Genomic DNA, 72,089 nt, shown 5'->3' on the forward strand with positions numbered 1-72,089 from the left:
AAGAGTCTTTGTCGGAGGTCTTGGAGATTTTGAATGGCGCCACCGCTAGGAAAGTAAAGTTGGGATGGTGGAATGATGTGATGGAGAAGGAGTACCCGAGAAGGAACTATTTATAGGACAAAACGGGCAAGGGCAAATCTGACTTATCTCCTTGCCACATCTGAGAAATCCGAGGGTGCTCAGGTAGATATGGTAACTGTTCGCACGATAATCAAGGGATTGTGCAGGTGATTTGACGGGAAGCGGTCATTATCCGGAGATATTCTACTGTGCGGGATCTCCTGGTCGGTCCATCGGCAGGTTTTTATAACGGTAATATTGCCGATGTACGGTTGAGAAGGAAATGCCCGTTTAGGAAGTTGAGGATTTCGAGGAATATGCAGAAGAATAGGATCAGAGTTGTTCAGATTGAGGTTGTCGGTTACGAGATTAGGAGCATTAATTGCGGGAAAAGGCATCATTACTGCAGAGAATTTCGGAGCATTGATGATTTCATACTCCGAAATTGGGGGGCATGTGTTGACACCGTTTTTGGGCACGTGTCCAGGTCGGCAGGATAAGACGGCAGTGTTTTGTTTACAGGATGAGTTGCCGATGAGGATGGTTGCCGATGAAGGAGAGGTTGAACGTGACTAAGTCTACAGGCGGTGATGTGTCTGTGCCGATGGCTATGATGAGGAAGTCTGCCGATGACTATGGCAAGGGAGTCTGCCGATGATACGAAGGAAGAGTTTCAGTTTGTCACGGGGGATAGTTTTGTTATTTCCTTAATTATTTAAATCGTTTTGTATACGGATTCCGTGTAATTTGGAATTCGAATTCTAATCGTGTCTGGCTGTAGCTCTTGGAGCAGGGTATAAATATAGACCCTAGGACCTTGTAATGAGACATCTATCAATCAATCAAACACACGTTTTTACTCATATTCCAGCATCTACTTTTTGACGACTTCGTCATATTTTTTTCCTTTAATTACGAGTTCTTAGGAATTCGTCGACTTAAGCTCGGCGTGTTCTCGAGTTCCGTGTGAGTACCTCTTAGCCATGACATCCGGGCGCATCGCTGTTGTCAGGACTAAAGTATTCGTGTTATTACCTTTGCCGATAGTAAGGTCAAATCGGCTGGCACGCCTTAACGTTTGAATCGGGTATTAGCCCTTTGTGTTTGCAGACCAGCTTTTGCACCAACACCTATGTGTACTAACCTCTGTCATAAGTAAAATATAAAGATAGGTTGGTACACACCAAGTGATGGAGCTAGATGATGGTCATGGTGATGGAGGTGACTAAAAGTTGATACTCAAGTGCTCCAACTTAGAAAAGAATAAAGAGAAAAATAAAATGAGCTCAAGGCAAAGGTATTTTTAATAGGGCCATTTTGTTTTGCCACTCAAGACACCTAGTGGGTGTGAATGGATTTAGGATAGATAACCGTACTATAAAGAGGGGAAATCTTTAAATGCAATGGTTATCTAGTGCCACTAAGTATGTTTCTCATTTGCATTTACCTAGCGCTTAGTGACGTGGTGAGCTGCATGAGAAAGCCTATAAAAAAATTTGAGAAAAGCTAATTTAATGTCCAATTTATTTTTGGAATATTTTGGTAAAATTAGCTACTTGAAAAGGTGCTGAAAATTCTCAGAAAGTGAACTGCTGTCCAGACGTAAAGGAACTGCAAGCTGCTGAAACAAGCTTAAAGTTTTTGCAAGTAGCTGAAACAAACTGGAAGCAGTCGCAACTAGTTAAAACTAGTGTGTAGTCCAACTGCAAGCAGGAGAAAGAAAGCTGGAAGTAGTTGCGACCAGTTGGAATCAGTTAAAATCAGTGCATAGCTCAACAACAAGCATATGAAGGAAATTGCAAGAAGCTGGAAGCAGTCACAACCAGTCGCAACCAGTTAAATCCAGCGTGTTGGCCAACAGCAGGCAAGTGAAAGAAAGTTGGAAGCACTTGCAGCTAGTTGGAATTAGTTGAAAGAATTTACAGCTGCTACTTGCTGTCTGTCTCATGCGTAAGAAGGAATGGAAGTCAGGGACCATACATGCATACGTTGCATGTTGTGGAGATCTTGCCATAATAAATGAGAGAGAGAGGTGATTTGCATGGCTGCATACAAGTGTGAACACACCTTGAGAAAAGGAGGCAGCCATTGACCTTTGCTATTCATAGCATGGGGTCCACTCTAGTACAAGGAGGTACTTAATTGCTTAGTAGTGCAGCTTGTCCCATTTAAAATGGAGAGTGGCATGCGTGCATGCCCATGGACTGCAGGGTTGCAGATCTTTGCCACTTGCTCATTTAATTGATGGGACCCGTTGCTGAGAGAATTCAGAGGGCCACTCAGTATCTGTGCTACTGCTCGTTGTGGCATATGGTACTGTTGTTTTGCCCGTTGGGAGAGCTGTTTGGCCGAGTAAATTAGGCCGAGTGATCCATTTGCTCTCTCTCTGTCTCTTGCAAACACAGAACAGAACGCTTCACTTCTTTCTTTCCAGAGAACAGAGAACTCGAGCTCTCCTCTCCCAACTCTCCCAAGTGCTAATCCTAAGAGAGATTTTTGAGAGGCCTGCGTGATTGATCCAGTGAGCTCGTGAGCATGTCCTCCCTCTCCTCTCCCTCTCATAGCTTGGTGCTCATCTGAGAGAGGATTGAGGGAAACCCTAGGTGCATTTGAAACTGCATATTCTTGTGGCACTAGGTGATTGTTGCAATTGTGGATTTCTTATTACTCTTGGTGATTGTCGTCACCTAGGCGGTTGTGGATTTATTGATTGGTGAGGGGATTTGGTGATTATGTCCGCCCCCAATCAAGATTGATATTTGTGAGGGGTTCTTGGGCTTATTCCCCGGCGGAGTGCCAAAAGCTACTTTAGTGGATTGCTCGTGACATTGAGCTACCTCACTTGTGGGTAGGTTCTTGTGGCGCCCATTTGTTGGGCTAGGTTTGTGAAACACCAATTAGCCACCGAACCACCAAGTGTTGGTCGACACAATGGGGACTAGCGTGCCGGCAAGCACATGAACCTTAGGAGAAAAATATTGGTGTCAATATTGTGATTGATATTCTCCTGGTGAATATATTGATATACATTGTGATTGGTTCATCCTCTACACATCGGTATAATTATCTCTCATCTCTTTACCTTCTTGCAAATTAGTTGTAACTAGTAGAACCTAGTTTTAGCTAGTTGTAACTAGTTGTAAAGAGTAGTGACATAGCCATTGCTTGTGCCTAGAGATCATAGCATCTAGAATTATTGGATATGTGGCTTGGAACCCTTGTAGAGCTAGAGCAAAATTGCTTTACGCCTTTTATTATATTACTTGTGTCACTCTTGCATAACCATCCAGAAAGGGGAGCACACATAAAAATTCACTCGTTGGTGTTGCCCCCTGGGGTCAAAACACCGATAGTCATAGTAATCAACATTGTCATTAATCACCGAAACTCATTAGGGGCCTAGATGCTTTTCAATCTCCCCCTTTTTGGTGATTGATGACAATAACCTCGAGTATTAATTAAGTGTGGTTTTTAAATGACTTGGTTTCTATAAGCAGGTGACAATAAGAACAAAAAGAGATTAGTCATGCTTATATCAACCAAGTCTAACATCCTACATGTGGCAGAACCTCCTAAGTATTTGGGCCCTCTGACACCTGTCATTGTCCCAAAGACCTCTGACGGTGATGCCAGGGATGCATCTACTCTGGAAGCCCGATGAGCATCCTAGGATGCCCATTCCACCGCTACCTGTGGCGTATCAACCAAGCTCTTCCTGACGACTAGCGATGGTCCATTAACGAGAACTTCTTCTTCTTGCCCTTATAGGATAGCAAGTGGCCACCTTAACACCAGGATCATTCGTTGCGAAGACATTGCAGTATCACAAACGACATATAACCAAAATAACATTTCAGAGTAAAACGGCGGAAGCATTACATAACTTAATTTACAAAAGTAGTTCTTCCAAGTAGTAAAGTGTTATTACAAGCCATGTCCAGTGGAGCAACTTAAACCTTAGTACACAAATTACAAATTTACAGACCCTACCCATGTGTCACGCTCACTCTTCCTCGTCGTCAACCTCGACGACAGTCACACAACAGGCTCCTGAGCTTCACCTGCAACAGGGGTTATAAAACCCTGAGTACGGGAGTACTCAACAAGACTTACCCGGCAGAAAAAGAGGAGAACTTAGGAATGCAGGCTTGGGGTAGACAAGGGGTGGTTGAGCAAGGAGCCGAATTGTTTTGCTGAAAAGCTTACTAATAGTGCATCCTTACTTTCTAGTTTTACCCACGAATTCCTCTCCTCAAGAGGCCGAGGAGTTCGAGGACAGTCTATCTAGTTGCTTCTCACAGACAAGTCTATAAGTTCCTAGTCCTTAATCAAAGTATTATCCATCCAACGGCCATAGCTTCATGTCACTCTGAGTCCGGGAATTGGGATCCGAACCTCATGAGACGTTTCCTCTTTTTCATTTTACAACTTAGTTGCATATTTAACTACGATGGGGGTCAGTGGATTGAGTCACCCAATCGGGGAGCAACGACGATTCGAACTGCTTAGCAATCCAGCTAGAGTTCCTAACCACCCGACATATGTAGAACCAAATCTTGCATATATCAACCCAAATCTAGCTCTCCCCAAATTTGACCGGGTTCGCGGCACCCGAGAGCACAGTACCCCACCATCCAGCCCATTTGCCAGGAGGGTACACGCTACTCTCGCCATCGCTCCACGCACAGTGCGCGAGTAGCCGTTCGCGTCGAGGGATCACAAGACCGGGCTTACCGAGGGCAAGTGGCTAGCACTATAAATTCTCAACCCAGCAGGCCATCAACGGAACGGTCCTTAATCGACACAGTTGGAGACACTACTTTAAGACTCCATTCTTAAAGCACGTCCACTGACCGGTCTCAAGTTGAAACATCATTGACCATAAGGTATTCCACAACAACCCTTCAAACTTTCTTGTTTGAAAGCCTATCTAGTAGCAGGGCTAAGCATCACTACGCATTTTTTTAAAAAAATAAAACAGGTGCCAAGGACAAGATAACAAATATCAAGGTAGTAAATGTAACAAGTAGGTTAACCCAATTCTCAACTATATAATGCAGCATTTTCAGTTCATAAGTAATAAAAGATTTAAAACATTCAAGGAGGGGTTAATGCATCCGAGGCTTGCCTTGGTTGCAGAGGTGAGTGGGTTCCTCGGAGACTTCCCAAGTCTTGAATCCTACTTCCTCGAACGGAACACCGACCTCGGGGTTCGGTTTAACGGTCGCTCCTTCGGTCACGTGCACTATACGCAAAATGATGAATGCTCATGATATGCGTATGACAAATATTTAAGAAGGACCGAGTTGAGTACAACTTTCCTTCTCGGTGCAAAACAGGCTAAATAGTAATTAGAGTTGTTTATCATTTTAGTGTTTTTACCCAAGAGGTTGCATCCATAAATTAAGATTCCTCTTAATTCATAATTATCCTTAATTAACTAATTATTATTCCTTTTTACCTTAATTAATTCTTAATTATGTATTAATGACAGTAATTAAGTATTAACATCAAACAATAATTAAGTGCCAAAGGTCATTAAGGTTAATGACCTTAGGTCATCATATAATCCCAAAATCACTCAAATCCTAATTTGAGAGATTAAGCTAATCATTACTTAATTATTTTGGAATTATTACTAAGTTACTAATTAAGGGTATAACAATGTTTTATTCAAACATCATCCAAATGCCACCAAATTTTTTGGGAAGCTAGGGAATAATACTCAAAGACCTTCCACAAATTTCGGTGATTTTTGGATATATTAATAAATTATTAAAATTCATGGAAGTTTTATTTACTAATTAAAGGAGGCAATTTTTATATATATATAAACTACCAGAAAGTGGAATCTAGTATTTTTCCTATGTTGTACTCATTTTATAGAACCTACACAAAAATTTCCATAATTTTTGGATCAGCATATGATTTATTATACAAAATCAAACATAAAACAAAATTTGCATAAAAGGAAAAAGAAAAGAGCACTGTGCCGTGAGCGGCCCAGTAACTCGGCCCGCAGGCCGGCCCGTTCACGTTCGGCCCACACGGGCGCTGCGCGCACTCCCCCTTCTCACGCGGTCACTAATGGGTGGGCCCCGCCCGTCAGATGCTTCTCCTACCTCTCGCCACGGCTCCGGCGAGCTCAAGCATGCTGCCGGTGAGCTCCCGGCCTCCGCGGTAGGGCGGGCCAGCAACCTCGCCTCTCTGCGCATCTCCTGCGGCGCTCGAACCACGCTCTACCGCCCCCCAATTCCCCTTGCTCGCGTCCATGGCGGACAGTAACACCGGCCGCACAAGCACCGACCATTGTAAGCGAGTAGAATGCAAACTGAGGAGCGCATAAGCATCGGGGGCTCACCGCAACTTCAACGAAACAAAGAGCGATGGTTGAGAAGCTCGGAGAAGAGCTGGCCGCGGTGAAGCGCTTGCGGCGATGCTTCGGCCGGAGTCGGAGGGGAACGGCTTGGTTAAGGGCTACGAGGGGTTAGAGCTTGCCCTAGGGGGCACAAACGGTTGCTGGGTTCTTGGCGGAGCTGCTGGTGTGCTCTGGTAGCTTGGAAAGGGAACGAGGAAGATGAATTTTGTGGGCGCAGTAAGCTCGTCGGCGTTGAGGTTCAGAGGGAAAAGGAAATTTTCACGGCCGCTCAGGGTTTTATCCACGCCACGAAGTGCGTGCTGTGGATGAGGACGCCCGAGCGAGGCCCAGCAAGCAGGCAGCTGCGTGTCTAGGCGCGTGGCAGCGCTGGACGCAGCAGCTCAGCCCCGGCGGCCTGCAGTGCATCCCCCCTTTCGCGAGCACTGTAGCAAGCCATATCCTCCCCTTTCTGTCCTTTTGCAAAATTCTTCCAAAATTTGAACTGAAGTCAAAATTTGGTTAAAACAAAAGTTGTGAAGCATAAAATTTCCTACAATACTCCTTTAAGGCTCAAATTCAAATTCTGAAAGGAACCAAGTGCAATTAACCAAAACAGTTTGAAATTCAAATTCATATTTGGGGGAAATTCCCTATTTTGACTTGACCAGAACAGAAATTCCAAAATTACTTTTGATTTTCCGTAACAACTTGAAAAATTCCCAACATGAAAGTTGTTCAACTTTTTGAGCTCTACAACTCTCATGTTGGTCAGTTCTCAAGATTCCAAATAGATTTTGAATTAGGAATTCAAATTGGAAAGGGGGACACTTTCGAGAAATCTGTATTTTCAAAATTACTTTGAATTTTGTATTGAAACTTCAAAAATCCAAAACACCAAAGTTGTACATCTTGACAAGATCTACAACTTTGCTTTTGAACTCAACCCCAAATTTTGCTTGGTTTTTAAATTGCACAAAAAGGGGGCAAATCTAGGGTTTCAAAAATCAGGGTTCCCCCCCTTTCTCTCGAAAACCTTCAACACAAGGGATTTCACAACCACCCTAGCATCATTTCACAATATAAACACACTCTAGTTCCCTAAGCACAAGCAACCAAAGTAAACTTGTTTTAATTTGATGCATCAAGTGGTGCTTAATCACTATGCTATGCAATGCTTATAATGACATGATCCAGTTTTAGTAACCGTAACATCAGGTATGTTACAGCCCTTCCCCCTTAATGAAATCTCGTCCCCGAGATTTAAAGCCTTAGGGTACGTAATGGAAAAGGAAATTTGTGAAGTTAATTAACCATTCACCTTTTCATAAGACAAGAGGTTGGGAAAGAATACTTCATTATAAACATATATGTACATTAAGTACATGGCTTTGGCTACCCTTTTCCCTCTAGAGCATACTTCTTTCTATTGGATGCTATCTGGAAGAGAAGCATGAAATTCAGGAAAATTCTCCATTAGATAATCCTCAGTTTTCCATGTGGCTTCATCTTCAGAGTGCTGGCTCCATTGCACTTTGTACCATTTGGTAGTTGTTCTTCGAGTAACTCTATCCTTTCGATCCAATACCCGGATAGGATATTCTGCATAAGTCAGATTCGGTTCAAGTTCCACACCTTCAATATCTTGAACCTAGTCTGGTACTTGAAGACACGTTTTCAATTGAGATACATGAAATACATTGTGTACCCCGGATAATTGTTCGGGCAATTTAAGGCGGTAAGCTACCTGTCCACACCGGTCAATGATTGGAAATGGACCAATGTAACGAGGTGCTAGCTTGCCTTTAACCCCGAAATGATTCACTCCTTTCATTGGGGATATTTTCAAATACACATGGTCATCCTTGGCAAAACTTAAGGGTCGACGTCTTCTATCGGCATAGCTCTTCTATCGGGACTGAGCAATCTTCAAGTTATTTTGAATTTGTCTAACTTTGTTCTCAGTTTCTTTCACTAAGTCAACCCCAAAGAACCATCTTTCTCCGGGTTCAGACCAGTGTAGAGGAGTCCGACATCGACGACCATATAATGCCTCGAATGGAGCCATCTTAATACTTTCTTGGTAGCTATTGTTGTAGGAAAATTCTGCTAGAGGCAAGCAGTCATCCCACTTGTCAGGAAAATTTAGGGCACATGACCTCAACAGATCTTCTAATGTTTGATTCACCCTATTAGTTTGCCCACCTATTTGAGGGTGGTAGGCTGTACTGTACAAAAGTTTAGTGCCCAAGGATTTATGCAAGCATTTCCAGAACTGGGAGACAAATTGTGTGCCTCTATCTGACACTATGGTCTTTGGCACCCCATGCAGACTCAGTATACGATCAAAATAAATTTTGGCATAGGTGGAAACAGGATATGATATCTTTACAGGTAAGAAGTGTGCTGTTTTGGTGAGACGATCCACATTGACCCAAATAGAATCAAAGCCTTTTGCCATTTTGGGCAATCCCACTACGAAATCCATGCTAATATCATCCCATTTCCATGCTGGAATAGGCAAGGGTTGCAACTCTCCAGCAGATTTGAGATGAATAGCTTTGACCTTTCGGCAAGTGTCGCATTGGGCCACATAGCGGGCTATTTCTATCTTCATTTTTTTCCACCAAAACCTCTGCTTCAGGTCCTGATACATTTTATTGCTCCCTAGATGAATAGAATATCTGGTGGTATGTGCTTCATCCAGGATTTGCTGATGTAGCTCAGGTACCTTTGGAACTACTAACCGGTTTTTGAACCAGATTACTCCTGCATCATCCACCTTAAAGTCTGTGGGTGCTCTATTGGAAATTTTCTCTTTAAGATATTTCATGCCTTTGTCTTCTTTTTGTGCCTCTATGATTTGAGCCTCAAGATTGCAATCCATCTTTAGATTGGCAAAGCTTCCTTGGGAAATCATTTCTATTCCCAAGTTCTCCAATGGCACAAAGTTATATCCTTAGGCGTCACTGTTAAGCAATTACAGTGAGCCTTACGACTGAGGGCATCAGCTACTACATTCGCCTTGCCGGGGTGATAATGCACCTCAAGATCGTAATCTTTAATCAATTCTAGCCACCTTCGCTGGCGCATATTAAGTTCAGCTTGAGTGAAAATATACTTCAAGCCCTTATGATCTATGTATAGGTGACAAGTGTTCCCCAACAGATAATGGCGCCAGATCTTCAAAGCATGCACTACGGCGGCTAGTTCAAGATCATGGGTCTGGTGTTGATGGTCCTTAATGCTCACATTTAACCATCAACTAATCATAGAAAAGGATCTAAATGCAACTGCACCCAGACTTAGGGTTTTATCTGACAGAATTCCACGAGTTTTGGTGTTTGTCTATTTCTACAGGGGGTTATCAGGAAATATGGAGGAAAGGCCCACACGTCGGGTTTACATAGAGATATTAACGTGCCGCGCAATTTTCTATCGTCTAGAAGACTCCAGAAGCCATGGGAACGAACGGGAAGCTGAGAGGGCTCAGGGACAGGGCGCCTGCCCTACTCTCCTGGGCGCCCACCCACCTTCAGTGTCCAATTTGGACCCGTTTCGCGGATCACGCTCCACCGACCTAAAGGATCAAGGATAACTGTTCAATCAATGTTGGTTTGATCCGACGATCCAGATTTATTTGAAAAGACTATATAAGCAAGGCCCCCTAGCCCCTGGAGATCATACCTCTTCTACAGAATCAAAGTTAGGGTTTCAATTCTTCATCCAAGTAGAGAGGATCCCTCTAGTTCATCTAGTTCTACCTCTAGTTCATCTAGTTCTAGTTCTCGTTCTAGTTCATCTAGTTCTAGTTCTAGTTCGTTCTAGTTGTAATCTAGAAAATAGGGAGAGAGAAGAGGAGAGCGGAGGAGGAGCCGGATCTGTCGGATCTTCCTCAACATTATACTTTTGCAGCAACTGGTTCGTTCTTCATCGTTCTCTGAGTTCTTCAATTCATAATTCCTGAGTTCTTTAATTACTTTTATTTACATTCAAGTTATTTATTGGATTCTCGCTTGCATCAAGTGCTCTAGTCTTTATAACACTAGAGTAGTAATTAATAGATTAGACGTGGTGTTTAGTATTGGAATTACCTGGAATTGCACCCAATCCTGCGGATTGTTGTGGTAGCCCTAGGGTAGTGACAGCCCTAACGGTCGACGTATTCCACCTCGTTCGGATCGGTGTTTGTAGGACCATAGTCAGAGCTTCCTAGCCCCCTTCTCATCTCTTTCTGTGGTTAGTGTTTTGATGTCCCGAAATAAATAATCTTTGAAGTAATTATTGATTCTTAGATCAACTATAGAACTTTCAGGAAACTTCCTCTCTTCCCACCAAAAATAATTATATAGTTATCCTTGGGCGATCTTGAATCTTAATTAGTACACTCACGTTCCTTGTGGAAAATCGATACTCTGGAATACTCCCAGGTGAAGGCTACATCTGTATCCGTGCGCTTGCGGAATTTTCTGTTTGCGTTTAAAATACCCAACAAGCTTTCTGGCGCCATTGCCGGGGAACGGTAGCTGTGCTAGTTTTGAACCAAGTCGTCCGTGTATCCTTTTTCTTTTCCTTTTTTACCACACTCACCTTACCATTTTCACCACACCACATGGATTTCACTCTAAGCATTAATGAGCATGGAATTTATTTCATAGCCACTTCATTTACTCCATGCTCATATGCAACATCTTCCCAATCTTTTGGTCTCTCCAACATCACCACATTCGAGATCTCCAACCCCCTCATCCTTTCTATTTATAAAAACTTTAAAAGGGCAGTTGTCGATACATATGTCTATAATAAATATTGCAGATCTCGTTGAGTTGATCTTGATATAGGTCAACGTTGGAGGGGAAACCACTTCGCCGACATAAATTGATGGTTTCCCAAGGGACAAGCTTAGTTGATGAGGTCGTTGTCCCGATCTTCACGACGTAGGATAACTAGCTGAAGATCAGCCGATAACTTGCTGCAAGCAGCGAGGATAACTAGTGCAACCTGACGACACGCACAAGGAGCCAACCACCGTCTCTATACGGCAGCCTGAACCAAGGATTCGCCCAACCACACTCTCAAAGAACCAACCTACGCAACCTGAACTCGAGGATCAGGAGCACGGATTGGGTGCCGATGACGCGGCCGCTTCTGTAATCTCCACGAAGGAAAACACAAGAGCAAAGGGGTAGAGATCTCTCTCTGAATTTGTTAGCACACAGCTGAACAAAGTGGTTTGTATTCTCAATATCATAAGTCTTGGATTACAATGAGTCTTAGGGGGTATTTATACTAGCAACAGCCCTGCTTGATAGGTATGAAAACGAAATAGAGTTTCTGAGGGAAGGCAATGTGAAAGGTCCCCTCGAAATGGATTCCCGAAGTGGCTTCTCGTGACTGTTGGCCTCCAGAGCAGTTTCCAATAAACTGACCATAACTTTTTATTGGGAAGTCCAAATGATGAACCGTTTCTTGGGTGTGAAACTAGACTCCAAGAGCTTTCCAGCAACATATGCCATGCACCACGAAACGCTGTAGATTGGTATAGTATTACTTGGCAAGTTGTACCAACATTCTGTCACGACAGACTGTTGACCTTCTGAGCAGTCTATACTAATTCTGGTCTGTAGGCAATATGCAGTATCCAAACTGGTCTCCACTAGATTCATTGGAAAGTAGACTCGAAGAGCTTTCCAACAAGTGCTCATGGGCCTTCATAGCATCTCGAAAGTGAAAGTTATGATCTTTTCTTTCAACTGGTCCGTTCTACACCGTACTGGTCCGATCTGCCCTTCTTTCAACTGGTCCGTTTTGCACCGTGTTGTTCCAATCCTTGCGATCCAGGTCACCTCCCTCCTCATGTGTATACCTAAGCACAACCAAAGTAGAACACTTAGGTAGTATAATATTCTCATTAACATTAATAGAACTCTCACAAAGTAGCGCGTTCACCTCTTGTTGTAGCTTCTTGGCTCGGCTACGTGTAATTGCTCCATCAATGGCTTGGGCTGGTGCCGGCGTAGTCGGTGTAGAGGTTGGCATGGAATTAGAGGGAGGATGCTTGGTTGGGATGTCCTCATCATCCTCCCCCTCTTGAAAAGGAGTCGACCTCGACTCTAATTCTTCTAATCCGAAGAATGGTGTCAAGTCAGCAACATTGAAGGTTGTGCTAACACCATAATCTTCAGGAAGCTCAATCTTGTAGGCATTATCATTGATCCTGGACAGCACTCTAAATGGACCATCTCCCCGTGGCATCAACTTGGATTTATGCTTCTCAGGAAAGCGGTCTTTGCGAAGATGTACCCACACTAAATCTCCGGGCTCAAATATCACCTTCTTGCGATGCTTGTTTGCCCAATCAACATAGTACTTGGACCTTCTTTCGATTGCTTCTTTGGTCTTCTCATGAATCTTCTTGACATATGATGCATGCTTGGATGCTTCCATGTTAATCCTTTCCTGCAATGGTAGAGGCAACAAATCGATCGGAGCAAGGGGTTTGAATCCATACACAACTTCAAAAGGACACATATTAGTTGTAGAATGTACTGCCCTGTTGTAAGCGAATTCTACATGTGGCAAGCACTCTTTCCATTCCTTCAAGTTTTTCTTTATCAAGGCTCGTAGCAGCATAGAAAGTGTTCTATTCACAACTTCAGTTTGTCCATCCGTTTGAGGATGACAAGTGGTGGAAAACAGCAGCCTTGTTCCAAGCTTTGCCCACAATGTCTTCCAAAAGTAGCTCAAGAACTTGGTGTCATGGTCTGAAACAATTGTTTTGGGCACGCCGTGTAATCTTACAATATCCCTGAAAAATAGAGAGGCTCCGTGGGAAGCATCATCGCTTTTATGACAAGGTATAAAATGTGCCATTTTAGAGAACCGATCAACAACAACAAAAATTGAATCCATTCCCCTCTTTGTCCTAGGTAAACCCAAAACAAAATCCATGCTAATATCTTCCCAAGGGGTACTAGGAACAGGTAAGGGAGTATATAATCCATGAGGGTTCAGTTTTGACTTAGCTTTGTGACATGTGATGCATCTTTGCACAAGTCGTTGGATGTCTCTTCTCATCTTTGGCCAGTAGAAGTGATCAGCTAGCATCTCATATGTCTTTCTCCATCCAAAGTGACCCATCAATCCACCTGCATGTGTTTCCTGTAGCAACAAAAGCCTAACAGAGCAGTGGGGTACACACAATTTGTTAGCTCGAAACAAAAATCCATCATGTATCTGATATTTTTCCCACCCTTTTCCAGTTGTACAGTTTGCAAATGGTTCTGAAAATTCATGGTCAGTAGGGTACAATTCTTTTATGCTTTCAAGTCCTGGCACCTTGACATCTAGTTGATTCAACAAAACATTTTTACGTGACAAAGCATCAGCAACAATGTTTTCTTTACCTTTCTTATATTTCACAACATATGGAAAAGTTTCAATGAATTCAACCCATTTGGCATGTCTACGAATCAGTTTTGCTTGCCCCTTTAAATATTTCAAAGCCTCATGATCTGAATGAATAACAAATTCTTTTGGCCATAAATAATGTTGCCAAGTCTCAAGAGCTCTTACCAAAGCATACAATTCTTTGTCATACACCGAGTAGTTCAGTTGCGCACCTCCTAACTTCTCACTGAAGTATGCAACCGGCTGTCCATTTTGCATTAGGACACCACCGATTCTGATCCCACTTGCATCACATTTAACCTCAAAGGTTTTAGTGAAATCCGGTAACACCAGCAAGGGGGCTTCGGATAGCCTCTTCTTCAATTCTTGGAATGCTCTCTCTTGTGGTTCACCCCATTGGAAGGCAACACCTTTCTTTGTTAACTCATTCAACGGAGCAGCTATGGTGCTGAAATCTCTCACAAATCTCCTGTAAAAACCAGCAAGTCCATGAAAACTTCTCACCTGACTCACATTTTCAGGAGTTGGCCAATCCTTGATTGCTTTCACCTTTGATTCATCAACCTGAATTCCTGAACCTAAAACAATAAAACCAAGAAACACAACCTGATCTGTACAAAATGTGCACTTCTCAAGGTTAGCAAATAATTTTTCTTTTCTTAGCACATCCAAAACTTGCTTAATATGATCAACATGTTCCTCCAATGTCTTGCTGTAAATTAGAATATCATCAAAGTAAACAACAACAAACTTTCCAATGAATGCTCGCAAGACATGGTTCATCAATCTCATGAACGTGCTAGGGGCATTGGTCAAACCAAAAGGCATAACTAACCATTCATACAGCCCAAACTTTGTTTTAAAAGCAGTTTTCCATTCATCTCCAATCTTCATTCTAATTTGATGGTAACCACTTCTCAAATCAATTTTAGAAATCATCATAGAACCACTCAATTCATCAAGCATATCACCTAGCCTAGGAATAGGATGACAATAATGAACGGTGATGTTGTTTATGGCTCTACAATTTACACACATCCTCCAAGAACCATCTTTCTTTGGCACCAAAATCACAGGAACAGCACAAGGACTTAAACTTTCTCGCACATATCCTTTATCTAAAAGTTCTTGTACTTGCCTTTGAATCTCCTTGGTTTCTTCCGGATTGGTGCGGTACGCCGGACGGTTTGGAAGTGCAGCTCCAGGGATGAGATCAATTTGATGTTCAATACCACGCAAAGGAGGAAGTCCAGCAGGTGTTTCCTTTGGAAAAACATCGTCATAGTCCTGCAAAACACGTGCAACAACACTAGGGACAGATGTTAAGTCATTAGCTGAAAGCAATGTGTCCTTGCACACAAGTACAAATAGTACTTGATCTGGGTTTTTCCTCACATCTCTCATTTTAGATTTGGTGGCTATCATCACGAAGTTCTCTCCCTCTCTTTTTCTGCCATCTCTCATGTTTGGCTTGTGGCTCTCACTCACTGATTTGTGGAGGGCACTCAAATTATTTTTCTCTTCTTCTTTTGCACTCTCATTCCTCACTTCGGAGCTCTATTGCAAGTGCTCAGCTAGGATTTGCTGCGGTGTCATGGGTTTAAGAATCAACTCCTTGTTCTTCCACTTGATGGTGTATTGATTGGTTCTACCACAATGTAGAGACGATCGATCATATTGCCATGGTCTTCCCAACAGCATGTGGCACACTGTCATAGGCGCCACATCACACTCTACAGTGTCAATATATTCACCAATCTTGAATGGAACTTTCACTCTTTGTGCAATCTTAATAGAACCTGAATTATTAAGCCATTGCACATGATATGGATGGGGATGTTTCAACAGCTTTAACCCAAGCTTTTCAACCATTTCTTTGCTTGCAAGATTGTGGCAACTGCCACCATCAATGATCACTTTGACAACCTTATCTTGCACTTTAGCTCTAGTCTGAAAAAGATTGTGCCGCTGTCCATTTTCAGCTTCACTCATTTGTACACTCAAAATCTGAGTTACAACAAGAGCAGCACCAGATTCAAATTCACAGATGTCCTTCTCAAGATTACTCTCACTTCCACTATCTTCTTGTTCTTCCTCGCTAGCAGATTCATACTCCCCTTGATCATTCACATTGATGGTTCTAGCGTTTGGACACTCTCGTGCAACATGACCACGACCACCACACTTGAAGCACTGAATTCCACTACTCTTGCTGGAAGAACCCACTGAGTTTGCTGATTTGAATTTCTCATTTTGAGCAGCCAACTCTTTGCTACTAGAAGAACCAAGGTTGCTAGATCGTGCACCACCGTTTGAGCTGGAAAATGTACCTTTACTTCCACTTCCTTTGGGTGCAAATTTACTTCCACCTGCTGCACTCTTTGTACTGAAAGATACTCCTCTAGTGGACTTCATATCCTGCTGCAATTGCCGCTCAGCTTTGCTAGCTTGATGCACCAATTCAACAAGATTACGATATTGCTGAAATTCAACAATGCGCTGAATATTCCGATGCAGCCCTGACATAAATCTTGCAATTGTTTGCTCTTCATCTTCAATTACATTGGCTCTAATCATCGCCTTCTCCATCTCTTTATAATACTCATCAACACTAAGGCTTCCTTGCTTCAGATTCTGTAGCTTGTCAAATAAATCACGGCGATAATGTTTGGGGACAAATCTTGCTCTCAATTCTCTCTTCATTTCAGCCCATGAACGAACATCACCTTGACCAGCTTCTTCTCTTTCATTCAACATTTGCTCCCACCAGATTAGAGCATACCCATCGAACTCAAGAGCAGCCAAGGCAACCTTCTTTCTCTCAGAATAATTATGCACACGAAAAATTTTATCCACCTTCAACTCCCATGTAAGATATGCTTCAGGATCAGATCCTCCTTCAAACTGGGGCATGGTCAATTTTAACTTGCCAAACCTCTCTTCATTGTGCTGATTACGCCTACGATTTCTTCGGTGACGACGATCATCATAATGGGGCTGTTCATCCTCTTCTTCAGTTTCACTTTCTTCCAATCCAATTTCTCTCCCATGTCCATGACCAGCACCTCTACCACCATGATCACGTTGTGGAAAAGGAGGTCTTCTTGCATTGGCAGCAGCTCGCTCTCTACGCCGTTCCCTTGCACGACGAGCAGCTTCTCCTTCACTTTCTTCAACTTCATCTTCATTGTGACTGCCATTTGCATTATCATGAGGATGAATTTGCAACCGGTTCATGAGTGCTTGAACATTGTTTGTTAGCGTCTCCATGCTTTGTTTCATCTCATTGAATTGTACCATGGTGACACAATCATCAATCTCTGGATGCCCAGACATCTTGTTGTAAAAAATTAGTGAAGGCAAAGCAACAATATATGTAGAATAGGGAATTATATGTGGAATCTCACAATCTCACCTCTCTTACCAACCGAAGCTCATGTGAGTTCCCCGCAGATTACCACGGCCAATGCGAGGTGGTAACCGAGAATGATGGTTGGGAGAATCCAAGATCAGTATTTTCCTATGACGGTGGGTTATTTGTGGAGCTTGGTGGGGATATATTTCACAAGGAATGCAATCTGAATTCTTGATATTGTAAAGTTAAACCACAATCCAAACTAGAAGTTCAATGCCTAGTGCTGACCACAAGATATGAGTGATGTAAATAGATCAAACACACGCGCAAAGATAATTCAGATTTGATGCAAACAAGGAGTATGCCTAGGATGCAAGTGTTGCAATCAAACCCAAGCAAAATTTTGCACCAAAGATGGATAATGACTGATTGTGTGTCTTGATATAAAATTCAGAACTTGAGCACATAAACAGAGTGAACTTTCTACTCTTTCTTCACAACTTTTCTTCCTCAACTTTCCTCTTTTTTTTTCACTTTCCTTTTTTTGATACTTTTTTTTATAACTAAGAACAAGAGCAGATATAACACTTACACACACTTTTTTTTTTGAAACAAGACACAACCGTCAGCGTTCTAACTTGATAGGCTCAAAGTTTACGCGAAGGATGATACCGGTTTCAGATTTTCTTTAGGGATTTCTAGATATAAAAGAGGCACAAAGGACACACAAAGGATATGATGATCAGCAACTAAACAAAACTCTAATGGACTGAAACTTAACCAAAATCACAAGAAAAACAGATTGAAACAAAGGGCTAATGCAATTTTTTTATGGCTTTTTGGTGGATAGGACGAACAAGATATATATATGTAGCTAAGGGTAAAATTCCTACCGTGGAAACTTGAGCTCTGATACCAGATGATGAGGTCGTTGTCCCGATCTTCACGACGTAGGATAACTAGCTGAAGATCAGCCGATAACTTGCTGCAAGCAGCGAGGATAACTAGTGCAACCTGACGACACGCACAAGGAGCCAACCACCGTCTCTATACGGCAGCCTGAACCAAGGATTCGCCCAACCACACTCTCAAAGAACCAACCTACGCAACCTGAACTCGAGGATCAGGAGCACGGATTGGGTGCCGATGACGCGGCCGCTTCTGTAATCTCCACGAAGGAAAACACGAGAGCAAAGGGGTAGAGATCTCTCTCTAAATTTGTTAGCACATAGCTGAACAAAGTGGTTTGTATTCTCAATATCATAAGTCTTGGATTACAATGAGTCTTAGGGGGTATTTATACTAGCAACAGCCCTGCTAGATAGGTATGAAAACGAAATAGAGTTTCTGAGGGAAGGCAATGTGAAAGGTCCCCTCGAAATGGATTCCCGAAGTGGCTTCGCGTGACTGTTGGCCTCCAGAGCAGTTTCCAATAAACTGACCATAACTTTTTATTGGGAAGTCCAAATGATGAACCGTTTCTTGGGTGTGAAACTAGACTCCAAGAGCTTTCCAGCAACATATGCCATGCACCATGAAACGCTGTAGATTGGTACAGTTTTACTTGGCAAGTTGTACCAACATTCTATCACGACAGACTGTTGACCTTCTGAGCAGTCTATACTAATTCTGGTCTGCAGGCAATATGGAGTATCCAAACTGGTCTCCACTAGATTCATTGGAAAGTAGACTCGAAGAGCTTTCAAACAAGTGCTCATGCGCCTTCATAGCATCTCGAAAGTGAAAGTTATGATCTTTTCTTTCAACTGGTCCGTTCTACACCGTACTGGTCCGATCTGCCCTTCTTTCAACTGGTCCGTTCTGCACCGTGTTGTTCCAATCCTTGCGATCCAGGTCACCTCCCTCCTCATGTGTATACCTAACCACAACCAAAGTAGAACACTTAGGTAGTATAATATTCTCATTAACATTAATAGAACTCTCACAAAGTAGCGCATTCACCTCTTGTTGTAGCTTCTTGGCTCGGCTACGTGTAATTGCTCCATCAATGGCTTGGGCTGGTGCCGGCGTAGTCGGTGTAGAGGTTGGCATGGAATTAGAGGGAGCATGCTTGGTTGGGATGTCCTCATCATTAGTGTCCTAAAATAAGCAATGATCGGATCGTAACATGAGTTTTTAATTATTTGCAACGTTACCTTGTGTATTGAGCATATAAGGATAATTGTAAAAAATTCCTTCGGGTATTCTTGTCACTAACCTTTCCAGGATTGGAGCAAGAAGATCGGATGAATGACAAGCACAAGGTATGTCCAACCAATCATCATACAACATTGAATTAATTCATCCAAACTTGAATTTTGCAAAATTCAAGCTTGGGGGAGTACTTTACATAAAAACATCCTTTGCCATGTTGCTATGTTGGTTGTCCCTACCTTTGAGACATACTCAATTTGTTAAATACTAATCACACTACTTCATCTCCACTTTAGTAGAACTCTATAAATGCTCTCATGCTACCTTTATTTGCTTTAGTATATGTCTAGGTTTGGAGTAGTTTCATTTATCTCTTAATTAAGCATGGTGCTTAGTTTAGGAATAATGATCTTACTTCCAAGGGATTTTAAATTAAGCATGGTGCTTAGGTTAAAATGCCCTCCTAAATCAAATTAGACATGGTGTCTAGGTTAATTTTTGAGCCGATAGTATGCTATAGTAGATATTGGATATTTTGTTGGACTAACCCCTACAGGAAAACTTTCAATATCGACCTGGGAAGTCCTGAGATAAACTCACATTGGAGACAAAGAGAGAGACATGTTGGGTATTTTAAACGCAAATAGAAAAATCCGCAAGCGCACGGATACCGATGTAGCTTTCACCCGGGAGTATTCCAGAGTATCGATTTTCCACAGAGAACGTGAGTGTACTAATTAAGATCCAAGATCGCCCAAGGATAACTATATAATTATTTTTGGTGGGAAGAGAGGAAGTTTCCTGAGAGTTCTCTAGTTGATCTAAGAATCAAGAATTACTTCAAGATTATCTATATCAGGACATCAGAGCACTAACCACAGAAAGAGATGAGAAGGGGGCAAGGAAGGTCTGACTACGGTCCTACAAACACCGATCCGAACGAGGTGGAATACGTCGACCGTTAGGGCTGTCACTACCCTAAGGCTATCACAACAATCCGCAGGATTGGGTGCAATTCCAGGTAATCGTAAGACTAAACACCACGTCTAATCTATTAATTACTACTCTAGCGTTATAAAGACTAGAGCACTTGATGCAAGCGGGAATCCAATAAATAACTTGAATGTAAATAAAAGTAATTAAAGAACTCAGGAATTATGAATTGAAGAACCTGGAGAACGATGAAGAACGAACCAGTTGCTGCAAAAGTACAATGTTGAGGAAGATCCGATAGATCCGGCTCCTCCTTCTCCGCTCTCCTCTTCTCTCTCCCTATTTTCTAGATTACAACTAGAACTAACTAGAACTAGAACTGGAAGAACTAGAACTAGAACTAGATGAACTAGAACTAGATCTAGATGAAATAGAGGTAGAACTAGAAGAACTAGAGGGATCCTCTCTACTTGGATGAAGAATTGAAACCCTAACTTTGATTCTGTAGAAGAGGTATGGTCTCCGGGGGCCAGGGGGGTCTGGTTTTATAGTCCCTTCAAGTGAATCTGGGCCATCGGATCAAACCGACATTGATCGTGTGGTTTTCCTTGATCCTTTAGGTCGGTGGAGCGTTGTCCGCAAAGTTGGACGTGTTTGACTACAACTCCTGGGCGGGCGCCCAAGGGGGGTGGGCGGGCGCTCTGCCCCCGGGCCCGTTCGCCTTCCCGTTCGTTCCCGTGGCTTCTGGAGTCTTCTAGATGACGTAAAATTGCGCGGCACGTTAATATCTCTATGTCAACCCGACGTGTGGGCCTTTCTTCCGTATTTCCTGATAACCCCCTGCAGAAATAGACAAACACCAAAACTTGTGGAATTATGTCAGATAAAACCCTAAGTCTAGGTGTTGGTTGCATTTGGATCCTTTTCCATGATTAGTTGATGGTTAATTGTGAGCATTAAGGACCGTCAACAAGCTCCCCCAAGCTTAACCTTTGCTCGTCCCTGAGCAAAGATGAACTCAAGAGTTTCTACAGTGGTTTCATAACTTAAAGATACACATGCGTTTAAACAAGATCTCATCTCTGGTTAGAGTAAACTGTTAAGGCTTAATGCTTATTCATTTACCTTTCACCATGGGGCTTGTAACCGTCACTTTTGTCTTGAGCAGTTAAAAGATAGAACGGTCTAGTCAAGCACCATGTCTAATGTTCTTAATCAACTATAGCTCTGGAGTTTTTGTAGATTTTCAAATAAAACTCTGAGATTCCTTGTATGACTCTCTCTAGTCTCTCTTTTGTGGTATTTCTGGATCCTTACCAAGGCAGTATTGGTATATGCCTTCTCTCAAAGTATGTGGTATTTTTGGTATAAGGCATAGTGACATTGCCTTCTCTCTCACCCTACTAATAAGGCTTTTGATATCTGGAGCTCATAGGTGGGAGACAGCTAATACATACTTACAAGACATTTATTGTATAGTCAAACCATGGATCCAAAGAAACAAATCAATAAATCAAATCAAGATGTGCATGTGTGGCGAATGAATGGTGTATGGTGATGATGGTGATAACAATGGTGAAAGTCTAATTCTACTTATGCTCTTTTGAGGGGATACATACCTTTCTTGCTCTTTTGAAACTTTTTGAGGAGAATGAGATGCTCTATATTTTCTTTTTCTTTTCTCTCAGGTGGGTATCTTGTACCCCTAATTCTACTGTCGGACACTTGTCCATTTTTACCTCTTGTCTCACTTTTTTTTCTTTTCTTTCGAGGTTCCGGGCACTTGCCCCTTTTTATTTCCTCGTATCTTTTTTTTCTTCTTCTTTTTTTTTTCTCTTTTTTTTTCTCTTTTTTTTCGAGCACTCATCTCCTGAAATAATATAGCAAGTGGTAGTAACCAAGATAACTTGAGCATATATTTCACAAGGGAAAAACAGAAATGTTTTTGGCTATTCTCTCCCTGATTAGGAGTAGAATATTTTTTTGGGTGGTTCTGGGGATGGAAATGGGTGGATATATGTGGATGGTACTTCTGGAGTAGAAGTAGCATGTGTGAGTGAACGTGCAAGTGAATCTTGATTTTAACCATATGACAAGCTCCTAAGGGTCTACACAGCTTGACCACACTCAATGCTCATAAGCAGCAAAAAGTAAATATGTGGCTCAAAGTCTAGTAAGCATGTATATATGGCTGTGGTAGGAATTTAAACTCTCATCATACAGGAACTCATCATGCAACATTTTAAAGATTTTCAAAAATAAAATTCTCCAGAATTCTAGCATTTCTAGGAACAGATAAACAGCAGCTCAACCTTCCCATATCGTATCCGTTAACGACTTAGACTTTAGATCAAGTACTCTCCCCACAAGTTCAGGTTTAGAGCAAATCTTAATTAATACCAGTCATACCTAAACTTGAGAAAGATTTCAATTTTAAGAACTAGTCATGGTAGAGCAACTATTCATTATTTCCATGTGAGATCTTATCATGAGGGTTCATAGCAAACTTTATTTATTTATTTATTTAGCAAACTAAGCAAAGATATATATAAGCACAAAATCTTTATTTGGGTTTCTATGATTATGCATCTTTTTATTATTAGAGTAAAGTATAAACGTGAGTAGAATACTTAGCTGGATAAATGGGGGTGCTCTCCCCCAAGCTGGATTTTGACGCAATTTCTTCTGATGTAGCTAGCAGGTAGCAGAGATGTATTTGAATGTCGGCAGCACCCTGACAGCGAGTAGGATGTCCTCCGTCTGCTAATCTTCTTTGATCCTTGAATTCTGTGGAGCTCAAATAGACAACAAAGCTTTGTGGAACTGGTTAAGTCTTAGCATAAATATCTAGCCTTTATCATGTTGAGCCTCCTCAATAAATGTTACTCTCTTTAGTAGGATCATAAATTTATTTTTATAATTTTATTTTTATAGGATAGGAATATATTTATTTTATTTTTATGCCACCACAGTGAATGTACTTATGGGTTTTATGCCATGAGCATACTCACATGGGGCTTACTATTTTTAACATTTTTATTTTCTTTTCAAGATGATATGAACCTGATTAACTAAAATAATTGAAAGGAAAAAGATAACTACCAAGTTTACCTCTTGGCAAGGCGTTCGGTGTTTTTAAGTCTTCCGAACGGGACTCTCCGTTTCCTGAGTCATTCTGGGATTCGCTGGATGGCGTAGTCGGTTGTTCCGGCGGCGTCTGCTCTTCGTGTATAACTATCTTCTTTATCCACACCTAAATTGGTGCTACGGTCTCCTCAGGACAGTTCTGTTCAAACTGTATGTCTTCAGACATTACCACTTCTCCTTCGTAGTCTGCCCATCCGTCCTTGATGACTTTGCCTTCTCTGGTTGCGGTTGCGTCGTCTCCTTCTTGTCCTGACCTACTTAGAGTCTTCAACTATAGGGTCAGTAAAATAGCAGCGTACCTTCTCAGAGGGGAAGTTCATGTGGACTTCTCTGGTTCCAATGTAGATGATTGCTTTAACGGTGCTGAGGAACGGACTTCTAAGGATGACGGGTGGATTGTACTCATCTTCTCCCATGACAATAACCTTCAAATCATCTGGAGCTGAATGTATGTTGGTTGTAGGGGCATGGTTCCATATAGGAGCTGATAAGTGACTGCGGCCATTATGTTGACGTCAAATCCGGTGTCGTAGAGTGTCTTCTAAAAAGAATATCCGTTGATTGTGCACTTGATGCTTGGAACACCAGGGTCGTCCTTCTTTATCAAGAAAGGCGACTTGAGTTGACGATCTTGACCTCCTTGAACTGCAGTGAGCATCTTAGCCGACTTGGTCCACATTTGCTTGCTTCATGTCGGGATTGCTCTGAGATTTGTGTAATTTTGTTCTTGAAGGAAAACGTCTCCTTCCTCCCCTTGATGTAGAAACTGATCTTGGCAGCACTAGCGTAGATGACAGCTCCTGAGATGTTCAGGAATGGCCTCCCCTGGGCATAATGTTGACGCTGGAGCCAAAGTCGCAGAGTGCTTCTGGGAAATTCACCATGACAATGGAGATCGGGATGAAGGTGCATCCTGGATCGCCTCTCTTGACCGGCAGAAGGTCAGTAATTACTTCCACGGGTTACTCCAGTAGTTATGTCCTCAAGCATCTCAGGGCAGTGATTGCCTGAGTGTCCAGTATCTCCAGTGTGTTTGTGCTCGTAGATCTAGGTTCATCACTTGGTGGAGTCTGGGAGTTGTAAAAGTCCTTCATATTTTGCTTGAAGTGTACCTGCTCATAGAGACAAGGCAGAGATCAAGTGCATGGGCCCTGCTGGTGGAAAACAACAACAGAACCAAAAGTGTATTTGTTCTCTCTAACCTTAAGCATAGTGAGCAAGACAAAGTTGATGGATAATAAGATCATGAGTGTAGCATTTAAAACATTTGTCAGATCAGATCACTCAACCTAATGGAAAGATAATCTATCTATACTTATGTGTTTTCTCTTTTTTTTATATATATATCTTCCAAAGACTGAGTGTGCAACACTTTAGCTCATATGATTAGGAGTATGGGATCACAAAGGTGGAAGGACTAAATATATTGAATCGATTGGGTTGGTTAATCTAGAGTTGTAAATCTTACATGTTTGTCTCTTTTACTCATGTGAATGCTAAAAATAAGGAGAAGCTTATAGAAGTGATAGTCAAGTACCTTAAGATGTTACCTTACTTGAAGAGTGATGGTACAGTATCACTTTGTGGAAGCTTTCCTTTCTTAGCGATTGTGCATCGTGTTTGTGGCACCCTCCATGGATCATCTCTTGTGAGCTATGCCTTCCTTGTGTAAATTGTTAAACTTCATGTGTGTCTCTCTTTATCTCCAATGTGAGTATCTCAGGACTTCCCAGGTCGATATTGAAAGTTTTCCTGCAGGGGTTAGTCCAACAAAATATCCAATATCTACTATAGCATACTATCGGCTCAAAAATCAACCTAGACACCATGTCTAATTTGATTTAGGAGGGCATTTTAACCTAAGCATCATGCTTAATTTAAAATCCTTTGGAAGTAAGAGCATCATTCCTAAACTAAGCACCATGCTTAATTAAGAGATAAATGAAACTACTCCAAACCTAGACATATACTAATGCAAATAAAGGTAGCATGAGAGCATTTATAGAGATCTACTCAAATGGAGATGAAGTAGTGTGATTAGTATTTAACAATGGATTGTGAAGATGTTGCATATGAGCATGGAGTAAATGAAGTGGCTATGAAATAAATTCCATGCTCATTAATGCTTAGAGTGAAATCCATGTGGTATGGTGAAAATGATAAGGTGAGTGTGATAAAAAAGGAAAAGAAAAGGGATACACGGACGACTTGGTTCGAAACTAGCACAGCTACCGTTCCCAGGCAACGGCGCCAGAAAGCTTGTTGGGTATTTTAAAAGCAAACAGAAAAATCCGCAAGCGCACAGATACTGATGTAGCTTTCACCCGGGAGTATTCCAGAGTATCGATTTTCCACAGAGAACGTGAGTGTACTAATTAAGATCCAAGATCGCCCAAGGATAACTATATAATTATTTTTGGTGGGAAGAGAGGAAGTTTCCTGAGAGTTCTCTAGTTGATCTAAGAATCAAGAATTACTTCAAGATTATCTATATCGGGACATCAGAGCACTAACCACAGAAAGAGATGAGAAAGGGGCTAGGAAGGTTTGACTACGGTCCTACAAACACCGATCCGAACGAGGTGGAATACGTCGACCGTTAGGGCTGTCACTACCCTAAGGCTACCACAACAATCCGCAGGATTGGGTGCAATTCCAGGTAATCGCAAGACTAAACACCACGTCTAATCTATTAATTACTACTCTAGCGTTATAAAGACTAGAGCACTTGATGCAAGCGGGAATCCAATAAATAACTTGAATGTAAATAAAAGTAATTAAAGAACTCAGGAATTATGAATTGAAGAACCTGGAGAACGATGAAGAACGAACCAGTTGCTGCAAAAGTACAATGTTGAGGAAGATCCGATAGATCCGGCTCCTCCTTCTCCGCTCTCCTCTTCTCTCTCCCTATTTTCTAGATTACAACTAGAACTAACTAGAACTAGAACTAGAAGAACTAGAACTAGAACTAGATGAACTAGAACTAGATCTAGATGAACTAGAGGTAGAACTAGAAGAACTAGAGGGATCCTCTCTACTTGGATAAAGAATTGAAACCCTAACTTTGATTCTGTAGAAGAGGTATGGTCTCCGGGGGCCAGGGGGGTCTGGTTTTATAGTCCCTTCAAGTGAATCTGGGCCATCAGATCAAACCGACATTGATCGTGTGGTTTTCCTTGATCCTTTAGGTCGGTGGAGCGTTGTCCGCAAAGTTGGACGTGTTTGACTACAACTCCTGGGCGGGCGCCCAAGGGGGGTGGGCGGGCGCTGTGCCCCCGGGCCCGTTCGCCTTCCCGTTCGTTTCCGTGGCTTCTGGAGTCTTCTAGATGACGTTAAATTGCGCGGCACGTTAATATCTCTATGTCAACCCGACGTGTGGGCCTTTCTTCCGTATTTCCTGATAACCCCCTGCAGAAATAGACAAACACCAAAACTTGTGGAATTCTGTCAGATAAAACCCTAAGTCTAGGTGTTGGTTGCATTTGGATCCTTTTCCATGATTAGTTGATGGTTAATTGTGAGCATTAAGGACCGTCAACAAGACACATGAAGTTTAACAATTTACACAAGAAAGGCATAGCTCACAAGAGATGATCCATGGAGGGTGCCACAAACACGATGCACAACCGCTAAGAAAGCAAAGCTTCCACAATGTGATAGTGTACCATCACTCTTCAAGTAAGGTAACATCTTAAAGTACTTGACTATCACTTTTATATGCTTCTCCTTGGCTCTAGCGTTCACATGAATAAAAGAGACAAACATGTATGATTTACAACTCTAGATTAACTAGCCCAATCGACTCAACATGTTTAGTCCTTCCACCTTTGTGATCCCATACTCCTAATCTTATGAGCTAAAATGTTGCACACTCAATCTTTGGAAGATATATAAGTTTAGATATATTATCTTTCCATTAGGTTGAGCGATCTGATCTGACAAATATTTTAAATGCTACACTCATGATCTTATTATCCATCAACTTTGTCTTGCTCACTATGCCTAAGGTTAGAGAGAAGAAATACACTTTTGGTTCTATTGGTGTTTTCCACCAACAGAGTCCAGGCACTTGATCTCTGCCTTGTCTCTATGAGCAGGTACACTTCAAGCAAAATATGGAGGAGTTTTACAACTCCCAGACTCCACCAAGTGAAGAAGCTAGATCTACGAGCACAAACACACTGGAGATACTGGACACTCAGGCAATCACTGTCCTGAGATGCATGAGGACGTAAACTACATCAACAACAACTACTACAACCGTCCTTAACAAAATAAAGGTTGGAATCATCAGAGGCCTAATTACTCAGAGAGGCGATCCAGGACGCCCCGTCATCCCGATCTCCATCGGCATGGTGGACTTCCCAGAAGCACTCTGCGACTTTGGCTCCACCGTCAACATTATGCTCAGGCTTGCAGATTAGACACTAAGTTTCCCAAAGGGAATATTGAAGAACCTCTGCGTCCGAGTTGGTACCTTGTACGCCCCAGTAGACTTCTTGGTAATAGAGACTGGTACTAATGAGAGGGCACCTATCATCCAAGGGAGGCCATTCCTGAACACCTCAGGAGCTGTCATCTACGCTAGTGCTGCCAAGATCAGTTTCTACATCAAGGGGAGGAAGAAGACGTTTTCCTTCAAGAACAAGACTACACAAATCTCAGAGCAATCCCGACATGAACCAAGGAAGAGGACCAACAGGAGGAACAGGAACAAGCAAATATGGACCAAGTCAGCTAAGATGGTCACTGCAGTTCAAGGAGATCAAGATCGTCAACTTAAGTCACCATTTCTGACCAAAAAGGACGACCTAGGTATGCCAAGCATCCAGTGCTTCATTAATGGATACAACTTGCAGAAGACGCTTTCCGACACCGAGTCAGGCGTCAACATAATGGCCGCAGTCACCTATCAGCTCCTGTTCGGAACCATGCTCCTAAAACCAACATTGTAACACCCCAGTGTTATGGTTGCATAGATCACATGCATAACATGAGCATCATCATCTACTCAAGCATATTATGATCATCATCTACCTTGAGCCATATCATTCTATGCTTAAGTGTGCTTTAACTTGATTAATTATGCTTCCTATGCTTGTGTTTGTGGGAACCATGCTCATGCTTGTGTATTAAGCTTTGTTAATTAGTTTATCTATACTTAACTCAACCTTAGGAACAATGTTCATGTTGGTCACATCTCCAAAATAATCACTTAAGTCATGCTTCCATGTATAGGCCCTAGAAACCTCTTTTGCTTGAGCTTTTAAAAAGTGTTTCATAAATGTTTGCATGTCACAACTTTATACAACAAAGTTGTAGCAAATTTTATAAGGAACAAAAGTTGTTTTATGGCCATCTAATGAAAATGAACACATCATGCTCAAAAAGTCCTGGCGTTAACAGTTTGCGTGATCGATTTTGGAAATCTCATATGTCTCAATCCAGGCCGATCTGGCTTTTTCTCTAGTTGACAATGTTGTAGAACTCAGCTAGTACTCCAACTTTGTCAACTACACCATCTCCTAACTCGCCTTGGTTTGGAAGATAATCATCGTCGAAGTAGCTCTGTCAGTCGGTCATCGCGTGGTCTGATTTAGGGCCGAGCTCGCCGTCGTGGACGCCCAACGCGACACCTGTCCGCCATTTGGCGCCCGTACGCCTGTGTTGGCCCTGATCGTCAAGTCGTCGGCGTCGTCTTGGATGCCACGACACCCTGCACTCACTCAGCGCCCGTCCACTCACTCCCTGCCTCTCTCTCGCGACTCCGCCAGGCTGTCCTCATTTATGTTTGTTAGATCTTCATAGCAATAGTTATGCCCTGTTTACTGAGCTGTTATGTTATGTGATGCTTGTTGTTTATAGTTTGACTTGCCAAGTCCCACTAAGTTAATTAGTTATCCTTTGTGAGTTAATCTTAGGAGTTTACTCAGTAAATGAGTATCCAGTGAAGTCCTTATTGCATGTCAAGCATTCATTCCCTTCTAGTATGCAACCATTCTTACTTGTCATACATGCAATAGGTGCACCGGACGCGACAGTTTCCTTCGAGCTTCAGGTGAACCCCGAAGGCCAGGAGGGCAATCCGGAGGTGGAGGTCCAGCAAGCCGGACACGAGGAGCCCGAAGAGGAGGTTGAGTGCCCGAATCACGAGCCGGCATCGTTCGTGAAAGGCAAGCCCCGGAGCATCTTAAGCCTCCCACTTTACTTTCAAAAGCTTTCTTGATTATGTTATATCTATTGATGCATCTACGTATAGGAGTTGTGATGAAACCCTTGCTGCATGTTACTCAATCCTTGTCCAGATATCTTACCACTACCTGGATATAGAGTTAGGATTGAGTAGCAGCTTAGCCATGCTTTAATCGGTAGAAGTCGGGTGATATCCTGTCACCTGCGCGATATAGGGTTGTGTCGGATCACGATTGACTATATGTGCTATTGTGGATGGAACCTGTTTAAATTGACTTAAGCCGAGCAGAGTTTTGCAAGGTTGTAGTAACTCCGTCTGTGGCAGCTAAGGACGGACCGTTGTACGTCCTCTCGTCATGTTGAACGCATGCCTAACACTTAGTTGGCCGGATAACTCGTTCCGACCGCGAAGCCTAGTAGTATGACTCAGGCCGGAAGACCGGCAAGTATAAAGTGCGCACTACCGGAGGAAGTGCGGTGTGCAGGGGACCATTGGCGTAAGACCAAAGGCAGGTGAGTTAAAATTCCTGACCTCCCTGGCAGAGTGGTAGCCCTGGGAGTGCGGCGCTGATCGGAGCCGCGATTTCTGAGTCGTACCAAAGGTGACCCACTGGCTCTCCGACGGGGGATGCTTGGGTGAGTGCTAGGAATAACCCTCCAGTTGGATAGGAATCGATTCGAATCACCGTCTCTCCCGGATAGTGAGAACTTGACAGAGCAGCGGCAAACGTAGCATCCACTAATGAACAATGGTTCGAGATGATGATGATAGCAAGGAAGAGCATATGATAAACTTGTTATGGTTATTAATGTTTGTAATAATCAAGTGATGTGTTGTAGTACAGGTGCTAATCTAGTGGTAGGTTAATGATGACCAATATAAAATATGATGCTAACACCTTTTGGAAGATAATTAATTAAGCTTTTTGCAACTATGAGTCAACCAGCTCCATTTTATACTTAGCTTTGCATGATCCTTGGTGTCTTTTATGATTCACTAGACGGGTATGTCTAGCTGAGTACATGCTCGTACTCAGGGTTTATTCCCACCTGTTGCAGATGATATATTTTATGATGGCTTCTGCAAGACCTGTCTCTATCCCGCTGGGGATGAGGACTAACTGTTGGGCACGGTTCTCTAACTACTTCGTACCTGTTGCTTTTGGATGGGTGGTATCTGACTCTGGCTATAACAAGAACTTGTGAACTGAACTTTGGAACGTGTGTTGTAAACTATTTTGCTTCCGCTACTACAAACATGTATTGTAATAACTAAGTAACTCCGATGTGATGCCGCTTTGACGGCAATGAATGACTATGTAGCAATCGCTGTGTTATGTTGAACTATTACGATCTTGGTTTGTTACAAGTTGGTTTGAAGTCCTTCGTGATTTCAGTTGACTACCGGGATTATATGGGCTCAAGTTTGAAAACTTGATTGCTTGTCGATCGTTTCTACACTTGAACTCTTATAATTTGGTCGGTTCCGTGACAGCTGGTATCAGAGAAAGTTCAGCATTATAAATGTAGCGTTTGTGTATTTTAAAAACAAAAGAGTTTTCAAATAAAATTGGGAAAATCAATACTTAAGTTATGCTAGTGGTCGAATCCTCCTTGCCCATATAAGGACTGTAGGTGGCTATTTAAGTACTGACTTGGGGGGTTTTATTTATGCATCTTCGGCTGTACTCAGGTATGGATGTGTGATGACCGCACTATGCTACCCTGTGGTCTAATGGTAGAGGTAGCCTTCATATGTGAATTGGCCACATATGTCGCTAGATTTAAATTATGCAACGTCGCACCTACGCTCTGGTAAGTGTGAGCTGTGAGAGCATGATCGTCCAAACGGCGGTCTAGGGGAGTGTTCGCGGTGGTTTCTAGAGTGGTTACATGTCAAAAATATGGAACCACGAAAGAAACTTAATTGGGGAGCATTTAATTTCTCGGGTAGCTGTGGTGTCATGGTTTGTGCATGTTGGGCATGTACAAGCAATGTGCACTTAGTTTACTGCTTCTTGAGTGATATATTGGGAATTGTTGGGCTAAAATGAAGTTTTCTGCAGATACTCTAATAGCGCACGTGTAAATCGATAGTTATCGTATCGAGAGACGCATGTATGCCACCGTATATCCGTTAGAATATTAATTTTCTAAGTTTGTGAGGACGTACGGTTCGTGCATGCATCATGTCGCATTCATACATACATTCTGTCTACTCCTTCCCTTACAATATCGCCCCTTTTAATTAAATAAATGTTGCTTAAATTAATCCTCTCTTACCCATGGTATTTCTATTCCATTCCACAGATGGACGTGCCCGCTTCATCTCACCCCAGTGACACCTTCTTGAGCGAGTTTGGCACTCCTACCCTGCTCTGGAGGGTGCTACAGTCTGTGGGATATACTGAGCCACCTCAGTATTCTTGGTGGGAGGTGGATATGACAGGAGAGTTGCAGTGGTTTGCTGTGCAGGGAGTTGTCCCTCCACATGGGGGCAGACCTACATGGACTGGGTGGACCTGTAACTCAGATGGGCAGACTCCATGGGAAGCAGCTCAGGTTGCAACCCAGGCTATGCTGCTCAACATCTGTTAGAGGTTTGGTGATGAGCTAACAGGAGGACCAGCGGCCTCCATTCCCCGTGCTGACCTAGCAGCAGCGGAGTGGAAGCAGGTTGTTGGTTGTGCGTTGGTACGAGGTAGAGGAGAGCGAGCTGAGAGTTCTAGTCCTGCTATGAGTGCTATGATGGTTGTGCTCAAGCTGTTCAGTCAGCGAGAGGACACCTATGCATAGGTGATGGTGGCTGTTCGCCAGGCTAAAAAGCGTGCTCGCAAGTTTCGCAAGCAGGCTAGACTCCTGGAGCAAGCTCAGAAGGACCGCAATGACTGGGAAGACATTGCGGAGTACCGTAGGCAGCAGTGGGTGAAGGCCAATAGGGAGAGGGATCATAAGCAGGATCAGATGAGTCAGTTAGCTCGAGAGAGGGAGACAGTGCAGGAGCGCTTAGTGCAGATCACTCGTGAGAGGGATGCTGCACTCCCTGTATTGGAGAACCGACGCCGGGCATGGGAGATGCACCGGATCCAGTCGCTTGAGCGGGAGAACTATCTACAGGATCAGATTGAGGCTGGTCTTATGGAGATTCACCGTCTCAACAACCTACTACACCCTATTCCTCGCCCTGCCCCAGTGTACCTAGAGGTGGGACCTCAGGTGATCGTGGCCGATGGTGACGGCATGGAGGTAGATGGACCGGCCGTGGCTGCACCGCCTTTGCACGAGGACATGGAGGACGAGGAGCTTGAGCCAGTTAGCGATATGGATGGAGAGGCAATCTTTGACGCTGACTCGGACGACGAGCCTCGAGTGTAGTGAGTAGTGGGTAGTTGTTATGTGAGGATCTTTTGTAGTAGGGCAGTCAGCAGTGGTGCTTTTGTAATCATGATGTAATCCGGAACCTTGGTCCTTGACTCATGTCATGTACTGGGATGATGTAATAACTTTATGGACCCTATGTGTAACCTTAACATGTTCAATCGGTTATGACGATGTTTTTCTGCGTTGTAATTCTGCGTTGTGCATATTACGGATATCTCTGTCATGTGTTGGATTGGTGATGTTGTTTTGTGGAATTGAATTATTGTGCCTTTTATGTAAAGTTATTCTCTTGAATACTTTTAGGCATGAATATAAGTTCTTCTACGGCAAATCTTGTCATCATCAATACTCACTGACAGTATTTTTACAGATGTCTCGTGGCACTCGAGGTGCGGAACAGCGTGCGAACATGAATCCACCCCCTCCTCCACCACCACCAAATCCAGCTGAGCTGATGCAAATGATGATGGAAAATCAGAGGATGCTCACTGAGACCATCAACCAGATGGCAAATCAGGGTGATCGTAATGCACAAGAGGGGCCAACACCTAACCAGTATAGTAGCTTGAAGGATTTCATGGATACAAAGCCCCCATCATTCAGAGAGGCTGAAGAACCCCTTCAAGCTGAGGAGTGGCTGAATACGGTGGAACAAAAGTTCCGCTTGCTTCGGCTGACCGAGGGTTTGAAGGCTGAGTATGCAGCTCACCAACTAGAGGGTCCGGCAGGCATATGGTGGAATCAGTATCGAGAAGCGCTCCCTGATAATACAGTGATTGACTGGAATCTCTTCCGTGAAGCTTTCAAGGGGCATTTCATCCCTCCTGGTGTTATGGAGATGAAGCATACTGAGTTTATGTAGTTAACTCAGGGCAACAAAACTCTGAAGGAGAACTTGCATGCTTTCAATCACCTGTCAAGGTATGCTCCTGAGTTTGTGAACACTGAGACGAAGAAGATTGCTAGCTTCAAGCGGGGTCTTGGCCCCAAGTTGCTGAAAACTATGGGCCACTCTAAGTGTGCAACTTTCAATGAGTTTGTCAGTGATGCTCTCACCCAAGAGAACTATAACACTGTGTACACTGCGACCAAGACTCGCAAGAGGACTTTCGAGGCCGGAGCAGGGGCATCTCAGTCCAAGGCTCCAGTGGTAGCTAGACCCCAGTACCGTGCTCTAACTCCTAACCAGCGGTATCGCCCTCCAGTGAAGAAGAATCAGGCGAAGACGGGTTTCCGCAAGGGGTACTCTATTGCTCTTCCTAGGGGCAATACGGGTCCCAGTTATGCCAAGACTCCACCTGCCAACCGTCCGTGCTGGAACTGCAATCAGACCGGGCACTGGCGGAGCAATTGTCCTTACCCGCCAAAGAAGGGCAACCAAGGGAACGTCCGCCAGGGGCGTGTTCATTGCACAACTGTGGAGGCAATCCCTGCTGCTGAGGTAGTTACGGCTGGTAAGTTTCTGGTTAACCAATGTGATGCACTTGTGCTTTTTGATTCAGGAGCATCGCATTCTTTTGTGAGTTCAGACTTTGTGACTAAGCATAATCTCAAGGCAATTATACTTGAAAAGGGCAGTTATTGCATTAGTGCTGCGGGGAACGATATTTCCACCAATCAAGTGGTTTTGGGGGCAACTCTGGAAATAGGAGACCGTCAGTTTCTTGCTGATCTGGTTGTTCTACCCGGCGTGGGTATAGATGTAATTTTGGGTATGAAGTGGATGAGTGGCAACGGAGTTCTTATCGACACCACCACTCGGGTAGTGATGTTGAGAGACCCGAATACTAGAGAGGCGTTCTTAGTGCAACTTCCTTGGGATATTCATATCCGTAGCACGATGAATGCAGTTACATCTAGGACCATAAAGGATATTCCGGTGCTGTGTGAGTTCCCGGATGTATTCCCTGATGATTTACCCGGGCTTCCTCCAGATCGGGATGTGGAGTTCAAAATTGAATTGAATCCAGGTACCGCTCCTATCTCTAGTAGACCTTATAGAATGCCACCAAATGAGCTAGCTGAGCTTAAGACCCAGTTGAATGATTTGTTGAAGAAGGGTCTTATCCGTCCAAGTTCTCCTTGGGGTTGTCCAGCTATCTTTGTGAAGAAGAAGGATCAGTCCTTGCGCATGTGTGTGGACTATCGTCCTCTGAATGCGGTGACCATCAAAAATAAATACCCTCTTCCTCGCATTGATATCCTGTTTGACCAGTTGTCTAAAGCCAAGGTATTCTCCAAGATTGATTTTCGATCTGGGTATCATCAAATCAAGATCCGTCCTGAAGATGTACCTAAGACAGCTTTCTCGACGAGATATGGGTTGTATGAGTATCTCGTCATGTCTTTCGGACTCACCAATGCTCTTGCTCACTTCATGTATCTCGTGAATTCGGTGTTCATGCCCGAATTGGACAAGTTTGTGGTTGTCTTCATTGATGATATCCTGGTATATTCTTGCAATGAAGAAGAGCATGCAGAGCATCTACGTGTGGTGTTGTCACGTTTGCGTGAGCATCAGCTTTATGCTAAGTTCAGCAAATGCAAGTTTTGGCTAAAGAAAGTACCTTTCTTGGGCCATGTCTTATCTGAAGAAGGCATATCGGTGGATCCGGCTAAGGTGCAAGAAGTACTGGATTGGAAGGTTCCAACCTCGGTACACGAGGTTCGGAGTTTTCTCGGTTTGGCTGGGTATTATCGTCGATTCATTTTAGAATTTTCAAAGATATCTAAGCCTATTACTCGCCTACTTCAGAAGGATGAGAAGTTTGTGTCGACGCCTGAATGTGAGGAGGCATTCCACAAGTTGAGGACATTGCTAACATCGTCTCCTGTCCTAGCTCAACCTGATATCGAGAAGCCCTTCGATGTCTTCTGTGACGCGTCGGGTATTGGTCTAGGCTGTGTGCTGATGTAGGAAGGTCATGTCATAGCGTATGCCTCGTGCCAACTTCGAAAGCATGAAGTCAATTACCCTACTCATGACTTAGAATTGGCTGCGGTTGTCCATGCTTTGAAAATCTGGAGGCACTATTTGCTGAGTAATCTGTGTAATATCTACACTGATCATAAGAGTCTCAAGTACATCTTCACTCAACCTGAATTGAACATGCGGCAGCGAAGGTGGCTTGAGTTGATTAAAGATTATAATCTACAAGTGCACTATCATCCGGGCAAGGCAAACGTGGTTGGAGATGCCTTGAGTCGGAAAGCGCACTGTCACTCAGTTCAGGTGGAAGATCCATTATTGTCACATCTTATGCACCCACTTGTGCTCAACCAGATTTCTCTGGAGAGTACTCTTCGCAAGCGAGTCATCGAATTGCAACAAAATGATGTAGGCATCCACCATATAAAGAGGAGAATGAAGGAAGAAGAAACAAAGCACTTCTGGGTCGATGAAAACGGAATTCTTTGGTTCAAAGATCGACTTGTGGTCCCAAAAGACCGTGAGCTGCGAAATCAGATCTTGTCCAAAGCTCATTCATCTAAGTTGTCTATCCATCCTGGTAGTAGCAAGATGTATCAGGATCTGAAACCTCTGTTTTGGTGGACAAAGATGAAAAAGGAGATTGCTGCTTTTGTCGCTCGTTGTGACATTGTTGCCGTGTGAAGGCCATTCACATGAAAGCAGGCTTACTTCAACCCTTATCAATTCCTGGTTGGAAATGGGAAGTAGTCAGCATGGATTTCATTATTGGACTCCTAACTTTTGTCAAGGGTTACGACTCTATCTGGGTGATTGTAGACCGTTTGACCAAGGTTGCTCGTTTTATTCCAGTTCGAACTGATTAGCATCCACATCAGTATGCAGAATTGTACTTCGAGCACATTGTTCGTCATTATGGTGTGCCTCGAACTATCATATCAGATCGTGGACCACAGTTCACTGCCCGTTTTTGGGAGTGTCTTCATGAGTAGATTGGTACTCACTTGGTTCGTAGTTCAGCATATCATCCCCAAACGGCCGGCCAAACTGAACGGGTCAACCAAATCCTAGAAGACATGTTGAGGGCATGTGCTCTCTCCTCCAAGGGTTCTTGGGTTAAGTGGATGTCGTTAGCTGAGTTCTCTTACAACAATAGTTATCAAGAGAGTATCAAGATGGCTCCATTTGAAGCCCTATATGGTCAAAAATGTTTAACCCCGTTGAATTGGGTGGAATCCAGGGAATGAAGGTATTATGGCATCGATTTCGTGAATGAAGTCGAGCAGAAAGTCCGTACCATCCAGCAACATCTGGAAGCTGCTCAAGCTCGTCAGAAAAGTTATGCTGATAAGAGAAGGAAGCCGATTGAGTTTTCAGTCGGTGACCATGTGTATATCAAGGTGTCTGTTGGCGGTTCTTAATGACATATTTACCCCGCCAACATAGTCCATGCAAAGGAAGAAAAGCATGTATTTTACTCACATATACTTATTAAATGCTTACCAAGTTCCACATGTAGTGCAAGTTGTGTTTTGCAGATCATATACAGGCATACAGGTGGAAAGCAAATACAAAGGCGCAATCCGACACGTCAAAAAATGCGCAAATAAACAAGTACCCAAAAGCCCAATATAGAAGTGAATCAATTTGCAGGTGGATCTGGACTCAGGGGCCCGAGAGGAAGGCAACGGGCTTCGGGCCGAGGCCAGCGGGGCCCACCAGGGGGCGGCCGCTCCCTACGACCCTGGCCCAGCCCATCTCGGCACCGCCTTTCGCAGAGGCGATGCTGAGCCTATCCTCCCGCAGTCCCCGCGTGCAAATTGCAGTTTACACCCTGGGGAACCAACCTTCCCCACCTATTTAAGGAGGGGGGAGAGGGAGGCTCCATTCATCTCATCACATTCACAATCAACACTCCACCTTCAAGGCATTTGGGCACTACCTCTTCTTAGTTTTTCCCTTTAATCTTTTAGAGAGAGAGTTGGGTGAGCTATCAAGGAGGGCTTGGCTCCTTGGAGAGAAACTTGGGTATGAATAAAGAATATCTTTACTCCAAGTCCATGCCTTATCATGTCTGATATAGTTCTTCATATGAACTAGAGTATAGTTCTTATGCTATGGTATATGATATAGATCATAAGCCATGTTTTATGATGCTAGCATATGAACTAGAATATAGTTCTAGTGGAAATGATATGACATACATTTTAGTATATAGTTCTTGTAGTATAATGCTACCCTAGGGCTAGTAGTGTATTATACGAACTAGTGCTAAGTGTATGTTGTATTGTTCTCACTTAGGACTTTAGTCAAATTGCTTCATGTTAATTAATTGCCTAGAAATAGCTTTGTGTGAAGATGGGGGTTTATCATGCTCTTTTGAGTAGGCTCGGGCTTCTTTCCTGTCGATCCATAGGGTCTGGGACCCAGGGGAGTCCGAGTAGGTTCTTTGCATGTAAGCATGGTGCTTGGGTGTAAAGGCTGGGTAAATGCATTGTCCTAGTCCACGGTTGAGGGGATGGCAGCAGGTGGTGATAGCCCTGTCCGTCCTTTGCATTCCCCCACGTTCGGCTAGGGTGTAGGAGTCTAAATAGTTGCAGAGGTTGCTGGCAGACCAGTACTCGCGTAACCTCCCAAACCATCTAAACACAGGACTAGATCTAAGTAGTATAATTACATGATTAACTTGTTCTATGACATGATCTGTATCTAGGACCACACCTGCTCCAATAGGTTGTTTGTTTATTCTTTGATTCAATTCATTCTTTTAGTCTCTTTTTATTCCTTAGCCCATATGCCATGCCTAGATTGTGATGGATCACTATTCTACATATAAATGTTTATCACCTGCTATGACCCTTGATTGCATTATTACTATCATAATTACTTTGATCTATGCTTATCTTAGAATCCTTAACATATTAAGCCTTCCTTAGAGCGAACCTATAAATACGACACTCGGTAAATCCTCGGGTTGAAATGCTACACGATAATTCCCGTCTGCTTGCGGTACTTAAACTCCAAACCTAAGGAACTATCACCCCGGTATATACTTAACACTGTTGCTAGACATGCGCCGAGCTAGTGACTTGATATGGAATACCAACATGGCAATCCTAGTGCCACTACCATGGTTAAGAACTGGAACCCTACCCTATCGGTAATAAGGTGCCGTTATCGGGAAGGTAGATCTAGCTTCCTATTCAAGGTGGTGATGTTACGGATCTGCCAATATAACACTGCCAATGTCATTATCATGAGTAGAGCAGAACCCTATTCTAGGTAGCGACGCTAAGAAACGCTAACAAGCATTTCTGGCACCGTTGCTTAGGATAGATTTATACTCTAATCTTGGTGATTGCATTAATAAGTGTTATCACGACATTTCTGACATCGTTGCTGAGGACGGATTAAACCATGTTCTTAGTGATGACGTTAAGAAATGCCAACAGTGTCTCCGATGAAAGGCGTACAAAGGTTCAGAGTCAAGAAAAATCTTGCACCTTGCTATGTGGGACCTTATCGAATTCTCGAAAGGAAAGGAAACATAGCGTACGAAGTTCAACTACCAGTTGAGCTTCGAGCTATTTTTCCTATCTTCCACGTATCACAATTGAAGAAATGCCTTCGTGTTCCTGGAGAACGAGTGGAAGTTCGGGATATCAAGTTGAAATCTAACTTGGTGTATGAAGAAAAACCTGTAGCGGTTCTTGACCGCAAGGAACGGGTAACACGAAATCGTGTGGTTAAGTTCTACAAGGTGTTGTGGAGTAACTACGGGGAGGAAGATGCCACATGGGAAACGGAGGACTATAAAAACTTCTTCGAAAATCAGTAAGCTTCCAAATCTCAGGATGAGATTTTTGTAAGGGGGGAGGGCTGTAACACCCCAGTGTTATGGTTGCATAGATCACATGCATAACATGAGCATCATCATCTACTCAAGCATATCGTGATCATCATCTACCTTGAGCCATATCATTCTATGCTTATGTGTGCTTTAACTTGATTAATTATGCTTCCTATGCTTGTGTTTGTGTGAACCATGCTCATTCTTGTGTGTTAAGCTTTGGTAATTAGTTTATCTATACTTAACTCAACCTTAGGAACGATGTTCATGTTGGTCACTTCTCCAAAATAATCACTTAAGTCATGCTTCCATGTATAGGCCCTAGAAACCTCTTTTTCTTGAGCTTTTAAAAAGTGTTTCATAAAATGTTTGCATGTCAAAACTTTCTTAAACAAAGTTGTAGCAAATTTTCTAAGGAACAAAATTTGTTTTATGTCCAGCTCATGAAAATGACCACATCATGCTCAAAAAGGGCTTTCAATGCAGATTTGGGTGCTGTTTTGGCACTTAACGAAATTTGGCTAAGTCCTCGCGTTAACAGTTTGCGTGATCGATTTTGGAAATCTCATATGTCTCAATCCAGGCCGATCTGGCTTTTTCTCTAGTTGACAATGTTGTAGAACTCAGCTAGTACTCCAACTTTGTCAACTACACCATCTCCTAACTCGCCTTGGTTTGGAAGATAATCATCGTCGAAGTAGCTCTGTCAGTCGGTCATCGCGTGGTCTGATTTAGGGCCGAGCTCGCCGTCGTGGACGCCCAACGCGACACCTGTCCGCCATTTGGCGCACGTACGCCTGTGTTGGCCCTGATCGTCAAGTCGTCGGCGTCATCTTGGATGCCACGACACCCTGCACTCACTCAGCGCCCGTCCACTCACTCCCTGCCTCTCTCTCGCGACTCCGCCAGGCGAAAGCGTCGTCGCCATTGATGCTGTGAGCTTCGCAAGCTCCTCGCGGCCTCGCCTCTACGTCTTGCCCCACCTCCGAGCGTCTCCAAGTCCGCCTCGAGCTCCTCCATCCTCTCCACCCCTCGGTTGGACGAGATCTCCCCGTGGTGAGCGACATTTCGTGAGTTTGTCGTCGTCGGGTTCACGGCCGTCGCGACACCGATTCCGGCGAACCTCGCCGCTGCTCCATCCTTGCCTCATTTCTCCCTTCTGAGTCACATTAATGCTTGTAATAATCAAGTGATGTGTTGTAGTATAGGTGCTAATCTAGTGGTAGGTTAATGAAGACCAATATAAAATATGATGCTAACACCTTTTGGAAGGTAATTAATTAAGCTTTTTGCAACTGTGAGTCAACCAGCTCCATTTTATACTTAGCCTTGCATGATCCTTGGTGTCTTTTATGATTCACTAGACGGGTAAGTCTAGCTGAGTACATTCTCGTACTCAGGGTTTATTCCCACCTGTTGCAGATGATATATTTTATGATGGCTTCTGCAAGACATGTCTCCATCCCACTGGGGATGAGGACTAATCGTTGGGCACGGTTCTCTAACTACTTCATACATTTGCTTTTGGATGGGTGGTATCAGACTCTGGCTATAACATGAACTTGTGAACTGAACTTTGGAACGTGTGTTGTAAACTATTTTGCTTCTGCTACTACAAACATGTATTGTAATAACTAAGTAACTCTGATGTGATGCCGCTTCGACGGCAGTGAATGATTATGTAGCAATCGCTGTGTTATGTTGAACTATTACGATCTTTGTTTGTTACAAGTTGGTTTGAAGTCTTTCGTGATTTCAGTTGACTACCGGGATTATATGGGCTTAAGTTTGGAAACTTGATTGCTTGTCGATCGTTTCTACACTTGAACTCTTATAATTTGGTCGGTTTCGTGACAGACATACATTCAGCTCTAGATGGCAGATCAGACATTCCGAAAGGTTGAAGGTTATTGACATGGGAGAAGACGAGTACGATCCACCTATCATCCTTGGGACACCGTTCCTTAGTACCGTTAAAGCAAACATCTACATTGGAACCGGAGAAGTCCACATGCATTTCCCCTCTGAGAAGGTACGCCGCTATTTTACTGACCCTAACTATATAGATGAAGATTCTAAGCAGGTCAGGACAAGAAGAAGATGACGCAACTGCAACCAGAGGAGGCAAATCATCAAGGACGGATGGGCAGACTACGAAGGAGAAGTGGTAATGTCTGAAGACGTATAGCTTAAACAGAACTGTCCTGATGAGACCGTAGCACTGAGTTAGGTGTGGAGAGAGAAGATAACTATACACGAAGAAGAGGCGCCGTCGGAACCACCGACTACGCCATCCATCGAATCCCAGGACGACTAAGAATACGGAGAGTCCCGTTCGGAGGACTTAAAAACACCGAACGCCTTGCCAAGAGGTAAACTTGGTAGTTATCCTTATCCTTTCAATTATTTTAAAATAGTTTGCTTAGTTAATCAGGTTCATATCATCTTGAAAAGAAAATAAAAATGTTAAAAATAGTAAGCCCCATGTGAGTATGCTCATAGCATAAAACCCATAAGTACATTCACTGTGGTGGCGTAAAAATGAAATAAATATATTCCTGTCCTATAAAAATAAAATTATACAAATAGATTTATGATCCTACTAAAGAGAGTAACATTGAGGATGCTCAACATGATAAAGGCTAGATATTTATGCTAACACTTAACCAGTTCCACAAAGCTTTGTTGTCTATTTGAGCTCCACATAATTTAAGGATCAAAGAAGACTAGCGGACGGAGGACATCCTAATCGCCGCCAGGGTGCTGCCGACATTCAAATACACCTCCACCACCTACTAGCTACATCAGAAGAAATTACGTCAAAATCCAACTTGGGAGAGAGCACCCCCATTTATCCAGCTAAGTATTCTACTCACGTTTATACTTTACTCTAATAATAAAAAGATGCATAATCATATAAACTCAAATAAAGATTTTGTGCTTATATATATATCTTTGCTTAGTTTGCTAAATAAATAAATAAATAAATAAAGTTTGCTATGAACCCTCATGATAAGCTCTCACATGGAAATGATGAATAGTTGCTCTGCCATGACTAATTCTCAAAATTGAAATCTCTCTCAAGTTTAGCCATGACTGTTATTAATTAAGATTTGCTCTAAATCTGAACTTGTGGGAAGAGTACTTGATCTAAAGTCTAAGTCGTTAACGGATACAATATGAGAAGGTTGAGCTGCTGTTTATCTGTTCCTAGACATGCTAGAATTCTGGAGAATTTTATCTTTGAAAATCTTTAAAATGTTGCATGATGAGTTCCTGTATGATGAGAGTTTAAAATCCTACCATAGCCATATATATATATGCTTATCAGACTATGAACCATACATTTACTTTTTACTGCTTATGAGCATTGAGTGTGGTCAAGCTGTGTAGACCCTTAGGAGCTTGTCATGTGCTTAAAATCAAGATTCACTACACGTTCACTCATACATGCTGCTTCTACTCCGGAAGTACGCATCCACATACATCCACTCATTTCCATATCCAGATTCACCCAAAATTATTCTACTCTTATCTAGGAGAGAATAGCCAAAAATAATATCCTATCCCTGTTATTCCCCGTGAAATAAATGCTCGAGATATTTTGGTTACTACCACTTGCTAAATTATTCCAGGAGGGTGAGTGCTCATAAAAAAAGTGAATACAAGGAAATAAAAAGGGGCAAGTGCCCAGAACCTCGAAAGAAAAGAAAAAGTGAGACGAGAGGTAAAAATGGACAAGTGTCCGACAGTAGAATTAGGGGTACAAGATACCCACCTGAGAGAAAAGAAAAAGAAAATATAGAGCATCTCTTTCTCCTCAAAAAGTTTCAAAAGAGCAAGAAAGGTATGTATGCCCTCAAAAGAGCACAAGTAGAATTAGACGTTCACCATTGTTATCACCATCATCACCATACACCATTCATTTACCACACATGCACATCTTGATTTGACTTATTGACTTGTTCTTCTAGATCCATGGTTTGACTATGCAATAAATGTCTTGTAAGTATGTATTAGCTGTCTCCCACCTATGAGCTCCAGATATCAATACCTTATTAGAGTAGGGTGAGAGAGAAGGCAATGCCACTATGCCTCATACCAAAAATACCACATACTTTGAGAGAAGGCATACACCATTACTGCTTTGGTAAGGATCTAGAAATACCACAAAAGAGAGACTAGAGAGAGTCATACAAGGAATCTCTGAGTTTTATTTGAAAATCTGCAAAAACTCCAGAGCTATAGTTAATCAAAGAACAAGAGACATGGCGCTTGACTAGACCGTTCTATCTTTTAACTGCTCAAGACACAAGGGACGGTTGCAAGCCCCATGGTGGAAGGTAAAATGAGTAAGTTTAAATCTTAATAGTTTACCCTAACCTAGAGATAAGATCTTATTTGAACGCATGTGTATCTTTAAGGCATGAAACCACTATAGAAACTCTTGAGTCCATCTTTGCTCAGGGACGAACAAAGGTTAAGCTTGGGGGAGCTTGTTGACAGTCCTTGATGCTCACATTTAACCATCAAATAATCATAGAAAAGGATCGAAATGCAACTGACACCCAGACTTAGGGTTTTATCTGACAGAATTCAACGAGTTTTAGTGTTTGTCTTTTTCTGCAGGGGGTTATCATGAAATACGGAGGAAAGGCCCACACGTTCGGTTTACATAGAGATATTAACGTGCCGTGCAATTTTCTATCATCTAGAAGACTCTAGAAGCCACGGGAACGAACGGGAAGCCGAGAGGGCTCAGGGACAGGGCGCCCGCCCTACTCTCCTGTGCGCCCGCCCACCTTCAGTGTCCAATTCGGACCCATTTCGCGGATCATGCTCCACCGACCTAAAGGATCAAGGATAACCGTTCAATCAATGTCGGTTTGATCCGACGGCCCAGATTCATCTGAAAAGACTATATAAGCAAGGCCCCCCTGGCCCCTGGAGATCATACCTCTTCTACAGAATCAAAGTTAGGGTTTCAATTCTTCATCCAAGTAGAGAGGATCCCTCTAGTTCATCTAGTTCTACCTCTAGTTCATCTAGTTCTAGTTCTAGTTCTAGTTCCTCTAGTTCTAGTTCTAGTTCGTTCTAGTTGTAATCTAGAAAATAGGGAGAGAGAAGAGGAGAGCGGAGGAGGAGCCGGATCTGTCGGATCATCCTCAACATTATACTTTTGCAGCAACTGGTTCGTTCTTCATCGTTCTCCAAGTTCTTCAATTCATATTTCCTGAGTTCTTTAATTACTTTTATTTACATTCAAGTTATTTATTGGATTCCCGCTTGCATCAAGTGCTCTAGTCTTTATAACACTAGAGTAGTAATTAATAGATTAGACGTGATGTTTAGTCTTGCATTTACCTAGAATTGCACCCAATCCTGCGGATTGTTGTGGTAGCCCTAGGGTAGTGAGAGCCCTAACGGTCAACCTATTCCACCTCGTTCGGATCGGTGTTTGTAGGACCGTAGTCAGAGCTTCCTAGCCCCCTTCTCATCTCTTTCTGTGGTTAGTCTTCTGATGTCCCAAAATAAATAATCTTTGAAGTAATTCTTGATTCTTAGATCAACTATAGAACTCTCAGGAAACTTCCTCTCTTCCTACCAAATATAATTATATAGTTATCCTTGCACGATCTTGAATCTTAATTAGTACACTCACGTTCCCTGTGGAAAAACGATAGTCTGGAATACTCCCGAGTGAAGGCTATATTGGTATCCGTGCGCTTGCGGATTTTTCTGTTTGTGTTTAAAATACCCAACATCGGGTAATTCTCTTCATGTGGCTTAAGCTGCCTGGAGGCATATGCAATTACTCGATCCTCCTGCATTAGCACACAGCCTATCCCTATTCCTGATGCATCACAATACACATCAAAGGGTTTCTCAATGTCTGCCTGGGCTAACACAGGTGCAGTTGTTAATAACCTTTTCAGAGTCTGGTTGGCTTGCTCACAGTCAGACGACCAAACAAATTTTGTTTGATTCTTGAGCAAGGTCATAATTGGCTTAGCGACTCTTGAAAAGTCTGGAATGAAGCGGCCCGCCATACCCAGAAAGCTACGGACCTCATGTACCGTAGTCGGGGGCTTCCAGTTCAAAACATCTTCTACTTTGCCTGGGTCTACAGCGACTCCCTCCGCTGATAATACATGACCCAGGAAATGGACTTTGTCTAGCCAGAACTCACATTTACTAAACTTAGCATATAGCTGATGATCTCTGAGGTGGATCAGCACAATCCTTAGATGTTCAACATGTTCTTTCTTTGTTTTAGAGTAGATGAAAATGTCATCAATGAAGACGACCACGAATTTGTCCAGCTCTGGCATGAAGACAGAGTTCATCAAATACATGAAATGAGCCGATGCATTGGTTAACCCAAAGGACATCACCAGATATTCATATAGTCCATAACAGGTTGTAAAAGCCATTTTGGGCACATCTTCCGGCTTGATTTTGATTTGGTGGTACCCCGATCTCAAATCAATCTTCGAGAACACTTTAGCCCCTTCTAACTGGTCAAACAACAAGTCAATACGAGGCAATGAGTACTTGTTTTTAATCGTCACCTCATTTAAGGGATGATAATCGACGCATAGCCTTAGTGTTTGATCTTTCTTTTTCACAAATAAGGCTAGGCAACCCCATGGAGATGAACTGGGCTGAATAAAACCTTTCTGCAACAACTCTTGTAATTGGGTTTTCAATTCGGCTAGTTCTTTTGGTGCCATTCGATAGGCCCTTCGAGAGATTGGGGTTGTCCCTAGTTTTAATTCTATGCTGAACTGGACATCCCGGTCTGCTGGCAGACCTGGTAGGTCCTCGGGAAATACATCCGGAAAATCCTGAACTACTGGGATATTTTCAACTTCAGTCACTTTAGTGGCATGAACTTGCCCAATTGCCCGTTTGGGAGTAGCTAATTGGATTAGAAGGTAAGAATTTTCATTGGGCAATGGCATCTTAATGGTTCGATGCAAGGTGTCTAGCACAGCCCCTCGTTGTGCCATCCAGTTCATGCCTAGTATGACATCAATATCCTGATCTTTAAGGACAATCATACTAGTGGGAAAACTATGCCCACCAAATTCGATGGGTATCTGGTGAACCATTTCTTTAGAACTCAATCGTCCTCCTAGCGATTGTATATAAAAATGATCCTTTGTTTCCCCAAAGGGTATGCCATGCTTCATCACAAAGGTGTGGTTGATGAAAGTATGAGATGCACCAGAATCCTAAAGCATCAAGGCAGGATGTTTAGCAATAGGGAACGTACCCATCATTACTGGTTCTCCTTCTGGTATTGTTTCCACCTCTGTATGAAAAACTTGTCCTACCTTCTTTGCAGGTTTACCCCTTTGTGCATTCTGTCCTTTCTGAGCCCCATTTTTAAACTGGCTCGGTTGGGGTTGGCCAATGCGTGGCCTTTGGAAAGTGGGGTTATTTTGTCGAGGGTAGGGGCATTCTTTAGAGAAATGCCCGGGCTTACCACAATTGTAGCAAGGATAATTGTGGTTTGGTGGAGCAGTAGGACGAACACCTGGGGCGTTCGGCTGGCGTGGTGCAGTGGTGATGGCAGTAGGTGGAGGATAGACCTGCTACCTAGGTCTATATTGTGAAGGAGGAAAGGGACCATGAAAAGGTGGCGGCACTGGAAAGCGTCCGTGGCCCTATGGGTGATAAATGATCCTCTGGCGCTTTTGACCACGACCAGAGAAGGATGAAGAAGTGGCCTTCTTCTTTGCTTCTTTGTGTTTTCTGTTCTTTTCTTCCGAGGCGATGGCAATATTAACCGCCTCATAGAAAGTGGCATTCTGGCATGTGGTCATCATAGTTTGAAGCTTTGTATTGAGACCACGCATAAAACAGGCCTTCTTCTTTTTATCCGTATTCACATGTTCCGTGGCATACTGAGAAAGGTGATTGAATTTGGCCACGTATTCCATCACACTTTTGTCCCCTTGCTACAAGGCGAGGAATTCTTCCGCTTTCATGGCCATAAGCTCTTCTGGAATATAATGGGCGTGAAAAGCGTCCTTGAATTCTGTCCAGGTGACCTGGTGTCCTAGATTTTGGATAGCAATGAAATTTTCCCACCAGACCCCCACAGCTCCTCGAAGTTATTGGGCTGCAAAGAGTGGCTTTTGAGTCTCTGAACAGCGGATCAGGCTGAATTTATGCTCCATCGTTTGGAGCCAGTCGTCAGCCTCTAAAGGCTCATCAGCCTTGGTAAACACGGGTGGCCTTGTTTCCGTGAAATCCACATGCCGTGTTTCTCCCTCCGGATCACACTATGCTCGGAGGTTTTGGACATGGTGAGGTTGGCGTTGTGCTAGTTCGCGCAACACGCGAGCATTGTCTGTAGTAGCGCTCAAAAGAACAGCAATTGCATCTGCTAGGGAAGGCGGAGCAAGTGGAGGGTTAGGGATGTCCTCCCCTCCCTAGGAAGGCCCGGCTCCATCGGATCCACGTGTGCGCATCGGCATCTGCTACAAGAATTATATGTACTCATTACCACTTGGAACCCATAACTTAGAAACATATTTTACATACTTCAACTTATTTATCATACAACAGTTCAGCACACTGGAAACAAACGAGTACAACCTCTCAAACTTAAAGAAAAACACTTTACTACAGACTCGACCTAACTATGGTAGACTAGGAACCCTATAACGACGTCACCCACAACCTCACCGAACTAGTCGGTGTGGTCAGAGCCGTAGCCCGGGTCATCGTTATTATCGCCATGGTCATTCCCTAGGTTATCGTCGCCAGAGTCGGATTCCTCTTCGTCGCTGGGTTCTTGGTCGGGCTCTCCATCATCTGCCAACTCTCTGTCAGTGTCCATCTCCCCTTCACCTGGAGGTGGATGAAGCTGATGGTATAAGTCAAATGCAATATTGCGGTATTGCATCGCCATGTCGCTGACGGTGTCCAGATGATGCGCCAACTCGAGCTTCTCCAGCTGTAGTTGATCCTCCCGCTGCCATGCGACGTCCCTCTGTGCAGTGACAGTGCCCGCCATCTTCATGTACAGATTTTCCATGTACCTGCTTTTGGTCAACTTGGCCTTCGTTCGGGTTAGCTCATGCATATGTGCGCTCTTGGCCTCCTCTTCCCGAGCAATAGCTGCATTTCTTTCTTCCACCATGCGGGATAGCATCGCCTTGCAATTTTCGGTGGCTTGTCTTTGATTTGTTAACTGAGCCTTGAGTTCACCAATCTCTATAACATTATACTTCATTTCTCTCGTTACTTCGGTCAACTCCGCTAACAACCTTTCCATCTCCTGCTGAGATCGGGAGCGGCTACTGCTAGCTTGATCATTTCGTGGGGCCATCTGGTGTCGAGGCACCCCTTTAGGACCGGTTCTCTTGCGAGGGGTTTGCTTCCAACGATCCATCCTATAGAGGGTAAGTTTGGATTAGTAAGGGAGACCTTAAAGGTTAGCAAGAATGGGATTGATTCTATACAACCCAACCCGAATAAAGAGGAAGGTAATTAACCAAGTGACATATCATGATGCATGCACGTACTTACGATTCGTAACAAAAATTTATAACTATAACACTTAAACTTTTACAACATAGGGATATACTTTACGTTGCTCCTCCGCATGACCTCGAAAATTCTAGTAAAGCCTACAGACAAGGGCAAGGTAGAACTAAAGCACTTAGACTCAAAATAGGCAAGTTTATAGTACTGGATCCAAATAGATTTGAAGTTTTTCAAAGGATATAGCAGTCATCTTAGCAATGAATGCTCTGATACCAGCTGTGGCAGAACCTCCTAAGTATTTGGGCCCTCCGACACTTGTCATTGTCCCAAAGACGTCTGACAGTGATGCCGGGGATCCATCTACTCTGGAAGCTCGATGAGCATCCTGTTGACACTTGCTAACACCACTTAGATACTAGGTTGTCATCCCTAGCATGGCGCCAGAGTGTACAAAGGTATTTATAAATGTAAAGGCTCTCTAGAAAATAATCTATTCTATCCGCAAGTGCACAGATAAAACACCTCATTGTAGCATTTCACCAGGATAAGTATTCCAGGTATCGTTATTTATAATTTTGCTCAAGGGATCTCAAGAAGATGGAATTAAATCAAGGGGGCAAAATCTATCAAGGCATAGACTAGAGATAAACTTGCAAGAACATGATTACTAATAAGAAACTTGTCACACAGTCACATACCTTAGCAGGAGGTAAACCATAAAGATAATGATAATGAATTATAAGTTCATGGGTAGATAACACAGCGATTAGAAAATAGACTACTCCTCATATATGTAGGTGATGTCGGATTAGCTAGAGAATGGATTCTAAGTTATCTACTAACTACTAAGTCATAATCTACTCTAGTTATCTACAAGATCATATATAGCATAAAAGACTCTTCATTCATGTATAAGGAACATTGATAAAGTAAATCAGAGCATCGCATGACTTACTCCACAATACCGATTCTGCCTGTCCTATCAACGGAGGGTGGACTATATAAGAATCAACGAAGCTGTCACTATCGCGAACTACCACACGACTTGGCCAATAGGATACATTTGCAGATAAATAACATCTAAGCACCACGCTCACATGTGATCTATCACCTAACTCCCTCGCGTCAAGAGCTAAGCGCTTTGCAAACTTATACATAAACTCATTATCAATTAGAACTATATCAAATATAGAACTAGAGCAAACTAAGAACATAATAATTAGAGACATAATGCAATTAGAACAATAGAATTAGAGAAAGATATGAATAATACCAATCTTTATTACCGAAGATCCGAATCCAGAGCGTAGTGCTCTACTTCTCTAATTGCTATCTAATCAAACCTCTAAACTTGAAGGATTAGGGAGTAGCTAATTCTAATTCTTTGTGGGAGAGAAGCTCTAAACCCTAACTTTGATGGCTACCTCTGAATAATGATTTCTCCTCTCTCCTCCAGGGGCCAGGGGGTCTGGTTTTATAGTCCCCTCAAGTGAACGTGAGCCATTGGATCAAACCGACATAGATTGTATGGTTTAGATTGATCCTTTAGGTCGATGGAGTCTTGCCCCGAAGCAGAGTCCTGGTTGGACTCCAACCCTGGGCGGGCGCCCAAGGGGGGTGGGCGGGCGCCCTGCCCCCGAGCCCGAATCGCTTCTCGTTCGTTCCCGTGGCTTCTGGAACCTTCTAGATTGAGGAAAATTGCGCGGCACGTAATTATCTCGTTGTAAACATGACATGTGGGCCTTCTCTCCATATTCTCTGATAAACCCCTGCAGAAATAGATAAACACCAAAGCTCGTGGAATTCTGTCAGATAAAACCCTAATTCTAGATGTTTGTTTCATATTGATCCTTTTTCATGTTTATTTGATTATTAATTTTAGTACTTAAGGACCGTCAACAAACTCCCCCAAGCTTACCCTTTGCTCGTCCCTGAGCAACTAGCTAAACTTAGATGGATCAGGAGTTGCTTCGATGTTTACTTTCCTGACAGGCACACATGCTTTTACATAAAAATTCTTCCAGATTAAAGTGAAGTGTTATGAAGTTTAGTACCTGCACTTAAGTCTTAAGTAATCGAAAGACAAAATAGTTAAATCAAGCACTATCCCTCTTGTCTATACTTCACCTTTGTTCTAGAGTTTTTCATAAGTTTTCAAAATAAAACTCAGAGTTCCCAGCAATGATTCTCTCAAGTCTCTCTATATGTGGTATTTGTGGATCCTTACCACGATATCACTTGCCTATAGCTAATGGAATATTTAAGTGGAGCTCATAGGAGTGAAAAACAACTCATACATATGTTGTCTAATCGAGCCATGGATCCAAAGGAACTCAGCATATAATTAAATCAAGATGTGCATGTGTGGTGGAGTAAATGATTGTGATGGTGAAGATATATAAATAAAACTTAGTTCTCATTGTTCCTTATATTGCTATCTCTTCTCTTCTTTGATCTTTGCTTTGGGAGAACATGGGCTATCTTTTTCTCTCTTTTTTTTTAGGTGGGTAGTAGATACCCCTAATTCTACTGTCGGACACTTGTCCATTTTTACCTCTCGTCTCACTCTTTTTCTTTCTTTTCTGAGGTTCCGGGCACTTGCCCCTTTCTATTTCCTCGCATATATTTTATTATTTTTTTTGCATAACCCATGCCTCTTCTAAATGAATCTTTTTAGAGAGAGAGAATAACAATACTTGGGACAGTGAGTGATAATATTTTTTAGCAATTTTAATGATTGATGATGAATGCTGTGGTAGATGTGTGCAAGTGAATATCTTAATTTAACCACTTGAAAAGCTCCTAAGGGTCTACACAGCTCGATCAAACTCAATGTAAATATAATAAAAGATGTTATAGCAAGTATGGCTGTGGTAGGTAGTTTTGTTATGCTAGGAACTCATCATGTGATTTGTAAGTTTTCAAAATAAATCTCTAGAACTTAGTGTAGTAGGAACAAGATAAACAGTAGCTCAACTTTATATCATGCCTTTCTCTTAACTAGACTTTAGTTTTATGCTTCCCAAAGATAGTAATTTTAGTTTTAGTAATTCCTGGAAGAACTCTAATATAAAAGCTAGGTACTTGTAAGTAAGCAAACAGAGCAACTGTTCATCATTTCCATCATGCATATTTTTGGTCTTTTTATTTTTTTCTAGAGATTAAACTTAGCAGAAAAATAAAGCACACTTATCTACACACTCTTTTTATTTTGTTTTCATGTTTATAAAGTGCAGTAAATTAAAGCAAGAAAATATTTATTTGGTTTTCTAAGTTTTTTTTCTTTTAAGATAAATTAAATACTAAGACAGAATAGAATAAATAAGAAGAGCAAATAGAAACTTACTTGATAAATTTAGGGAGGAACTCCCCCAAGCTGGATGTTGCCGTCGGTCTTACCTGATGTTCCAGAACCGCATCATGGTTGTGATGTTGTCGTTCATTGTTGTTGTATCTTGTCTCAGCTCTTCTACTGCAGCGGCATGGTCCTGGTTCCATTTTTGTTGCTCTTCCAGGAGTCTTCCATGTTCTGCTTGCGTATTCTGGATGTCGAGGAGGGTGTTGTCGGTACGAGTGAAGAAAGCACCGGCCTCTTGATAGTAGTCATTCGTGAAAGCGTAGGAGGCGTCGGAGTATCGTCCTGCTTCAAATTGGGGCGGAGGTCTGGATCCTGAAGCTCCATATGGATCAGTGGAGTACCTGCCCGTATGAAAAGGCGGGTTTGTCCACTGGTGATCTTGGCTCTCCGGCCATGTCTCCTCTGTTGGCTCTTGTGGTTGCGCATGACGAGCCCATGGGTCTCGAAGGACTCGAGGGTTGTAATCGCAATAATGCAGGTGCGCTGCTTCTTCTGGTCCAGGGTCAGCTCCATACCAAGTGCGTTCTCGGTGAGTGGTTATCCTTTCAGATGCCACTCGCTGTGGAGTTCTCTGGTTCACTGGTGTTGCTGCAATCTCAATCAAAAAGTTTTGCACAGCGTAGAGGCCAAGGTTCGGGTTAGGTAACCGAATCTTGCCTTTATCGTCATATAGCATATACATTATATTTCCCTCTTTCTTTAACATCCGAGCTTGTCTAAATGTGTCATAGCCATGATAAATTCTTAATTCTTCTATGAAGTCCAACGATGAGTTTTCTAGTAAGTGAAGATTAGTGGCTAGACCAGTGATAAGTGAAGTACATCCTACTGGTCCCTGAAGACTAGGTATACTAAGCCAATGTGAAACTAATAGTGTAACAGGTGAAGTGGGTACTTTACTAATAGCAGCATATAAAAGTTGTAAATCTCCCACTCTTACTTTCCTAATATCGTCACGATAGAAAAGATTGTACCCAAGCCATTTGTGGAACATCCTAAGAGTGGGGTGTTCCATGTCACTGGTTCGGGCTTGACTGTAAAAATTATCTCTAGATATTTCTCTCCAAAACTGGTGTCTCTCAAAGTTGGGTAAATCGGAGTCAATGTTCAGGATGCATCTTGAAGAGAAACCAAGATGGTCGCTCAGCTCCCTCCAAGGTAACATAATTTCCTGTTTGAACATCCGAAAAACAATTCCCCCCTCATAGTATTGTAAGGTGCAAAGAAATTCGAGGGTGAGAAGACGAGAACCCAGCTCAGTTATATTCCAAAAATTTGTCCAACCCATCATCTGAAAAATTAAGTCGAATTCAGTGTCCATACCTGTTTCTTGTAGTAGGATTGGATCGAGAGTAGGGGTATGAATGAAATCTTTATTCTTCAATTGCTGATATACTTCTTTCTCTCTTCGGGTCTTCAGTCCAAGGTCTCCTATCTTGAGAAGGACCTTGACTTGCTGACCTGATGAAGATGATGGAGCTTGTGTGGGTGTCGGGTCGACGCTCATCTCTGATGGCTGTGAGGAGTGTCGGGCTGAACTCCTTGTACCAATGTTCTTGAGAGCCTTCCCTGCATTCTTCACCTTCTTAAACATCCTGCAAACAAAAGTTGGCAAAAACACAACTGGTGGAAAATGTGAGATAAAATGTTAGTGGTCAGCTGTCCGGAGTGTCAGTAGTTCAGGGGTTAATCGTTCAAGACAAGTTTCTATTTTGATAGAGCCTCCCCCTAAACAACTTTTACTTCCGCTTAGACAACGGGATCACTACTTGCTAGGTGATAATCACTCTCTCAAAAGAACTCCAACCTTCCCTTCCACTCTCCTCTTTCTCTCTACTCTCTTCTCTTTACTACAAGAACTCCTTCTCGGGAAACTGAAACTTGTGTGGTTTTCTGGAGTGCTTGTGTGAAGAGAAGGGGAGCTGGAGGTGGCCTTTTATAAGCTGAGCAGGGGACAGGGCGGGCGCCCTTGGTAGGTGGGCGGGCGCCCACTCCTGGTGTCCATCCTGGGTGTGCCTCCTCCACTTGCTTCCTTGCTTTGATCTCATGCAGAATAATGTTGTGTTGGTAGTGGTTGGACGGTGGAAAGATGTCAGGTGAGTGGAAACATATTGGTGGATGAAATTATGTGATGGGATGTATGTGAGGTGAAGTGTATGACATGTGGGACCCAAAGAGTGTGGGTCATGCTTCTAGAAGATCAATATAAATAAATATAATGCAGGAAAATCTATGAGAATTAAAACTTATTGAAAATGATTATGGAAAATATTTTTGTGCCTCCACAATAATTAATAAATATGGGTTGTTACACACCACGAATATTATTTATGTGGGGCTTTTGATTATTATAATAATGCTATGAATGAATGTGACTAATGCAAGATTTAATTATGCAAGAATTAAATATGAGAAAATTAATAATGCAGATAAATACCGATTTACCTCCCGGTGAGGGTTCGGGATTTTTAGGTCCCCCAAGCTGGACCTCCAAATCTTTTAATCTTCTAAGTTACCTTCCTCCAGAGATGGTGTCTCCAGTGGTTCTTTATGAACATCCTTCACTGTAGAGTCTCTCTCTGGTCTGGGTTTGAATGTGAAGTGTTCTTCTTGACCGTTTATGTTGAACTTGATTTCTCCCTTCCCGACATCAATGTGGGCATTGGCAGTGCTCAGAAATGGCCTTCCAAGGATGATGGACACTTTCGAGTCAGGACTCATGTCCAGTACTACGAAGTCTACTGGCACAAGGAAATCTCTGATCTTGACTGGAATGTTCTCGGCGATGCCCAGCGGGTGTCGAACCGATTGATCCGCTAGTTGCAAGCACATTGATGTTGGTTCTAAGGTTGCATGCTCAAGCTTTTTGTAGACTGATGTTGGCATCACACTAACACTTGCTCCGAGATCACAAAGTGCATTGTTGAAGTGTTGGTTTCCAATTGAGCAATCAATAGTGGGGCATCCGGGGTCTTCCTTCTTCTTTGGTGGTTTATTAAGGATGGCCGCACTACATTCTTCTGTCAGCTTGATAACCTCAGTGGTGGGCAGTGGTCTCTTCTTGTTAAGAATATCTCTGATGTACTTTGCATATGTAGGTACCTGTATGGCATCGAGCAGAGGTATGTTGACATATAATTTCTGAATGACCTCTACAAACTTACCAAACTGCTCATCCGACTGCAGTCCTCTGTTTCTTCTGGGAAATGGCAAATAGTTGGTGTCGTAAAAATCTTTCCTCATTTCTCCAGTTCTTGGTGGTTGGAGCAGATCTTCTGCTTCAACTGGGCTTTCTTCTTCTTTCACTGCTGGTTGCACTGGTGCTGATGTTCTTTGTTTCTCTTCTGGGTATGGTGGATCTCTAGTGGCATTACCTCCTCTAGTAGTTATATTCTTTACCTGCTCAATGTTAGTAGCAACAGGTAGTGCAGCAGCTATCTTTATTAATTTAAGCTCTACCCTTTTATTAAGAGTGTTTTGTTCATCAAAGGCAGTTAGTAGAAAATCCATTTTATTGTGTATATCTTTTAGAGATGATTCATTTGTATCTAGCCTTTGTTTAACTTCATCATTAATTTTGGTTTGTTGAGAAATTATCTCTTTTAATGAAAGTTGCTTGACAGTATTACCTGAATTCATACCTTTGCTATTGGGTTGACTCGAAGTTGGTTGATATTTGTATGCTGTCTCAATGGCCCTGTCGACGAAAGCTAGTCGGCAGTCTACCTTGGGGTATACCCACGGTAGTAGTTTATCGGTAGACGGTGCGCAAACTACGAACTCGATGGTGACGCAAGACACGGACAAGCTTTTTATCCAGGTTCGGCCGCCGAGTTGGCGTAATACCTACGTCCTGCGTCTAGTCGTATTGATTTGTGTTGAGAGAATATGATGTGTCCTAGGGGGGTCCCTTGCCCCTCCTTATATAGTCTGGAGGGCAGGGTTACAGATCTGGAAACTAATCCTAGTCGGTTACAATTGCCATGGATAATTCGATATCAATTCCTATTCTAACCGACCAGAATCCTGCTTGATCTCCACATCTTGTTTCCTTGCGCGGAACTCCAGGTTGTCGGATCAAGCTTTGAACTCGTCTCGTAATGGGCCAAGCCTCCTGGCCCAAGTCCAGCCGTAAGGGTATAGGGGTTTATACCCCCACAGCTAGTCCCCGAGTACCATGTATTATGGTGTAACACGCCGTCTTGAGCTTCTTCGATCAGTGAGGCTTGACGTCTTCAGGAAAGTCGCCCGAACAGTTGCAACGGTATTTTGACCAACTCAAAAGACAGTTGATCAACATTGACATTGAAGAAGCGGGTTCAAAGAAGCAGGTTGTTCGAAGAATGCATGGTGCTCTAAATCAAAAAAGATTTCTTTCCTGGTGAAGTGTGCCCACTTTACTTTTTTGAAAGGTATAAACATCAAAAAAGCAAGCAAATTCACCGCAAGGTGAAGTGTGCCCACTTAGTCCCCGAGCCTGGTAGTAGGTGACGCAGGCACGTGGTGCCAGGGTCAAAACAAAAGTCCTCAAAGAAATTCTGTAACTGAGATGCATCGCCAGATGCATCGTACCGATGTAGTCCCCGAGCTTGCTGGAAGGCGAAGTATGAACCTTGTAGCAAGGTCTAAAAAGTGGAATTTACCAGTCTGACTGCAATTGAATAGATTAATCGACCAGTCACCAAGCACCAAATGCTTTTTAGAATTCTGTGTCGCTGTACTGTGCGACCAGTCCCCGAGCATCGATTGCTCGGTGGTCGGTGCAGTTTTTTAAAGCGTCTAGATGATAGACTGGGCGACCAGTCCCCGGGCGTCGAGTGCTCGGTGGTCGGTGCAGTCCTTTAAAGCTTCCAGCTGATAGACTGGACGACCAGTCCCCGAGCGTCGAATGCCCGATGGTCGGTGCAGTCCTTTAAAGCTTCCAGCTGATAGACTGGACGACCAGTCCCCGAGCGTCGAGTGCTCGGTGGTCGGCGCAGTCCTTGAAGTTCCGAGCTGATAGACTGGGCGACCAGTCCCCGAGCGTCGAATGCCCGATGGTCGGTGCAGTCCCCGGATTGTTGACTTTCTGACGTATGTGTCTTCTTCTTATTATTTTTTTTTAAAAGATCTTCCCAGTTAAAATTGACGTGACGAGGCCTCCTGACGGGGTGTCAGACGGATGCATGAAAAGTTGCGCCTGGCAACTTGTGCAACCGCCTTTGCATGGTTTGAGAAAAGGAAACCATCAATTGGTACGAAAAATCCGCCGCATTAATTGTCTATAATCATTGTAAACCGAAACGCCGCGTCCGCCGCATGGCCTGCCCACTTCCCGAGAATACAGGAAGTGGGAGAGGTGGAGTTGCGGGCTTATAAGAGCCTAATAGGTCCGCCTGTACCGCTTACCCTGCTATTGCCTTCAAACCTTCCGCTCTCATCTTCTCCAATCTCCTGCATCTTCCTAACTCAAGCCCACATTCGCACCTCTAATGGCGAAGAGCGACTCCAGGAAGAGGGCCGAACTGATGGCCAAGGAGTGGAAGAAGTCTCGCAGCACCACAAAATCTCTTGGTGACCTCGTCGATATGGGGCTTCTGCACGGCCCGGAGCTCGGCGGCTGGAGGGCACCGGAGGGGGAGAGCTACCCCGACCCTCGTGCCGGTGAGATCGTCGTATTTGAAGATTTCATTAAGAGGGGTTTTGGTGTTCCTGTTCATCCTTTTCTTCAAGGTCTTCTTTTGTATTATGAGATCGGGATTTGCAATCTGCACCCGAACTCAATTCTCCTCATTTCCACCTTTATCCACCTGTGCGAGGCCTATGTTGGCATAGAGCCGCACTTCGATCTTTTCCGGTATCTTTTCTGCTTGAGGAAGAAGGGAGCAGTTGGAGGCTCCAAGGTTGCAGGTGGAGTATACCTCAACCTTCGTGATGGAATGAAGAATCGCTACCTGCACTGCCCATGGAACACTTCCTTGACCGAATGGTACAGGAAGTGGTTCTACATCAGGGAGGAACCGGGCAGCTCCACGTTCTGCGACGTGGGATACATTCCTGAGAAGAGGACAAGCTGGACCGACCGCCCGGAGTTCGACGGCCCAGTGGCGGATCTCATGAAGCTGATCGACTGGTCGCGCCTGGACGGGCTTGGCGTGGTCGGCAACTTCATTTGCCGCCGGGTGATGCCCTGCCAGAAGAGGGTGCACTCGGCGTACGAGTATGCCGGAAGCGCAGACCCGACCAGGATGCGGTCGGAGATCTTGGAGAAAGCGGAGGTACAACAGCTGTTGAACGAGCTGTTTAACTTCGCGGATGGGGGCTTCATCCGTGGCAGTGATCGGGTGCAAGCCTTCAAGTTAGGACGACCAGCACCAAAGGTATGTAGCAGATTCTGTTTTAGCATTCGTATATCGTCTGCAGTTGACTCATCTCTGTTGCTTTTGCAGATCGGCGGTGTCGACCGGTGCACAGTGTATGTATCACTGGCACCGGGGATGGAAAATCCTGCGGGAGAAGACCCGCCAGAGGAGGACGCTGCTCGGTGTACTCATTACACCAGCAGTGAAGAGGACCAAGCCCGCCCCATCCCGACCTCCGAGGAGAGGGTAGCGGGGAAGAGGCCATTGCCGGCAGATCCTTTGCCGGCGGATCTTCCGGCGGAGAGCAGCCAAGCACCGAAGCGTCGTCGGCTCGTGCGGATCGTTGACGACGACGACGAGGAGGCTGCGCCGTCGTTGGTCCGACGGCCCCGGGGTCGCCCAGATAATGCGCCGGCCGCTACTGATCGAGTGGCCAGCGACGCCCCTGCACCGCAAGTTGTCGAGACGGGGGCGCAGGTGCCGACCGGCCGGGCGAGGAGGAGGTTCACCGCCACCCACCGTCGATCAGACCTGTAAGTGTTCGACTTACGTATTTTTGGACTCCTCTTTGATTTTTTTTTTTGAAATTTGACTTTTGTTCCTGTAGTGCGGCATCGGATGTCGACCCCGGCCAAACTGCCAGCCAGGGAACGGGCGAGCCTGCCCGCGGTTCTGGGGATGCGGCCCCCCAGACCACAGAGCAGCCAACAGCTGCAGTCGCGCCTGGGAGCACCGAGGGGCTCCCGAGCGCGGCACCGACTACAACAAGCAGCCCGACCAGGGCTGGAGAGGCTCCCCCAACTGACTCCTCAGAGAAGGGAAGATCTCCGACCGCTCCTCCTGCCGGGGGGAATGAAGTCCCCACGCCGCCCCGAGCAGGAGCCTCTTCGGCTGCGGGCTCCCCAGGTCTGGTCCAAGGGCCAGTAATACCTGGGACCACCACCGGGGGTGACGCAGCACAGGAGGAGGAAACCCGGGCGGCCTCCGATGATGAGGTGGAAGAGATCGAGGGTCGTCCCCGTGATGGCCGCCAACACGTGTATGTGTGGCGCCAACGCGGGGATCACTTTATCGGGCATGAGGAGCTCGCCGAGACCGAAGAGGCCGCCAGGGTGGAGCGCGCGGCCAAGCGCCTCGTCGACGAAGTCAAGGTAAGCGGCTTTTTGTACTGCTGCACATTCTTTTGCCTTGTCTTGCATGGTCGTTATATGCTTGCTTTGTAGGACGCAATGAAAACGGCGAAGTACCGGAAACGGTGCTTTGACCAAATAGAAGGCGTCATGGCCGAGAACAAGGCCCTTGCCGCGGAGGTAGACCGGTTGCGGGCGGAGGTCGGGGAGAAGGTGGTCGAGATGAGTGCCGAAAAGGAGCGTCGTCTCGACCTCGCTCGTCGTTTGGCCGACCAGTACCGGCTGCAAGAAGGTTAGTCACACGCTCCGAGCAGCTTCGCGTACTTGTATAGTTTGCTTTGCTGACCAGTTTAGGATTCACGCAGACTTGGAGGAGGAGGTGGCGAGCCTCCGACAAGAGAAGGAGCAGCTCAGCCAACAGCTCGCCGGTGCGCTGGAGTCCGGGCGGCGAGCAGGAGAGGAATTGGGTCGAAAAGACCGGGAGCTATCTGGTAATGGTTGCCGCCTTGTTGGTTACTGCCTGCCCCTTTTTTATGCCGAAAATAACGCTTCGTTTCGTTTGCAGTGCTCAAGGTGAACGCCAAAAAGCACCTGGACGATCTGACCAAGGACCGGGACTCCTGGAAGGTCAACTGTTGCAGGATCTGGAAAGGAGTGTCCCCGGTCCTAGACCTGATCAGTCCCGAGCTCCCGGAGAGCCAGCCCCGCGCGCCGCAGTTGACCCCGGTCGAGAAGGCGCAACGGGCGTGGGACTGGCTCCAGCAGTTTGTGAAGGACGCCGGGGAGTTTGCCGGCGCGCACGTCCTCAGCATGGTGCGCGCCCACTACCCCCTGGTCGACTTGAGCAGGCTGGAGAAGGGGTACCCGAAGGAAGTCGGCCCGCAGGACGCGGACGAGCTTCGGGGTAGTCTGCTGGACTTGTCGTCGACAGTGATCGGCGACATTAATCTGTGCGGAACGGCCACTCCTCCAGACCAGCCGAGTTCAGATAGGTCGGCCAGGGAGTTGTCGGGCGCGTCCGTTGCTGGAGATGGGCGGTCGACGCCTGCGGTCTCGACCAGCCAGGCGCCGGTGGCCCCGACCCCTTCGTCCGGGCAGCAGGGCCAGGCGGGTGATCAGCCCGAGCAGCTAGGCCAATAAAGTAGTCTGTAGGAATAGACTAGTGTCTGCCCGTCAGGGTATTTATTGTAAACTTTGTATGTAAAGTTTGTAATAAAGTTTACTTTTTGTCATGACTGTTGTTTTGAGCGCTGTAAAAATATCTGAGTGACGTGTCACCGTATTTGTCTTGGTTGTCGCTAAGAGCATCCATTGCAGGAGTTTTGCCGAGTGCTGTGTGTGACAAGGTATAGGCAAAAAATAGAGAATTTCATTATAAAAAATTATAAGATACTTACAAAAGAAAGTCATTAAAACTTTATGGATAGAAACGTCGCAGTTTGTCGATGTGCCAAGAGTTAGGCACTCGTGTTCCGTCTGGGTATGCCAATCTGTAGGACGTAGGTCGTGTGACCTCGGTCACCACGAAGGGTCCTTCCCAGGGAGTGGATAGCTTGTGCATTCCCTCCTGGCTTGTTTTCCATCGAAGCACCAGATCGCCGACCACGAAGGAACGGTCCTTGACGTTCCTGTTGTAGTATCGCCTGACTGCCGCGAGATATTTTGCTGTTCGGAGACATGAAACTAAACGCTTTTCCTCCATGCAATTGATTTCGAGTTCTCTGGCGTTGTCGGCGGTCGCCTGGTCGAAGTGCTCGATTCTAGGGGATCCGAAGTGTATGTCAGACGGCAGGACCGCCTCTGCACCGTATACCATGAAGTTGGGAGACACCCCTGTGTTTCGACTGGTCTGAGTTCGGAGGCCCCAGACCACTGCCGACAATTCTTTCATCCATCGACCGGGTGCTCTGTCGTTTTCGGTGTACTGCCTTTTCTTTAGGGCGTCAACGATCATTCCGTTAGCACGTTCGACTTGACCGTTGGCACGTGGATGTGCCACTGACACATATTTTATGACTATGCCTCTGTCATCGCAGAAATCCCAAAAAGTGGTGCCAGTAAACTGAGTGCCCAGGTCGGTGATTATGCTGTTCGGGATGCCGAATCTGTGTATGATTTGATTGGGGAACTCCACAGCCTTCTCGGAGGTTGCCTTGACCAGGGGCATGTATTCAATCCACTTGGAGAACTTGTCGATTAACACGAAGACAAACTTGAAATTGCCCGGGGCTGGTTTAAATGGTCCGATCATGTCAAGCCCCCAGCAAGCAAAGGGCCAAGACGACGGGATGGTTTGAATTTCATGGGCAGGTACGTGGGTCCTCTTAGCGAAAAACTGACATCCTTCGCAATGCCGAACCAGTTTTTCTGCGTCGCCGACCGCGGTTGGCCAATAAAAACCTGCTCGGAAAGCCTTTCCGACCAGCGTTCTAGATGCGGCGTGATTGCCGCAGGATCCAGCGTGTATGTCCTCCAAGAGCTTGATACCATCATCTTGGGGTATGCACTTGAGCAGTACTTCAGAGCTTGCGTTTTTCCGCATGAGTTTTCTATCGACCAGGATGTAGTTCTTTGATCGTCGGATGAGGCGCTCGTTCTCTGTTTTGTCCTGAAAGCCTGTCCCGTCTGATATGTATTTGATGAACGGGGTACGCCAGTCACGCCCGCCGGTTGTCGGAGTGGCGTCATCTATGAGCATTGCCTCGGTGGGTTGCTTGTCGACCAGGGGGGAGCTTACGCTCGGCTCATGGATGTCCTGGACGAAAATACCCCTCGGGATTTGGGCCCGAGATGAGCCTAACTTTGACAATGCATCTGCTGCTTGGTTCTTATCCCGGACCACGTGGATGTACTCTATGCCATAGAAGTTAGTTTCCCATTTGCGAATTTCTTTGCAGTAGAGATCCATCTTCTCGTGGGTTGCGTCCCACTCCTTGTTGAGCTGGTTGATGACCAAAGCGGAGTCGCCATAGACGTAGAGGCGCTTGACCCCCAGTTCAACGGCTAGTCGTATGCCATGCAAGCATGCTTCGTATTCGGCGACGTTGTTTGACGCCGGAAAAAGGATCCGAAGGACGTAACGAAGTTTGTCCTTGTTGGGTGATACGAACAATATCCCAGCGCCTGCACCGTTGATGTTCAAGGACCCGTCAAAGAACATTGACCAGTGGTCTGAGACATCGGGAACGGAAGGCTCGTTGAGATCCGTCCATTCGGCAATGAAATCGACCAGGGCTTGAGACTTGACAGTGGTGCGACTCTGGAACTCCAGGGAAAATGGGCATAATTCCATTGCCCATTTCACGATTCTGCCATTGGCGTCTTTATTGCGCAGGATGTCCCCGAGAGGGAAACTGGTTGTCACCAGGACTCGATGGCCGTCGAAGTAGTGCTTCAGCTTTCTTGACGTTATCAGGATGGCGTATATAAGCTTCTGTATTTGTGGGTACCTGGCCTTGGACTCGTTTAAGACTTCGCTTATGAAGTAAACGGGTCTCTGGACCTTGAAGACGTGACCTGGTTCATCTCGCTCGACCACTATTGCCGTGGAAACAACCCTGTCGGTTGCAGCAATGTAAAGGAGTAGGTCTTCATTGGGCTGAGGCGCTGTGAGGACAGGTGGTGAAGTGAGGAAGGTCTTAAGCTGAGTGAACGCAGCGTCGGCTTCCTCTGTCCAAGAAAATTTTTCTGACGCTTTCAATAGTTTGAAGAAAGGGAGGCCTTTTTCTCCCAGCCTTGAGATGAAACGACTGAGGGCGGCCATGCATCCGGTTAGCTTCTGAATATCCTTGACGTTCTTCGGTGGTCGCATGTCGAGTACGGCTTTGACTTTTGAAGGGTTTGGTCGTATGCCGTCGCGACTGACGACGTTGCCGAGCAGTAGACCGGAAGGAACGCCGAAAATGCATTTCTTGGGGTTGAGCTTCCACTTGTACCTATTGAGTGCCTTGAAGGTTCGGTCTAAGTTGTCGATTAGGGTGCTCGCGTCCCTTGTTTTTACGACCACGTCGTCCACATAGGCCTCGACGAGGTCATCGCGAATCTCGTCGTGGAGGCATTGCTGGATGGCCCTTTGATAAGTGGCCCCGACGTTTTTAAGTCCGAAAGACATGGTAGTGTAGCAGTATGCGCCGAAGGGTGTGATGAAGGATGTTTTGATCTGATCTTCTTCCTTTAGCGAGATCTGGTGATAACCAGAGTAGCAATCTAGAAAGGAGAGTAGTTCGCATCCGGCCGTTGAGTCGACCACCTCGTCGATGCGAGGAAGACCAAAAGGATCTTTAGGACAGTGTTTGTTGAGATCGGTGTAATCAACGCACATTCTCCATTCATTATTCTTTTTGCGTACAAGAACCGGATTGGCGAGCCAATCGGGGTGATACACTTCTTTTATGAATCCGGCTGCTAGAAGCCGTGTTATTTCTGTCCTAATAGCCTCCTTTTTGTCACAAGCGAACCGTCGCAGTTTTTGCTTGATTGGTCTTGCGGTCTTCGAGACATTTAAGGAGTGCTCGATCAGGTTTCGTGGGACACCGGGCATGTCTACGGGTTTCCATGCGAAAACGCTCACGTTGTCCCTTAGAAACCTGACGAGCGCGTCTTCCTATTTTGGATCCAGGTTAGCCCCGATGAGGGCTGTCTTCTCGGGGTTGCCTTCGACCAGCTGCACTTCTTTGTATTCCTTGGATTTTGAGTTCTTTCTGGCTGTCTCCTGCTCAGGTAATCGGAGCTGGTCGGGAGGCAGCTGTGCGGCTTGGTTTGCTGTTTCCGCCATGCGGATTGAGAGGTCGATTGCCTCGTTGATCTTGAAGCTTTCTTCCTCGCAGGTGTACGCGGTGTAGACGTTGCCTCTGACGGTTAGGACACCCTTCTCCGTGGGCATCTTAAGGACTAGGTATGAGTAGTGCGGGACTGCCATGAACTTTGTCAGCGATGGGCGGCCCAGTATGGCGTGATAGGTCCCGTCGAAATCCGCGACTACGAAGTTGATGAACTCCGTCCGGAAGTGATCGGGTGTGCCGAATTGGACAGGCAATGTTATCTGTCCGAGGGGCACCGAACTTTGACCTGGCAAAACCCCCCAGAATCGGGCGTCGTAAGGTTTTAGTTGTGCCGGTGATATCTTGAGGGCGGGCAGGCTGTTGCGGAAGAGGATGTCGATGGAGCTTCCCCCGTCCACGAGCACGCGCTCGAATCTGATGCTATTGATGCAGGGATCAAGAATCAGTGGGAAACGACCCGGCTCTGGGATAGCGGCCCACTGATCCTTCCTACTGAACGAGATCTCCCTGTGGGACCACGCGGGAAATTTCGGATCTGCGATCAGCCCGTCCGTGCTGTCTATGTTGAGGCAGGCTCTCTTTAACAGCTTTCTTTCTCGCTTGGACTCAGTGGAGACCTTGCCCCCGAAAATGGAGTGGACCACGTCGGTGGGGCTGACGTATTGGTGTCGGGGGTCCCTGTCTTGGTCCTCATCCTCATCTTCGTGGTCGTGCCCGTCGCGCTTGTTATTTTTCTTGGCGGAGTCCTCTTGGGCGGCCCGTCGTGTATAGATACTTTTGAGGACGCGGCACTCTTCCATGGTATGGTTAGACTTTGGGTGTAGCTGGCACGGTCCCTTCAACGTTTTGTTGTAGTCGTCTTGGTAGTCCCGTCGTCCATTGGGGCGTTTGACCGTATTTACTTCGTGGTCGTATTCGCGAGGGCGCTTTCCTCTGAAGTCGTCGCGGCTGTCGCGCCGCCGATCCCAACCCTCTCGGTGATCGCGGTTGTCAGAGCGGCGGTGATTTCTGTTGTCGTAGCGGCCACGACCGTCATCTCGCCGGGAAGGCTGGTCGGGGCCTCTCGCATCGTCTCGGATTAGTTTTTCTGCGTCATCAGCATCGGCGTAATTTTTAGCCGTGACGAGGAGCTCTGCTACCGTTGATGGGCGCTTACGCAACAGCTTGTTCCTCAGCGCTTCGTGGAAACGCAAGCCCTTGATAAAGGCTGATATGGCCTCGTCATGAGAAATCTTCGGGATTTTGAGGCGCATATCCGAGAACCGTCGGATGTAATCGCGCAGAGGTTCATTCTTCCTGTCTCTTATCCTTTCAAGGTCGTACTTGTTTCCGGGCTGCTCGCATGTGGCGATGAAGTTGTCGATGAAAGCCTGGCGTAGCTCTTCCCAAGAGTCGAAGGAGTCCTCGGGCAAGCCGAGAAGCCACTGATGACCAGCCTGGTCGAGGACTACGGGGAAGTAGTTAGCCATGACGTGCTCATCTCCTGCCGCTGATCGGACGGCGATTTCATAGAGAGTGATCCAGTTCTCTGGATTTTCCTTGCCGTCGTATTTTTTAAGTTTTTCGAGCTTGAAATTGCGGGGCCACACGACCTGGCGGAGGTGTGAGGAGAACTGTCTTAGGCCCGGAGGACCGTGGGTCGCATCGTACTCGATGCGGCGCAGGTTTTCGTGGACTGCTCTCTCTGCGGCGCGCCTGTTGATGCGGTCCCGGGCATCTTTGGGAGGGATGTTGTGGCGGAGATCCCTGTGTTGATCTTCTTCTTGGCCGCGTATGCCATGAAGAAGAATTTGCTTGCGGCGGCCATCGGCGTCCCGACCACCATCGTCGCGCCGCGAGTCCCCTCGACGGTTGTCGGGGGAGCGGCTGTGGTGACGCCTGCTGGGTGAGACCTGGCTACGATTAGTCTGGTCGGAGGCGGCTTCCGTATAAGAGACGTCCTGGACTCTCTTGAGCAGAGTGGCTGTCTGTCCCATTGCGGCGATCAGGTGTGCTCGGATGCTGGTCCGGACTCCCTGGCATTCGGGGGTGTCAGGAAGCCGATCCAGGTTGGCCATGGCGACAGCCACGTTGGCGCTTGGCGTTTTGTAGACTGGCTGGTCCCCGACCATGTCAAAGGCATCGTTGAGGTTACTTGGTGGCATCTGTTGTTGCTCGTCCGCACGCCGTCGGGCGCGATCGGCGTTACGCTGTTCGCGGAGTTGCCTCTGGTCATCTGTTTCTCCGTCAACAGCCGGTTCGTCGGCGCTGACATTGAACACAATATCCCCTCGCCGGGGGGGGGAATATCGGGAATCGGTCGAAACCCGGAGGGTGTGAAGGAAAATCCAGGTCGTAGCCCTCGTCTTCGGTGTTTATAACCTCGGTGGGGACGGAGCCGGTGCTTGAGTTGGTGCTGGAAACCTGGCCGTCCCGTAGCTCTCGGATTGTCACCATGTTGACATGGTGACGATTGTTCCTTGTCGGCGACCAACCCGCCTTGCTAAAAACAGATTGGACATGCTGTGAGTAAACAGAGGCTGAGTTGTCCAGGCCGCGAGGATAGTCTTCCTTTTTGAGTTCGACGGATCGTCCTGAGGAGGTTGAGGTTATCGTCAGGGACGTTCCCAGCCGTTCGTGTGTGGCGACACGAGTTGGCCGGCGGGATTTCGAAAAATCCGCTCGAGCAGCTTGGTCGGGCCGGCGCAGAACTCCATCTATTAGTTGGGAGACTTCGAGTAGCTTGGAGTCAGCGCGATCGAGCGCTTGGAGGAGGTCCGAGCAGTCAATCTCCTTTCCCTTGTAGAGTGGGAACGGTGGTCGGGCGGTTGGTGCCGTCATGCGTGTGGTCGGAGACGGCGTGATCTCAGATTGGATCTGGATCTCTTTCGGAACCGTGGTCGCGAAGCCGCCGCTGCACGTCGTCCACGTGATCTGGCCGACGGTGAACGTGAGGCCTTCGGGCACGGTCGCGGAAGCTGGGAACGTGACCATCTTGTTCGCCGGAAAAGTTGCACGCACACCCCCTACCTGGCGCGCCACTGTCGACGAAAGCTAGTCGGCAGTCTACCTTGGGGTATACCCACGGTAGTAGTTTATCGGTAGACGGTGCGCAAACTACGAACTCGATGGTGACGCAAGACACGGACAAGCTTTTTATCCAGGTTCGGCCGCCGAGTTGGCGTAATACCTACGTCCTGCGTCTGGTCGTATTGATTTGTGTTGAGAGAATATGATGTGTCCTAGGGGGGTCCCTTGCCCCTCCTTATATAGTCTGGAGGGCAGGGTTACAGATCTGGAAACTAATCCTAGTCGGTTACAATTGCCATGGATAATTCGATATCAATTCCTATTCTAACCGACCAGAATCCTGCTTGATCTCCACATCTTGTTTCCTTGCGCGGAACTCCAGGTTGTCGGATCAAGCTTTGAACTCGTCTCGTAACGGGCCAAGCCTCCTGGCCCAAGTCCAGCCGTGAGGGTATAGGGGTTTATACCCCCACAGGCCCTGTGATCTTCTTTGAACTTGGCCCTCTGGTCAATCCAATGGAGCAAATTTTCCATCTTAGTTGATAATGCTTTTACTTCTTCTGGTATTTCTTCAGTTTGATGACATTGTTGAGCTTTATCTTGGAACCAGCTTTAGTTTTCTGCTATCTTATCCAAAAGTATCTCTGCTTTTCCAATTGTAAGCTCCAAGAATGATCCTTTAGCAGATGCATCTAGGCACTCACGAGCCTCCTGGGTTAATCCATGGTAGAAGGTCTGCATAAGTAACCATGTGGCCATTCCATGGTGAGGACAATCTGATATGTATCCTTGAAAACGCTCCCATGCTTCTGAAATGGCTTCTGTCTTCTGCTGTTGGAAACTGACAATATTTCCTCTTAAGGCAGTTGTTTTGCCTATAGGGAAAAACTTTGATAGAAAGGCATCTGACAAGTTCGTCCAGTTATTGATGTTATCTTGATGAGTGTAGAACCACTTCCTCGCTTTTCCTTCTAGTGAGAATGGAAAGAAGCGAAGCAGTATGACGTCTTTGTCAACTCTGTTGATGTGGATTGTGCTTCCAATCTCTAAGAAATTCTGCAAGTGTGCACTGGCATCTTCATGTGCCTTTCCACTGAATTGTGTAGCTTGTACCAAATTGATGAGACTTTACTTGAGCTCAAACTCGGGTATTCCTTCTTCTACTGCAAATCTTGGACCAGTTGGAATGTTGTCAAGACTTGGAGCAGAGAATTCTTGCAAGGTCTTTTGTGCCATAGCTTCAGCAATTGGTAGCTAGCTTCTTCTTCTCTTGATTGCTTTGGTTCTGATGATGAAGAGTTGTATGTACCCAAAGTCAATCCTGTTATACCCTGTATAAAAATATAAACACAGAAAAACAACAGGGTGAACCTGCCAAAGCAGAGGTGCCTTGTTATGATATCTCACTTAGTAGCTGTTTTATGCAATTATTTCTCTATAGTCTAGTCTAATGTTTTATGTGAATAACCTTGACTGATTTTCTGGCTTTCCTAAGTATTACCCTTTTGTTCCCTTTTATGTCTTATTCCTGAGACTCGTATAATTCCTATAAGTCCCCGGCAACGGCGCCAGAAATGCTTGTTGACACTAGCTAACACCACTTAGATACTAGGTTGTCATCCCTAGCATGACGCTAGAGTGTACAAAGGTATTTATAAATGTAAAGGCTCTCTAGAAAATAATCTATTCTATCCGCAAGCGCACAGATAAAACACCTCATTGTAGCATTTCACCAGGATAAGTATTCCAGGTATCGTTATTTATAATTTTGCTCAAGGGATCTCAAGAAGATGGAATTAAATCAAGGGGGCAAAATCTATCAAGGCATAGACTAGAGATAAACTTGCAAGAACATGATTACTAATAAGAAACTCATCACACAGTCACATACCTTAGCAGGGGGTAAACCATAAAGATAATGATAATGAATTATAAGTTCATGGGTAGATAACACAGCGATTAGAAAATAGACTACTCCTCATATATGTAGGTGATGTCGGATTAGCTAGAGAATGGATTCTAAGTTATCTACTAACTACTAAGTCATAATCTACTCTAGTTATCTACAAGATCATATATAGCATAAAAGACTCTTCATTCATGTATAAGGAACATTGATAAAGTAAATCAGAGCATCGCATGACTTACTCCACAATACCGATTCTGCCTGTCCTATCAACGGAGGGTGGACTATATAAGAATCAACGAAGCTGTCACTATCGCGAACTACCACACGACTCGGCCAATAGGATATATTTGCAGATAAATAACATCTAAGCACCACGCTCACATGTGATCTATCACCTAACTCCCTCACGTCAAGAGCTAAGCGCTTTGCAAACTTATACATAAACTCATTATCAATTAGAACTATATCAAATATAGAACTAGAGCAAACTAAGAACATAATAATTAGAGACATAATGCAATTAGAACAATATAATTAGAGAAAGATATGAATAATACCAATCTTTATTACTGAAGATCCGAATCCAGAGCGTAGTGCTCTACTTCTCTAATTGCTATCTAATCAAACCTCTAAACTTGAAGGATTAGGGAGTAGCTAATTCTAATTCTCTGTGGGAGAGAAGCTCTAAACCCTAACTTTGATGGCTACCTCTGAATAATGATTTCTCCTCTCTCCTCCAGGGGCCAGGGGGTCTGGTTTTATAGTCCCCTCAAGTGAACGTGAGCCATTGGATCAAACCGACATAGATTGTATGGTTTAGATTGATCCTTTAGGTCGATGGAGTCTTGCCCCGAAGCAGAGTCCTGGTTGGACTCCAACCCTGGGCGGGCGCCCAAGGGGGGTGGGCGGGCGCCCTGCCCCCGAGCCCGAATCGCTTCTCGTTCGTTCCCGTGGCTTCTGGAACCTTCTAGATTGAGGAAAATTGCGCGGCACGTAATTATCTCGTTGTAAACGCTACCTGTGGCGTATCAACCAAGCTCGTCCTGACCACTAGCGATGGTCAATTAACGAGAACTTCTTCTTCTCGCCCTTACAGGATAGCAAGTGGCCACCTTAACACTAGGATCATTCGTTGCGAAGACATTGCAGTATCACAAACGACATATAACCAAAATAACATTTCAGAGTAAAACGACGGAAGCATTACATAACTTAATTTACAAAAGTAGTTCTTCCAAGTAGTAAAGTGTTATTACAAGCCAGGTCTAGCGGAGCAACTTAAACTTTAGTACACAGATTACAAATTTACAGACCCTGCCCATGGGTCACGCTCACTCTTCCTCGTCGTCAACCTCGACGACGGTCACACAACAGGGTCCAAAACAAGTCGGCTCCTGAGCTTCACCATCAACAGGGGTTATAAAACCCTGAGTACGGGAGTACTCAACAAGACATACCCGGTAGAAAAAGAGGAGAACTTAGGAATGCAGGCTTGGGGTAGACAAGGGGTGGTTGAGCAAGGAGCCGAATTGTTTTGCTGAAAAGCTTACTAATAGTGCATCCTTACTTTCAAGTTTTACCCACGAATTCCTCTCCTCAAGAGGCCGAGGAGTTCGAGGATAGTCTATCTAGTTGCTTCTCACAGACAAGTTTGTAAGTTCCTAGTCCTTAATCAAAGTATTATCCATCCAACGGCCATAGCTTCATGTCACTCTGAGTCCGGGAATTGGGATCCGAACCTCATGTGATGTTTCCCGTTTTTCATTTTACAACTTAGTTGCATATTTAACTACGATGGGGGTCAGTGGATTGAGTCTCCCAATCGGGGAGCAACGACGATTCAAACCGCTTAGCAATCTAGCTGGAGTTCCTAACCACCCGACATATGTAGAACCAAATCTTGCATATATCAACTCAAATCTAGCTCTCCCCAAATTTGACCGGGTTCACGGCACCCGAGACTACAGTACCCCACCATCCAGCCCATTTGCCAGAAGGGTACACGCTACTCTCGCCATCGCTCCACGCACAGTGCGCGAGAAGCCGTTCACGTCGAGGGATCACAAGACCGGGCTTACCAAGGGCAAGTGGCTAGTACTATAAATTCCCAACCCATCAGGCCATCAACGGAACGGTCCTTAATCGACACAGTTGGAGACACTACTTTAGGACTCCATTCTTAAAGCAAGTCCACCGACCGGTCTCAAGTTGAAACATCATTGACCATAAGGTATTCCACAACAACCCTTCAAACTTTCTTGTTTGAAAGCCTATGTAGTAGCAGGGCT

Source organism: Sorghum bicolor, chromosome 7, assembly GCF_000003195.3.
Source record: "Sorghum bicolor cultivar BTx623 chromosome 7, Sorghum_bicolor_NCBIv3, whole genome shotgun sequence".
In the NCBI taxonomy this organism is placed as follows: Eukaryota; Viridiplantae; Streptophyta; class Magnoliopsida; order Poales; family Poaceae; genus Sorghum; species Sorghum bicolor.